Genomic DNA, 63,071 nt, shown 5'->3' on the forward strand with positions numbered 1-63,071 from the left:
TACCTCTCTCCTTTAACTCTTCTAGGAATTCTTGTTGGGCTTGGGTTCAATTGGCATTTTTCTTTGAGGCTTCTTTGGTAACTATTTTCACATTGTTGTCTTCTTTTGAGCTTATGTCTTGGTATTACCTGCCACAGTAGCAGATTTTTATGATCAAATTCTTTTTTTTGTGTAGCTCATTTTTTTAAGCTGGCTTTTTGACTTTGAACTTTATGTTAAAGTTGGGCTCTGCTCACCTGGGCATGGGGAAGAACCATTCCAAACTTCAGACTTTTTTGTGCTACTGTTTTCAAAGCTAGTTCTGGGGATCTGCAAGCTTTTGATGCTTCCAAGGTGGTATGATCCTGGGAGAAGTATGGTCACCGTGTTCCTGGTCTGCACTTCTGATCTTTACCAAGGAAAGGGCCCTGGTACCCTGTAGCTGCCCATGATAGCATTCCTCTTTACATTGGAACTGTAACCAGGGCCCCTGCTCCTTTATGACTGACCATCAGTTCTCCTCTCTGTCCTGGAACTATGACCCAGAACCATGTATTGGCAAAGAGTTGCCAATCAGCACCACCTGTATCCAGTGCCAGCAAAGGGTCCCTTATAATCTCTTTCTGACCAGTTATTTGGCCCTCTCACTGTCACCCCTGAAGCTGCTATGGCCACTGTTGCCCCTGCCATCTGTGTGGGCTTTGGATAGACCTCTACCCTGGTGTCATAGATTTCTACTAAACTCTAAAGTTTTCTTAGGCCAGAAAAATGTCTCACCCTGACTTTTTGTTGGCTCTGCCACTCCAAAATTCTATTTGAGTTATTTTAAAATTGTTTGGAGTTGTCAAAGTTGGGAGAATTCAGTTGGGTGGCTGTTCTTAATTTGCCATCTTGGCTCCACTCAGATTATTTTTGTTTACTCATTTTCCTAGCCATCTTTCCTAAACTTGGGACTTTGCATTAGGTCTAGGCTCTATGTGCTTCTGGAGGGAATGACAGGGCTGTGCTTGTTCCTGTTTTGTGTTTTCTTGGATCCTATTTCTGCTTTCTCAAGGTGCTGAGTGTTGTCTTATTCCAGGATCTCAACAAGAGTTAAAGTTGGGGACCTTCAAGCTTTCAGTGATCTGTTAGTGATCTGATGCAGGGCAAAGTCTGATGACCACCTTCCCGATCAAAGCTCTGCAAGCTCTTAACTTGAGTTTGACTGTGAGCAACACAACTGTGGGCTTACCTCTGGTTGAAGCTCCAGTAGACTGCTGTTAGATTCAGTTACTATCAACCAGTCTAGAAAGTTCTGCAGGTTCAGTGTGATAGAACTGTGGGCTTCCTTGTGGGCTTCTTGCCCTGCTTATTCTGCTGCAGGCTTCAGATTGGACTGGAGGCTGAATCTGAGATTCCATTGCACTTTTGGGGTCAGGGTGACAGAGCTGTTGCTTGTTTCTGTACTTGCTTCTTGATCAGTACAGTCAGTTAATATACATTTATTAAGCATCTACTATGTGCCCGGCACTGTGTTAAGCACTGGGGATACAAAGAAAGTTAAAAGACAGTCCGTGCTCTCAAGGAGCTCACACTCTAATGAAGGGAGACAATGCAAATAACTTTGTACACACAAGCTATATACAGGATAAACTGTAAATAATCAACAGAGGGAAGGCTCTAGAATTGAGAGGAATCAGGAAAGATTTCCTGTAGAAGGTAAGATTGTAGCTAGGACTTGAAGGAAGTCCGGGCAACCAAGAGGTGGAAATGGGGAAAGAAAACATTCCATGCATGGGGGACAGCCAGTGAAGATGTCTAGAGATCTCTTGATGCAGTGGCTTGTGTGAGAAATAATAAGGAAGCCAGTATCACTATATTGAAGGGAATGTGGTGCTGTGTTAAGATTTAAGAAAACTGGAAAGGTGGAGGAAAGGGCTTTGAACACAAAGGAAATAAGAGTCTCAGGGAGGTAAAATAATTTGCTTAAGGATAAGTGGGAGAGACAGGATTCAAGACCAGGGCTTGGGACTCTAGGGGAGAAGGGAAGAGAAAGGGCACAAGCATTTATTAAGTGCCTCCTGTTTGCCAGGCACTGTGCTATGCAAAGATTATCTCATTTGATACATAGTACACAGCCTAGGCCCTGGACTACCATTAGATTGTGAATTCCTTGAGGGCAAGGACTGCCTTTTGTGTCTTTTTATATCCCCAGTGCTTAGCAAGGTGCCTGGCACACGGTAAGTACTTAACAAATGCTTAACAGCTGACTACCACTCTCATGTGCAGGTCTTCTCTTTAGTCTACAATTAATCTGTGCAACACTAGGAAATAAAGGATGGAATTTCTAGCTGAACCCTATTACTGCTTCCTGCACAGCATCAGTCTTTTCTGTACCAAATATGGGACTTCTTGCCCTGGTACACATCTTTTCAATCCTTTCTGTTGCTAGACCCTGTCCCTAGCATCCACAGACCTGTCTCCCTATGCTAACCTAGACTGGAAAAGTAACTCATTGTGGCTTTTTTTTCCCTCAAATATCCTAATCCAAACTTGGGCTGGTACATTTTTCAGTTTCCATTTTTAATTACGATGTACCTCAATTACTTTCTTCAATTCAATTCATCATCTAGGACAAGCATGAAAGCTCTGCCTATGCCTCTAAGAACATTGGACCAGACTCAAGAAAGTTTTGCCACCTTCATCTTTAGCAATTTTAATCCAGAAGTCAACTGTCCCATTGCACGTGATATTAGCTCCTTTGCACCCAGACTACATCATCATTCACCATGTAAGAGAATAAGAAGACCTGGGTCACAACACTTCTACTTCCTGTGTGATATTGGACAAGTCTCTGGGCAACCTGTCACAGGGTCTCAGGTTCTTCATCTATAAAATAAGAGCACTGGAACATCCCCACAAAAGGGATAGGAGGAGTAGCTAGATGGTGCAGTGGATAAAGCTCCAGCTTTGGAGTCAGGAGGACCTGAGTTCAAATCTGGCCTCAGACACTTGATACTTACTAACTGTGTGACCTTGGGCAAGTCACTTAACCCTGATTGCCTCACAAAAGAAAAAAAAGGGATAGGAGACCACACCTACTATAGTAGTCACTGATAGTACAATCACCTTCTTAGGATCTGGGAGCATGCCTTTTGCTCTATCATAGATTCCAAAGTAGGTTGCTCTGTATATAATAGGCACTGAGACATTGAAACATTTGTACAAGTCCCAGTTTCCATCAGATCTGGTGATTTTTCAAAAGATGTGTACCAATATTTCTAGGCTTTGAATCCTCTCTTAGTACCAGCCTTCTCAACATTGGCTGCCAAGAAGGTTCTGGCAAAATCCAAGGCATAGACCAAGCAGAAACAAGTGACTCCAGCTGCACCAGCAGAGGCAAGATTACTAGCGAAATACCTCCCAAACTGTGTTTGCATGTCCACTCCTCCCACAAATGTCTGCTTGTATTTATTCTTCAAGGCAAAGTTAAGGGCCTGGGTAGGGAATGATTTGATGACATTCGAAAAGTTTACCCTACCAGAAGGAAAGCACCCCTTGTCCCTTTGGAATTCTGACTATACTCTGCCTTTGCACTACTAATTAGCAGCAATGTGTTTCCTCTCCTGATGGAGGCCACCACAGAGTTTGGGAGGCATCGGTGGCAATACCAGGTCAGGAAGTACTTGGTGAGGGAGATGACCTATTCTCTCACGGTTCTGGCATCAGAGAGTTGGCATAGGAACAAAAGTTATGGACTGGTTTGCTACCTACATAGCCCCTTGCTATAGCTTTGGACCAAAAAAGCCTCCCAATGTTCTTTCCACTGTGCTACAGGGTAGCAATACTTGTATCATCTATCTCGAAGGGTTCCTGTTAGGAAAAGTGCTTTATAAATCCTAGTGATCTCCTTTTAATTGCTGCTGGGGATACCTCAGAATGTAGGGGAGTGGGGAGGGATATATTTAGAAATGAAAGATATAAAAACAAAAGGTATCAATAGAAGTTAGGTGGCACAGTGAATAGAGTGCTGGGCTTGGTGTCAGGAAGACCCCAGTTCAAATCCAGTGGATTGCCTCAGATACTTCCTGTGTGACCCTGGGAGAATCACTTAACCTGTCTGCCTCAGTTTCCTCAGATTTAAAATAGGAATCATGATAGTACCAACCTCATAGAGTTGTTGCCAGGAACAAAAGACAATATCAAGTTTGGCACTTTAGTGCCTGGAACATAGTAAGCATTTAATAAATGCTTATTCTCTCTCTCCCTCCAATAAATTTAAAATTTAGAGGAAAAATGTTGAGTTACTTTGTAATAAGCAAAACACTATGCAAAAGTGAGGTCACTCTCATATGTACAAAAATATTTATAGCAACTCTTTTCTGGTGGCAAAGAATTAGAAATTAAGGGGATGCCCATCAATTGGGGAATGGCTGAACTAGTTGTAGTATAGGGACGTAATAGAATACTATTGTTCCATAAGAAATGATGAGCAGGCAGATTTCAGAAAAACCTGGAAAGACTTGTATGGACTGATGCAAAGTGAAATGTACTGGGTACAAAGTAACAGCAATATTGTAAGATGATCAGCTGTGAATGACTTAGCTATTCTCAGCAATACAACAATCCAAGACAACTCTGAAGGACTTATAACAAAAAATGCTATCCATCCTCAGAGAAAGAACTGATGATATCTGAATACAGATTTTTTACTTTAATTTTCTTGAGGTTTTTTTTGTCTCTGTTTTCTTTCACAACGTGACTATTATGGATATGTTTTACATGACCTATACATGTATAACTTATACCGAATTGCTTGCCTTCTCAGTGAGGGAGGGGTGTGGAGGGAGGAAGGGAGAGAATTTGGAACTCAAAGTTTTAAAAACAAATGATAAAAATTGTTTTTACATGTAACTGGGGAAAAATGAAATACTAAATAATTTTTTTTTTAAAAGTAAGGTCACTGTTGCCAGTTACACCAGTTTTCTCCCTTTATTCCATGAATGCTTATACTTTTTGAGAAAGGAAGCCACAATGAGATATTCTCTTTGTGGTTCATGAGATTATTAATATTATTCCTAATTCTTGGTAGAAAAGGGCCTAGAGCTGAAGAAGTAGCTCAGTGTTTCCTCTTCCCACAGATAGGAGAATGTAGTCCATTTTGAGGCCTTCAGGCATAGTCTAGAATTAGAGGGACCTGGGTCGAAAAGTGAGTGTATCTTATACTTTAGTGCAAGATAGCTCTTATTTTAGATAACTGAAGCTTTGTAAACCTCAGCAGAGAAAAAGAATCATAGATTTAGAGTCTGGAGGGAGCTTAGGGATCATCTGTTCCAATGCTTTCATTTTATAGATGAAGAAACTGAGGCCCAGAAAGTTTAAATTACTTGTCCAATGTCACATATAAAATAACAGAGTTAATATAGAAACCTAGGTCTTCTTGCTCCAAATCTAGTGTTTAATATCACTCCTATCAAAGGTAATTTCAAGGTTTCATGACTAAGGAACACGTTTGCAATTTTTATCACACTAGTAACACACCAAATATGTAACAAAGGATCTCATTCCCAATCATCCCAGCATACTCTTCCAAAGGGGCAAACCTACACTTTGGAGATTCACAGGACATCAAAGCTAGAAAGGATTGTAAAGACAATTTAAGTCCAATGCCCTCAACCTGCTCTCCCATAGCTTGTTTTGCTGATGTCAACACTATCCTCCCTGAAGCCTAAGCTAGAAAGTTTAATCATCTTTGATTCTGCCCTGTCCTCTTACACCCAAGCATCTGTTAGCTCTCCCCTAAGTACCTCTCCCCTTTGGCTCTCTATTCACTACCACCACTGTAATTCAGAGCCCCATCACTTCTCTCTTAGACTACTGCAATGGGCTCCCTAAGTGGTTTTCCTGCCTCATCTCTCCATTCTATGAATAAATGCCTGAATAAGCCTCCTAATAATGCACAGTTCTGAGCTTGCCATCATCTACTCAAAAACCTTCAGTAGTCCCCCACTGTACACTGTATAAACTCCCCGACTCCAGTATTCAAGATTGTCCATAATCTGGCTCTACTCACTTATTCAGTCTTACACCTTCCCCCTTCAAATACTGTGAATTCCAGCCAACTGAGCTACTCTTGAGATGCTTTGTCCCACTCTGTCCTGCTCTTTTCTCCGTGTCATTACTAACCATAGTTCATACTTAGATGGACCTGTTTTTACTTTTCCTTCTGCTCTTGTCCCTTCAAGGTATTATCTTGTCCCTGAATTCCTCTAGCCTTCTAGGGGAAGGCGGTCTCTCACCTCAAACTCCTCAATGCATCTAGACATCTCTGTACTTCTCCCTGCTATCATAGTTTCTGTACCATGTAATCTTTAAAGCCAGGCTTGTACAATATATTTGTATCATCAGTGCTCAGTACAGTACCTTGCACAAAGCTGGCATTTAATCAATGGTTGTTGAATTGAATTTGATAGAGGAAAGTGAGGCATAATAGTTAGTTGCTTGGCTCACTAGCAAAGAGGAGACTGCTTTCAAGGCTTTTTCCATAAAGTATTACCTGAATCCTTCTGATACACAATGATCTTCCCCAAGATGAGCTATGTAGCTCTTAATCATGTAATGTTATGTTTATGTATCAGTCACCTATATTTATGCCTCATTGTCTCACTACAATATAAGTTCCATGAGTACTTCGCTTAATAAATGCACGTTTTCAAATCTTTTTAATCCTTCTTGAAGGATTTTGACCAGGAAACAAATGAAGTGCCTGAATAGCAGTTCAGGGTTAGGATTAGGATACATCACTTTCCCTTTTGGGGCCTCAGTTTTCCTCAGCTGTAAAACTGGGGGGTAGATTCAATGATCTCTAAGGTCTCTTTTCAGTTCTAGCATTCTGTAATTGTCTCATTTTACAGGATAGGATTTAGACCCAAAGAACATATTACAGATCAAGTTCGCCCCTCCCCACCCACTCCCCATTTTACAGATGGAGAGCAGTAGTTACAGGGAGGCAGATTTAGGCTCAATATAATAAAACACATAACCACTTTGGCAGCCCTACCACTTTGGAACAGCTCTTGTTAGAGTGTGATCCCAATTGCTGGAGGTCTTCCAGCTGAGGCTAGATGTATGGGTATTCCTATTCAAGTATGGGTTGTACTCAATGGCCTCTGAAGTCTTTTCAACTTTGACATTGTGTCCTATGTCACATGAGAGATGCAATGGGGTACAGCAGAATGTTGAACGTGTAGTCAAGAATCCTGTTTGCAATCACAGCTCTTACTAGCTGTGTGAACAACGGTGAGTCACAACTTCAGTGCTTGTTTCATCATCTGTAAAATGGAGATAACCTTTGTACTAGAGTTATGTTCAGTAAAGAAGAGTGCTTAAAGTGCTGTATAAACATGAGGGAAGTATCATCTTAAGTCTTCAAGTTACAGCATATTGTCTTGGCAGTACACTATCCAGATATATACGGGCTTGTGTGTTTCAAAATCATGAAGTAATGACCTTGTGCTTATCGACCAAAACTACCTTACAAAGGTGTGGAAAATGCATCACTCCACAGCCATTATGTGTTGAGCCGCATCTTTCCATTTCATAATCAAGGCTAGCAGTCAAAGGCTAAGGCCAATCACTCTAAACAGGTGAGACATTGATGTCTTTAATGTATCAACATCATTAGAGCAACTTGGCCAGCCCCTCTAGAAGCCACATAAAACCTGAGGGAAGGAAAGGCTTTTGGAGGCCCCTAAAACGATGCAAGGAAAACTACATACTAATTCTCATGGGCAAAGGAATTGCAGGTGTGACAGTTGCGGTTTTTTGATTCAAATTTGGTATTCTAGATCTCAATACAGTGCAATTTAAAATTTTAATAAAGCAATCTATTTTTTTCTAGCATGCTTTAAGACTGCCAATTTCATCTGTCTGATTACTTGCAGTCTCTTCCATGCTTAAGTTTAATGATTTGTAGCCAAAAAAGACCCATACTCAGGGTTGAACCTCTTTGGAACAAGCTGGTCATTGCTTAGAGGCCAGATGTTGTCTGTCACTGCACTACTTTAAACCTCTTCAGTTTAGCAGGAGCTGATGGAGCTTGTGGACTGTAGGCATTTAAGGTTACTTCTACACCATGATAAAGCACTACAGGATTTTTAGTGGTCTTTTATTCCAAGACATTTTAAAATATGGCATAATGAATGCTTTTCAACCTAAGCAGTAGTATCTAGATATCATTGCTTTTGTTCTCCTATACCTGCCATCCAGCAACCAAATACATCACATAAGTATTCTGAGAGACTCTTATTAATATATTGTAATCCTAACTGGCTCTCTAACTTAAAAGGACAGATTATTTTAAGTGAGAGCTAAAAAGACAAAGGGCTAGAGCAGTGGTTATTAACCTAGGGCCTGCAAACTTAAAAAACAATTTTTTGTCAACTATTTCAATAGGATTTATTTTCTTGGTAATCCTGTATGTTTTATTTTTTGCATTTATAAACATTATTCTGAGAAAGGGTCCCACAGGCTACACTATACTGCCAAAAGGGTCCAAGCCACAAAAAAGCATAAAAAACCCTGGGCTAAAGAGTGGCACCCAGAATAAAGATTAAAAAACAATCTATAACTAATCCAAGGTACTCTCTTTCCTTGTATTATTTATTTGTTTGCATACATATGACTTTTCTATCTATATTCCTTGAGGTGTCATTCTTTGGACTCCCAAACTACGCATAAATTAGGCACTCAAATCTTTGCTGAATTGTCTAACATCACAGTGAGGGTTTGGAAAAGATTTCCAGGGTTCCTTCTAGCTCTACATACTTTGATCTAAATTTGGTCATAAGTCTGAATAGCTTCAAAGCAGCATAGGGGTTGGGGCAGTAAACTTTTCTATTTTTATTAATATTCTTAACTCTCCACAAAATATGATTTATTTTCCACCTGTACTAATTTCTTTTGGTTCCTGGGCCCATTCTAAATTTGCATGGCTGAACAAGCTGCCCTTGCTTTTCCTGGTCTGAGTCACTTGAAAAACAGAGAAGAGAGGAAAAAAAAAACCACCACCAGGAAATCACTTAAAGATAGCAATAAAAATGCTGTATAATAGATGCAGATATCTGCAAACATGCATAGAGTACTCCAATTTTATATACTTAGTATGCTAAGTACCACGCTTGGATAGTTCAAGAACCCTAAACACAAAGACTGTCAAATATACCCAAGGGAAAAATTACAGAGATAAAATAGTCATACCTCCATTTGTGAAGAGGATGTATTTCAATGGTACTTGATTAACAGTAGTAGAATCTAGGAATCCCCCTTTGCCAAAGTATATGCCTACTTTTCTCTTAGAATGACCTCTGCCTCCAACCCCAATCCAAGACAAAGAACATGATTTTGGCTGAGGAAAGATCTTCTCCAATTCTAGGGAATGAAGTTCGGACAACAGGCTTGCACCTGAGACATGGCACCATTACATCCTTTGTGGTCACTGATGCCATTGGGAACAGAAATTTCTTCCAACTCCTTCCCCACTTGAATCAACTTTACTAAAAACGATTTTTGTTTCCAAAACATTTGTTAACTGAGGAACCATTATTAATGAGGGTAATCATGTTTAACAAAAAATTTTAAACACAATTAGTTATCAAAACAAAAAACACACACCTTGGATTAGCTTATGCCCTTCCTCCATTCCAAAGGCTAAGAGATTTTATTTCATTAGCAATTAAGCAATATGAATATGTATAATTCAAAACAATTTTAAACTATCTTGACACACTATTGCATTTTTTATACAGTCAAGAAGGGGTAGGAAACAAATACTACAGAAATATTTAGGTGTAGTTATACATTTTAACAATCAATGGCAAGTATTTGCCAATGGGTTTCTTTTTTAAAGAGAAAAGAAAGATGTGGTCATTTGAATGCTTAAATGACTTCTAAGAAAATCCTGAACTTGCAGAATAAACTTAAGACAATCACAAAACTGCCCAAAAATGCAGAAAAGCAATATGACAAATGGAAACCACCCCCCCCACAAATTATTTCACGTTTTTCTCAAAACACACAAAACGTATGTTGTATTGCTACTACTTCAAATATATTGTACCACATCACTTTAAGAAAATTAAAGCATTTCATTTAAATTCTATTTGGTAGGTATATTTATTTCTAATAACTACTTCATTATGATCTGGTCTGTTTTAACTCAGTTGAATAAAAGATCTAAAAAAGCTAAGGAAAACACTCTCTGGCCATTCTAGTTATGAACAGAAATTACATATTACACATAAATGTTTTATGACTATTCAATAACACAAGAACAGGACATACTATTTTCTTGTATATTGTCCTCAGTTTACAGTATTTTTTTTGTATATTGTCCTTAGTTTGCAATATTTCTTCATGCAAAAATTATTAAAATACAGTATGATGAGCCAACCTGTAAATTCTATTCCAACCCAAACCAGTTCCCAGTAAGTAAAACAGAAAAACTAACCTGTGTGTTACTGGAGTTCATTACACCAGTAAGTATAACAGGAATGGGTCCTTGGCAATAAGGAATAGGTTAAAATAAAGAAACAAAAGGCATGCTTGAACATTTTGACTGAACAGATCATATTCAATTTTCCCCCAATCATCAAAATAGCCAAGCTAGTAGATCACTCAAGGTTGATCTGGCCGTTTTGAGGGACAAAATAACACTGTGATCAATTCAAATTAACAGGCAAATTTCGCATCATCTACGGACAGTGCCTAATACTAAGCAGTTTTAAACGAGCTGTTTCTTTAATAAGTCATGGGAAACAGTTTTGGAAAAAAAATTGCATGAAAAAATGTTATACTCTAAAGGTTAGTGGATATATTTTAATCTTGAATAATGCCTCCATTTTATTTTAAGACACAATGCAAAATAAAAAAAAATAAAACTGAGGTGATGTTAAACGCATCATTATGTCATCTTATTTCTCAGAGGTTGAAAATATCACATTCAATTCACAGGCAATATTATGGTTCAGAGACTATAGTCTCTTTAAAGTTTAAAGTGATCATTAAAAAAGTCAATGATGTAACAATATTCAAGCTTTTAGGAAAAAAGTAAAAATACAAACTAAATGTAATACTATGATGGGCTATGGAATGCTGGGCAAAGAAGTTATCATACATAGATTGCTTCTGCTGCTGGCTTCCAGGGTCCTGTTATATAATGTTGACAAAATGGAAAAAAATAAATGAAGCACGAAGACAGACAGGTATAACAACCCTTTCGCAATCACTAAAAACAAAAGCTAAAAAGCTAACCACTTGTTTAGAGTGGTACTTTATCTATTAAAATTTTTCCTTCGCCAACAGTTTTTTTCTAATTCAAATGACAAAAACATTTGAAAGTAAATATTAACATATGGTTCAATTTATACTGCTTAATAGGCTTTAATATTTAGTATGAGACAATGTTATATGGGTCTGGCTGTCCCATATAGAACATGGGAACCTATAAAGGTAAAACTACTTTTAAGATGCTAAAAAGGCACTTAAGAGCTTTTCAGAAATTCTTTTGTTTGGGCTAGCAGACAACAAAATCAAATTTAGAAAAATACTCAGGGAATTTTATGAAAACTTTCATTCATTGCAACTGTTTCAATGTCTCTTTCAGTGTAAAAAAAGCTTCCACATAGGAATAAAATTACCCCCAGCATCTAATGACTACCGAGCATCACTATTTCAGCATCTTTTTCCTTTTAGTTTGGTGCTTAAAATGCTGGCATTTCTCTCCCAGTGGCAATTAATTTCTTATAATGACAAGTCAAGGGAAATCTGCTTCAGTGGCTCTGTTTTGCAATTATCTGTTGTGAAATAACATTGGGTTTATTTACTAAGCTTGTCCATTACATAGCCTTGCCTGTCAGAAGAAAACCATTACACACTATATATATGTATATGTGTGTGTGTATATATACATGTATATATGTGCATATATATAATATATAAATGTTTTCTGACTCTTAGCATAACTTGCCATTGATAACAAGTTACTCATTCCCTATCCCCTCCAAAGATCAAAAACTTAACCAAAAAATGCCAATTCAAATCCATACAAATTATTAGAGTTCAACTCAGATTTAACACATAAACTTAAAAAAAGACAAAAACTTAAAAGTATGGAGTACTTTATCTCTTCAATACAATCTACAATTTCCCCCTTTTATGCTATTAGTCTTCATAATTTCATAACAAAAAAGGGAAATAATTTGTTGACCACCCTTGTTGTCCTCCATGCAGAACACAGGGAAAAGATCTTTTTCTAAACATAAAATTCTTACCAAAAGGGGAAAAAAAGTAGTTTAAACAATAACAACAACAAATAGTAAAATGGAAAAACAAATCAACATTTCTAAATTTTAAAAACTGGTTTTCCTTTTTGCTTTTATTTAGCATATTAAAAACTTTTTTTGTGCTGCTCTAGTGTTTGGATCTTAATCGTATCAGGCCAATAATTAATCTATTTCTCATTTTCATAATTATTTCCAGTAATGTGTAAGAAGTCTATCTAGATTTCAGAACATTTGCATTTTTTGCTTCTGCACTATCCATTTTAAAAATAGATCAATTACTGCAAATTCTGCATCTGACAGAACTCATTTTTTCCAGAATAAAAATACACATCATACAGAAAATACAACCCAAATGGAAATGCTAATGGGTTGTAAATACATCTGTTTTTGCACCATGAAAAATGGTAGAGATATAATCTGCTCAAGTCAGGGGTCATAAACAAATACTGGTGTTGAAATATGCATGTTTAAATCATATATGCCTCAGCAGACTGAAAGAGCTCTATATAAATATATAGGAATCTACATAAAGTGCAAAACAAGCAATATCAAATATGTGACCTCTGATATCTTAGTATTCCCATTCATCTGATTTCAAGTCGAGATAGCTGAGAATATTCTGCGCAAGCTTCACGGCTTGTTTCCTGGCAGTTTTGCACTTCTCCTCTCCTTGAGGATCCACAGCATCTAGGGCTAACAGCTGCTTGGTGAGGAGCTCCTCCAGCCGGATATAGTTCTTATCAGTTCTATTTCCGTCAAACGAAAGAACTTCTCGCTGGATCTCAGACAAACTTCCAAGAACACTCCAGATGGATTTGTGGGATGGGTGTTCCTCAGCAACTCCCGGCTTTCTTTTCTCAAGAGCTTCCTTTAAGTCAATAAAAGTGATAAGTGTTTGCACTTCTATTACAGCTCTTCTTCTTGCTTCTCGGATACATGGGTTCTTCCCAAGGTCCACTTCATCCAACTGTCCAATTAAACCTTGCAATTCTGTCTTTGATCCAAGGTATAAATCAGCAGGATTTTGTGCTTTAAGAAGTTCATTCTTCACTTCTCTCATTTTCTTGAGGATCCCTTCTATTTTTAAAATGGATTGATTCTGTCCCAGGTCAAATGCATAAGTAGAATCTGCTTCTTCTTCTAAATCCAAATATTTCAATAATTTGTTGATATCCTCCACTACTTCCTTCCTATAATTTCTTATTTCTGTACGTCCACAAACATCTAAAGCATCCAGATCAGCAATCAACCCTGACAGCACACAGGATAAGTGCTTGCAAGTCTCCCTGTTGTTTACTCCCATTAAAAGAGCAATAAGAGTCCCTCTGGCTTTGTTCACTTCACACATAACAGAGTTTATTTTGGAGACAGAAGGATGTGCATCTTCAGAAAGTGGCAAGGAAGGTTGCCTCTTCATGGAATCTTCAATAATCTCTTGAACTGCACATATTCTGGTCAAAGTGTGGTATCTTGCTTTCCGCAAAGAGATTTTCCCTCCAGTTTTTACATGTGTCAGTCTCAGTATGACATCCTGGATGGCTTCTTCAAATTCATCAGTTACTTGGTTATCTCCACTACAGAGTGGAGCAATTTCTTCCTTCACAAGTGACTGAGCTTCCTTAAAAATATTCTCTATCTCTATACGGTGCGGATGGTTTGCATTCTGTTCCAGCTCTTTGAGAAGGCGCTCTATGTCCTGAGCGGCCCTTTTTCTGGCTTGTTGAATATCCCCCTTTCCTTCAGTATCTACAGAGTCAATTTCAAAAAGTTGTTTAGTCAGAATCCTCTCCAGCTTCTTATAGTTCTTGTCACCTGAGAGACCACTGAAGCCAATCACTTGCTGTTCAATACTCTTGACTTCCTTTTGTATTTCCTGAAGCCTACTAATAGAAGGATGTTGATTTCCCATATCCATACTTTTATTTGGTTCAGTTCCACAAGAGCTAAAAAAAAAGAGAAGAGTGATAAGTTATTTTACCATAATGTCTTTACAGAACAGGAATAGTTGTCATGCATTAATTCAACTTAAAATAATTTCATTTCTTCTACATTATTCTTTACATTGTAGTATTATGTTAGCTTTCTATTTCAAAAGTTTCCTAAGTCTTTGGCTACATTTCACAACAGTACATTTCAAGGATCCATAACTTTGATGTGGCTACTCCATCATCAACACATAGCAATCCCTCAATGATTAAGTAGAAAGTTTTCAAGAGCAGCTGAAGACCCAAAATTCATCAACCTGAACTTAGCAAGGATGTTCCTCAGATAACAGGCAGAGTATTTGTCACCCGGCACATAATATGAATCTATTCCTGCTTGGCAGATCTTGCCAGTTTTGCCTTTGAAAATTTTCAAGCCATGAGGAGAACAGAGGAAGACCTATCAAACTACCTAAATAACTAAAATTAGAAAAATAATCATATACTACATTATATACCATGAGCCTAGGACTAGAAACCAAGAAGACCTGGATTCTACGTCACTTGTTTGCTCAGTGGTGCTGGGCTTAGGTATCTGAAATATCCTCAACTGTAATAAATAACCAAGACACAACCTATTAAAAAAAAGGTCACAAAAAGCTTGGAATTAACATCATTACTCTTTTTTTCCCCTACTCTTTAAAGTTTTTTTTTTTTAGGCAATTGGGGTTAAGTGACTTGCCCAGGGTCACACACCTAATAAATGTCAAGTATTTGGTCTGAGGCCGCATTTGAACTCAGGTCCTCCTGACTTCAGGGCTGCTGCTCTACCCACTGCGCCACCCAGCTGCCCTAAAGTGTTCTTTAAGCCATCAAATTGGTCTTTCCTTTTTTAAATGTAATACTATAAAGTTTAATGGTTAACACTAAAGAACAGACAAGTAAAACTCCTTTTCTCCTTCTCTGACCTAATCACCCTTGCCCTCCTTTTTCCAAGAAAGGAAATGTAACAATAAGAACTAGGCTATTTAAGCAAGAATACAGAGAAATTCTCACCCTTTCTCTACATCCCCCCAAACAAAAACCAAACATCTACAACAGATTTCTGTTAAGTTTTCATTCCCCAGGATCATTACCTGATCTACAGATTTTCTATATTTTTCCTGCCTTCTACTCCAATATCTCAAAAACCTCCCCTTTAAAGATCTGGCAAATATTCCACAAGTAGTGTTAACTGGGATACATGGGGGCTGAGACATTCAGCACTAGTGGAAAGGCAGGTGATATATGAAGTCAAAAGAAGTGGACCGGATCCTAGGTTCCAAATCAGGTCCACATGGAACAGAGTACTGCTACTTAATCTAACATAGTTTATCATCTCTCCATTACAAGAGTCCAGAATAGCTTAATGACAATTTGGTGGTATTCCTCTGTTCTGCCAACTGATAACAACCTTCACTCACAAATGCTAGTCTCAAAACTTCCTTTTGGCTTTACAGACTGCAGGGCCACAACACAACCAAAAAACTTTAGAGGCACAGAAGTGAATGAGAATCTGGACCAGGTGCCACCTCCCACCTTGAGTTCCACTGGTGTCACCACGTCAATGGTCTCTTCGAGTTACCCAGAAGGAAAGAAATGATGTTAAATTGCTGAGCAGTGTTGGAACTGGCCAAGCCCCTGTGTTTGCTTCCAGAAGTTGTTAAGATGGATGAGCCCCTTTATGGGTTAGGTGTCAAAGCCCAAAGCTGCATCCTGTGTCACCCTGCCCCAGCTAGTTCTGAAAGGAGCACAGGGCTCAGGAGACCGGCCACTACGGCCACCTTCTACGGCCTGGCCTCCTGGGCAGGGCTGCCTGGCTTCCAGGAAATCTCAGGCCTTGACTTGGCCCTGACCTCACAATGGGGTCAGCCATGGGGGAGGGGAGACCACGGACCTTCCTGAGGCTCTAGGCTGGGCTCCTAAAGGGTGAAGTAAAATATCGATGACCCCATTCCCTCCCACGGGAGGGGGGTTCCTATGGGGGAGGGGGCAACCTCGGGGAAAGAAATGGTTCTGTGTGGGGAAGGAGCTACTGAGAAGCAGCCCCGATAGTGAGGAGACACCCCAAAGCTAAAAGGCCCAAGAACTGGGGGGAAAGAGGAAAGAATCCCCGGTGAGATGAGGGGCTACCGGAAGAAGCGGGGAGCCAGGCCTGAGTAGAGGTGTAAAAATAGGGGGCTCGGAAAGAAAAGAGGGGCCAGATTCTGAAGGCATAGGAAGGGGGGCCCGGGCTGTGAGGGCACGAGAGTAAAGGGGGGCATCCTGGAATGAGGAAGTGAAAAAAATGGGGACTCGGCCTCTAGGAGTAAGGAGGAAGTGAAGAGGGGGACTGGCCTGCGGGGGTTTGGGGGGGATGAAAAGAGAGAATGGCCTGGCTGAGGATGGGGCCGGGGTGAAGAAAAGGGGGCCCGGCCTCGGGGGGATGCGGCGGAGGGAGTCCCGGTATGCGGGGGCGTCTAAGAGGATACGTACCCTCCGGCCCCGCTCCGGAGGGGCCTCACGGACTGGTCAGTCTCCACGGCCGAGTCCTTCACTCTCGCTCTCACCACCTCAAGCCCGGCACTGAAAAGAAAGCGCCCCGCGTCGCTCGTCCGCCCTCACCCGCCCGCCCGTCGCCATTCGCGCGGCCGCGGCCCCTGGCGCAGCTCTGCCCTGCCTAGTTCTCCTTCCCTTCCTCCTCCTCCTCCTCTCGCTCCTCCCCTTCGCCTCCGGCTCCTCCTCCCTCCGCCCCCAGCCTCCCCGCCCTGGGAAAGCCCTACACACCCTGGGAGGGGCGAGGAGTCGCTCCGCCCCGCGTCCCCGGGCGGGGGCGGCCCCGGCTGCCCTAGGGAGCCCTGCCGCGCCGCCGCCGCCGCCGCCGCCGCCGCCGGTCACTGGTCCTCCCTGGGCGAGTACACAGTCGGCTCCGGCTCCTTCTCCGGCTCCTCCTCCGCGGCCGCCATTTTACGAGCCTGCCGTAAAGCGGCGCGGTCGAGGCGGGCCTGAGAGGACGCCGATGGCGGCGGCCGCTCGGGTGGGCTGGAGGCGGGGGCTCGCCTGTGCGCCCCGCCGCGGCTTCGCCTTCCACGGCCGCCGGCCCGGCCCGGAAAGAGGGCTAGAGCCCGAGGACTCGACGCAGAGCCGGGTAACCAGGGCGTCAGCGGGGCGGGCCCGGGGCCCCCGCGGTGGGAAGAGGCCTGGCGAGTACGCCGCGACCGGCGGAATGGACGCCGGTGTCCCTGCGCCCGGGCCCGGCGGGAGGGTATCAACGAACCTCGACGTGTGTGTGCGTGCGTGTGCGTGTATGTGTGTGAGTGACTGACTGACTGAACCCCCACGGGTGTCTGTGTCACAGAGCTTCGGCCTGGTGGGAGTAACAGAGAGACACTGAGCCCCGACGCGTGTCTCCTCTGAGCCTCGGCCTGGTGGGGGGAGGGGTGGAGAGCATGTCACTGAACCCGGCCACGGGGAGGAGGGGCCGAGAGAGTCGCTGAGCCCCGACGTGAGTCTCTCACTGAACCCCTGCCGAGTGGGAGGAGGGACGCAGCCCCGTACACGAACCGATCAATCTGGCTGTGCTCCGCCCCCCCCCCATGGGAATTGGAGAGAGTGACATTGAACGCCGAAGTTTGTCTCTGTGCCCTGGCCCGGCCGGGAGAGGGGTGACACCGACCTTGACTTAAGGGTATGGAGGGGCAGGGGAAGTGTCACTCAACCGCTGTCTGTGTCACCGAACCTCGGGGGGTGTGTGTGTGTCTGTGTCCCTAAACCTCACGTTTATATGGCCCAAGCCCCAAAACCACTGCCTCTCTATTCCTGAATTGTGGCTGAGTCACTAAATCACAGCACATTGTCACTGATGCTTCGGGACCCAGAGAGGCCAGGTCCTCCTGCCGAGCCTCCCCTGTGTGGCTTAGGGTGGAGAACAAAGAATAAACGATCAGATTGTGACTGTGTTTGCTCTGTCTCTGCGGGGTGCTTCCACGTAGGCATTAGGGGTGTGTGTGTGACTTATGTTGGGTAGAGTGACCCTTGGCCAGGACCCCATCCTTTCTGTTCCCATCTTCCCTGATACAATTTATATGAGATGAAAAGTTAACACCTAAGAGCTCCTAGATAGGAAAATTCCTAACATTTAGGCAGAAGTTTGGATCTGTCCTAATTTATTGCTAGCTAACCCCAGGTCTCACTATGTTGGAGGGGAAAATCAGGATATAGGAAATGTTTCTGTAAAAGAATAGACCAGAGTATGTTACAGTGTCCACCATTGTATTCTGAGCCTTCTTCAGCCCTTGAAGAAATATGGCTGGTAGCTTCAGCCAGAGTCTTCTCTCTGAGATGCTTTTAGGGGCCCAATCTCCTCCCTCCCATCTTTCATTTCTCTGCCACTGCTCAGTATTAGCTTCGTGGTTTTGTGTGTGTGTGTGTGTGTGTGTGTGTGTGTGTGTGTGTTTGCTGCCATGTGAAAATATTAGCTCACTGACTGTCACTCTGCTGAGGATGTGATATTTAAAGTATAGAAATGCAGTATAGAGAAGCAGTGTGGCATCGTGGACAGAGAACTAGCCGTAAGGCCAAGAACGCTTGGTCAAGCCTGCTCTCTGACACATTGGCTGGTTGTGTCACTTAATCTTTTGGTATCTTAGTGCCCAGAGCAGCTAGGTGGCCCAGTGAATAGAGACAGCACCAGGCCTGGAGTCAGGAAGACTCATCTTCCTGTGTTCCAGTCCAGCCTCAGACACTTAATAACTGTGTGACTCTGGGCAAATAACTTAACCCTGTTTGCCTCATTTTCCTTATCTGTAAAAAGAGCTGGAGAAGGAAGTGTCAAACCACTCCAGTATCTTTGCCAAGGAAACCTCAGATGGGGTCACAAAGAGCCTGGTGAGACTGAAACTACTGAACAACCACAACAAGCTCCAGGCCGTAAGTTGGATGACAAGTTGCAGCATTTGTAGGGGGAGTTTCCTCACCTGTTGAGTTCTCCATACCAATGAAATCACAGTAATATTCTATTACATTCATATACCACAATTTGTCCAGTTATTCCCCAGGTGATAGACACATACTTTATTTCCCTTTTTTTACTACCACAGAAAGTGATATTCTAAATAGTTTGGTATGTATGGGGAGCTTGTCATTTATAATGAGATCTGAGTTGAAGAGTATTGATTAATATAGTAACTTTTACCAAATAATTTCAAATTGATTTCCAGAACGGTTACCAAGTATTTTAATTTGCTTAGCTTCCAGCAGCATCTCCAACACTGGCTATATCTTGAAGATAGGGACCTTTTTTTTCCGCTTTGAATCCCCAGTGTTTAGCACAATGGGTGACACATAATGGGTGTATAATAAATACTTGTTGATTTTATCATCTTTACGAATTTGATGGTTGTAAAGTGAAAGCTCAGAGTTGTGTTAATATGTTTTCTCTTAGTAATGATTTGGAACTCTTTTCTTACAGTTATTAGCAGTTGGCATTTCTTCTCTTCAGAATTGTTCATATCCTTTACCCAGTGATGCTTTTTTCCATTGCATTATGCTGCCTGAAAACTTGAGGACTAAATAGCTTCTAGAGCAGAGATAGAGGGGAGTAATAGCCGCTTCAGCCACCATCTCTTTTATTACATCAGGATGTTATAGTTGATTGATTTTCAAAAGACTGTTTACATTGCATTATAGTTCTAGTTAAGGTGATAGATCTCTACTGATTTCCCTAGAGTGCTCATTCAGACTTGGGCTAGCTTCAGAGCAAGAACTCGTATTTACAAGGTAACCAAATAGCCTTAGGGAGCATCAGTCTGTAAGAGCAAAACTCATACCAGTTTCTTGAGGGAGTCATACTTGCTACATGGGGGAAAAGTTTCATTATTGAAAATAGTTTCGCAAATTTACTGTCCCCTGCCCCCTCAACTACTGTTTTATTATCTTGGTACAGCGTAGATATTTTATGTAACTATACCATTACAATCTTCAGCATTGAAATGTTAACTAAAGGATGCTATTTATATTTCCTCCCAGCTGTGTAACTACATGTTAAAACTACATTATAACTAACTGTTCAATTGACATTAATGGAATTTCTGGGTCTGTGAATAATACAGGCTATGCAGTATTATTTTTATTTGAAAAAAATGTCAAGAATAATGTTACTTTGCAGAATTTGCAGTTGTGTAGTGAGGAGGAAGACAGATACAGTGGCATTTTTTTGTACTACAGATCTGAAGATCCATTTTTCTAATTTGCTTTCATGTTATAGCAGAAAAGCAAAAACTTCTATACTTAATGCCACTACTATCTCACCACCCACTCTTCAAAGCTTTACAATCTGGCTTCTAACCTCATCGTTCTGCTGAAACTGTTCTTTTAAAGGTTATCATTGATTTCTGAACTGCTAAATCTGATGGCAATTTCAAAGTCCTCATCCTCCTTGACCTCCCTGGAGATTTTGTTATTGTTATTCGCCACTGCCTCCTTGATATTCTCTTTTCCCTTGGCTTTCTTGACCTTATGCTCTCCTGGTCCTCTTCCTACCTCTTTGCTTCTCCTCCATTGTCCTTGCAGCTCCTTCATCCGTTTCCTGCCGGTCTGTAGCCTCCACTGTTATTGCCTCTGATTCTGCCCTTCGGGGCCAAGTAGAACAATTCTAATCCGTCTTTCGAAGGAGAAATAGCCCTTCAAATACTTGAAGACAGCCCTCCTTCCGACACCCCAACACTCCCACCCACTTCCAGGCTAACCACCACTGGTTCCTTTAACTTATTCTTTTATTTCATGGTCTTAATTGCCTCCTATTTAGAGTTGGAAAGAACCTTTGAAGTCATCTAACTTACTCTCATTTTACACATGATGAAACAGAAGCCTCGAGAGGTTATGTGCCCAAAGTCACATAGGTTTTAAGTGACTGACTTGATTGGCTTTTCTAAAATATAGCATCTAGAACATAATATTCTGGATGTGGTCTGACCAGTGCCAATGATCTCTTTCACTTTCTTGATACTACCTCTTTTTTTTTTTTTTTTTGGGTGGGGCAGTCAGGGTTAAGTGACTTGCCCAGGGTCACACAGCTAGTAAGTGTCAAGTGTCCGAGGCTAGATTTGAACTCGGGTCCTCCTGACTCTAAGGCCGGAGCTCTATCCACTTCGCCCCCTAGCTGCCCCGATACTGCCTTTTTTTAATGCAGCCAAAGGTCATATTAACTTTTTCAGCTGGCAGATTCAAAGATCTGTGGTCTCCTCCATTTGGAATCTTGTGATACAGATTGCAGTTTATCCTATGCTCTTCATCCTGTGTAACTCTTGTTTGTGTTCTCTCATAAATTTGCCAAAGTAGATCCACCCAGCAAGCTAGAGGCCTTCACTTTCTCTTGACATCATGGTGTTCCACCTATCATTTCTCCCCATGTCTCCAGCCTGTCTCTTCTTCTTTTCAAACATTTTCTTAGTGACATCTTTTACAATTGTCTTTCTGTATTCCTGCCCTTTCCACCATGCACCACTCCACGTCTCTGTGTTATACTCATTTTTAATTCTTTGGAGACTGTTGTATTCTATGTTCCGTTGACATGCAGCCACGCTGGCAGAATGTTTGCAGGATCATATCTATAGCTATCTATCTATCTATCTGTGTGCATACATAAATATATACGTATACACACATACACATACATATTATTTTATATATATGTTACATATATTTATTGAAATCCTCAGGTATGGTTGTAGTGAAGAAGAAAATTGATCCAAGAACTTTCTCCTTGAGAAAGCAAAACAAATGACCTGGAAACTGGTGGAATTTTTTTTGATGAGGAATTGGCCTGCGTAATAAAGGAAGCTTAAAGAGAGGTTGCTAAATGACGGTGGCAGATGGTCAATTTGAAAGTGGAAGGATAAAAGTATGCCAATTTTTCCATTCTCCTCATCCGCTTACATGTTTTATTAATTCACTTTTTTTATAATACTGTCACTTTCCAATGACTTCTCCCTCCCTATAGAATGCTTGCTTATAACAAAAAAGTAGTCTCCCAAAACAAATCAACACATTGGTCATGTCTATAAATGTATGTGTCATTCTGTACCTATAGTCTACCATTTCTCTGCCAAGAAGCAGGAGGCATATTTTGCCATCTGTCCTCTGAAATCAAGATTGGATACTGCATTGAACAAAGTTCTGAAGCCTTCAGTGCTGTTTCCTTTTCATTATTGTGTTTATCACATACCTTATCCTCCTGGTTCTGCTTATATAACTGTCTTAGTTCATACAAGTCTTGTGAAGTTTTTCTGATTTCTTCATAGTTGTCCTTTCTTACAGTAAAATAATATACCATTAGATTTGTATACCCACATTTATTTAGCAATTTCCCTGTTGGCAGGCACCTACTTTGCTTATAATCTTTGCTACTGTAAAAACTGATGCTGTAGATATTTTGCACATATGCAATCTTTCTATAACAGAATCACAGAATTTGAGAGTTGGAAGGGAGGCCATCTCCCATATACAAAACCCATATACAAAAGGAATCTGTACCATAACATACCCAACAAATTGTGGGGTGTGATTCTTTTAGCACCTTCTGCGCCCTTTCCTGATTGTCATTGTAGAAGCCATAGAGTACCATTTAAAATTTTTCTTTATTTCATAGGTTGCCATGGTAAAAAAAAAAAAAATTATCAGGTGGCCAGCCTCTAATTAGCTAGTTTGCTCCTCAAAAAACAAACTCACTTGGTTTGTGGGGTCATACACAAAGCCCTTCAGTGTATGCAGGAGTATACATTCTGTCCACACCACAATAAGGCATCAAAGTAGGGCTTTGTAACTGCCCTATCACACCATTAACTTATATTAAACTTGCAGTCCCCTAAAATCCCTCATTTTTTTTTACATCAGTGGGTGACTCATTTATCTCATATTTATAAATGTGATTAAAAAAGGGTAGGACTTTATTTTTCCTCTATTAAATTATATCTTTGGATCATAGATTTTAGAGCTGGAATGTCATCTAGTCCATAACCCTTGTTTTACAAACAAGAAATTTCAGGCCCAGAGGTGAAAGTGACCTTTCTAAGATCTCACATAGTGGCAGAAGCAAGGTTCAAACCCAGGTCTTGTGACTGCAAATCCAGCATTCTTTTAACTGCACCATGACGCTTCTTGACCTTATTTGATTTAGTCCATCATTCTAGCTAGTTGAGATGTTTTTTGGATCTTGACTCTGCCTTGCTATCTTAGCTATCTTCAGGTTTGGACCAAGCCTCCCATGCTGTCCTTGTGGACAAGATAAAAATCGTTACCTACAAATAGATGGATTCAGATTTTGTTGAATGACTAGACCTATAGAGTAGTTCTGAGGTCTATGCTAGTTAAGCTTTTTTTTTTTTCTGTAACTTGAAAAATGGCATAGAAAACATGCCTATCAAATTTTGTACCTAGCATAAATCTGGGAGGTGAATAACATATTGGATGACAGAGTCAGAGTCCAACAAGATCTCATGAACATGGGGAAAAATTAAGAAAGATAAAACATAATGAGGCTCAAAAAATTAGCTTTCCAAGTACTAGTTGTTGGGGGGGAGCACGATGAGAAGAAGAAGGAATCATGGCAAAAAGAGCTGTTCAACTTGAAAAAAACTTGATCTTTTCATAAACTGCAAGTTTAGTATGTGAATCAACACTCGAGTATGATAACCAAAAAAACTAATAGTATTTTGAGTCCAGAATTGTGTCCAGAGAGGCAAGAAATAGTCTATATTTTACTCTGATCAGACCATGTCTATAGTTTTGTGTTTAGTTCTGGGTGCCATGTTTTAGAAAGGATGTTGACTAGCTGGAGTGCATCCTGAAAAAGGTAAACAGAATAGTGCAGCACCTCAAAATCATGCCAGATGAGGGTCTGACATCATGGTGGCCATTAAGCATTTGAAGGATTATCATGAGGAAGTAAAATTAAATTTGTTCTTCCTATCCCCAAAGAACAGATCTAGGAACAATAGGTGAAGAGAGGCAACGCTGAAGAGTTGCAGAGAGTAAGGGAAGACTTTTTGACAATCAAAGGTTTGATGACCACCTGTCAAGGATGGTATTGAGAGGATTCTTATGCAGTTATAGGTTGAACTTGCTGCCTCCAAGTCGCAGCACTGGCTGCACGTTCACTTATTCCCTTAACTCACTGGTGGAGATGGGGGAGTTGGAATACTCCTTCCTCCTCATTGCTACTTATGAGTTCTCTACCTACCACTAGTACTCAGTAATCTTTCTTCCTTTGATGTTCAATCAGTCCATATATACCAATCACTCAAAATTCCAGTAACTCTTGTCTCCTGACATCAGACACTCCCCTTCTTTCCTTGGTGAGTCTGGTGCCTGGCTCACAGTCTTTCCTCCCTACTGCTTGCCCTCATACTACAGGACTTCAATATACATACTCCCTCAAACACCCTAACCTACTAGTTCCTTAATTTATTCATTTCCTACAGCCTACTCCTCCATTCCGCCTCAGCCATGCAGAAAGATAGTGATCCAATCTTAACTTGTGGTCCAAATACCCATAAAAGATTCATCAATAGATTTCAGGGAATCTTTGAACTTGGATGGGAAAAAATATATCTTTATTTTTATTTAATTTGTTTCCTTTATAATCTTCTATAGTTTAATATATTTAAAAACATTATTCTCAGGAGTCTAGAGGCCTTACAGTATTGCCAAGAGGGGTCCATAACCCCTGCCCTAGAGTAGCAGATTATGGTTAAGAACCCTTGCCCTGAGTCAAATTTATAAGAATACAAGTCATTCTCTAATTGCTAAATGGTCAAAGGATATCAATAGATAGTTTTCAGACAAAAATCAAAGCTATCTGTAATCATATTAAAAAATGCTCTAAACCACTATTGATTAGAGAAATGTAAACTAAAACAACTCTGAGGTACCACCATATACTTATCAGATTGGCTAATATGACAGAGAAGGAAAATGACAAACATTGGGAGGGATGTGGGAAAATTGGGACACTAGTGCACTGTTAGTGGAGTTGTGAATAGATCTAACCATTCTGGAGAGCAATTTGGAACTATACCCGAAGGGCTATAAAACTTTGCATACCTGTTGATCCAGCAATACTACTACTAGGTCTGTACCCAGAGAGATTTAAAAAAAAAAAAAAAGGAAAAGGACCTCTATATACAAAAATATTTATAGCTGCTCTTGTTGTGGTAGCAAAGAATTGGAAATTGAGGGGACGTCCATCAATTGGGGAATCGCTGAACAAACTGGTATATGATTGTGGTGGAATACTATTGTGCTATAAGAAATGATGAACAGTATGTTCTTAGAAAAACCTGGAAAGACTTAAATGAACTGATGCAAAATGAAATGACCAGAACCAGGAGAGCATTGTGCACAGTAACAACAACATTGTGTGATGATCAATTGTAAATACAAGGCTTAGCTATTCTCAGCAATACAGTGATCTAAGACAGTTCAAAAAGACTTTAGTAAGGTGAGCCTAGTGATCTAAGACAGTTCTAAAGGACTCATGATGAAAAATACTATCCACCTCCAAAGAAAGAATTGATGGGGTTTGAATGCAGATCAAAGCATACTTTTTTCACTTTCTTTATTTTTCTTGTTTTGTTTTGTTTATGGTCTGTGTTTTCTTTCACAACTTGACTAATATGAAAATATGTTTTGTATGACTGTGCACGTTTAACCTATAGCAAATTGCTTGCCTTCTCAGTGAGGGGAGAGGGGAGAGAGGGAAAAAATTTGGAACTCAAAATTTTAGAAAACAAATGTTAAAAATTTTTACATGTAATTGGAAAAAAAAATTTTTTTAAAAAGAACCTATGCCCTAGAATGTCCTTAGATCTTCAGTTCATAGTATCTTCAGTTCTAGAGTTTCTAGAAGAAAGAGCCAGGTAAGAGCTGGCAGCTTTTCACTCCCTTTACCTGTGCTTTTTCTGACCCACCTGGTGAGATCTCTCTGTGAATACCCACAGGTTTCTGGATATTCTTTTTTGTGCCATTCTAGGCTTGATGACCTACTTAATGTGGTTTTTCATAAGATTGCTTCATCGCTATTCATTTTGGTGCCCTTTTATATCTTTGTTGGAAAGAGCTGGGCATCTCTATGACTTTTTTTTTTTTATATCTGATTATAGAGCTTATAAGAGCCAATGGAATTTGTTGAAGGGTTGGCGGTGATGGTGACCAGGTTGCCTTTGTGGGGGATTAATGGGAATGGAGAAAAACTTGGGGCAGCAATTCAAGATGTCATAACCTGTCAGAGTAATAAGTGATAAGTGATGAACTCGGGTGGTGGTTGTGTGAATAAGGAGAATAGATCAGATGAGAGAGATATTGTTAGGAAAAAAGAAAAACAGGGGCAGCTAGGTGGCACAGTGGATAGAGCACTGGCCCTGGATTCAGGAGGACCTGAGTTCAAATCTGGCCTCAGACACATAACACTTACTAGCTGTGTGACCCTGGGCAAGTCACTTAACCCCATTGCCTAAACAAAAAGAAAAAAAGGAAAAAAAAAATGAAACAAGCAAGATTTGGAAATTGATTGAATATTTGGAGGAGAACCAAAAAGAGAACCAAGAGAGAGTCTCTTACATGCTTGCTTTTTCTCTATTGCTTCATTTTTTCATCTAATTGGTATTTTGATGAGTCAGTTATTTCAAGCAGGGTCACTCGGTGGCATAGTGAATAGAGTGCTGGGCATGGAGTCAGGAAGAATTGAGTTCCAATCCAGCCTTAGACACTTCCTACCTGTGTGACCCTGGGCAAGTCACCTATTGGCCTCAGTTTCCTCAACTCTAAAATGGGCATAATAATGGTACCTATCTCCCAGGGTTGTCATGAGGATCAAATGAGATAATAATTGTAAAGCGCTTAGCACAGTGTTCCCTATACCATGTCTTCTCTGTTTGTGCAATTCTTATCTGTGGTTTCATATAAATACTATGTGGAGGATTTACCTGGTGCTCTGATGACCTTCTTTTTGTTCTTTTAATATTTAGTGGTAGTGTAACATTTTGGCTCCTCATCTTATTATCTGATGCTTTTTATTCTTGACATATGACTGGATTGTTCCTTTTGTAGTCATATGTTCTCAATAATATCTTTTATGTCACTCTTTGCATGTAGATAATCATAGATAACATGCTGTGCCTTGCTTATGCCCACTAAAGCTTAAGAAGAAAATTAATGAGGGAGTTTGGTAAATCCAATTTGTTTATTAAATTTAAATTATTGTTGATGTACGTTAGTTATTATTCCTTTTAGTTAATATTCCTTTCCTTCTTCTTAAAGGTGCCAAGATTCTGCCCACCCAGAAAATCTTGCAGTGATTGGATTGGACCCCCGGATAGATATTCAAACCTTCGACCAATCAAATTTTACATCCCTGAAAATGAATCTCCATTGGAACAGCAGCTTAGGAAATTAAGACAAGAAACGCAAGAATGGAACCAACAATACTGGGCAAACCAGAATCAGACATTTAGTAAGGTGAGCCTAGGTTTTAACAAAATACAAGTTAGGTTTTTGACCACTTGGTGGTGCTAAATGTACCTTTGTTTCTTTGGTTACTTGGTAGATTACATTTTAAAAATCTCATTTCACTGTGTAAAAATAGTTTGAAAAGTGGCATTATTACTGTATTGTAGTTTTGAAATTGTATGCACACATTATACATAAGGAATCTGAATGTGTGTATAGAGTTGTTGTTTTTGTGTAAATTGGCCACATTCTAAGATTTCATACATAACTTTTTGTACACAATTGAAAAGAAATATAAATTTTCATATTTAAATTGGTGTGTTTGTGTGTGTGTGTGTAATATTTGTATCCATTCTGGTGAGCTATCAAAAATGTGTGTTTGTTATCCTATTCTGTGAGTTTATAAGCAAGCTCTGTACAACCCAAAGTTTATTTTAGAATTTCCTGTGCTCCTTGTCCCTATTAAATGCTTATGAAACTGAACTGAATTTTGGTAGCATAAAAATATGCAAGGGAATAGGCAGGAAATCTGGGTCTCAAACTTCTTAGATTTCTGTGTGTTATATTCTCTTTGGAGATGTGGAGAATGAAAAAGAGAAGGAAGCAATGGAGAATTGGGGAAGAAGAATTAGGATAAGATGGCATGAGTAATAACCAGTAATTAGCAACCCATTATGGTGATTATTAACATTTCTAATGATCTTCATTACGTTACCAAGTATAAATGATTATTTATGAAAGAAAAGCAGTTATAAAAACTGTTTAAATAAATAGAAAGCAGTGAATGAGACTGCCAGATATAGGCAGATTCAGTACAAGTCCTTTAGTGTGTTGACTTAGCTCTGAGTTGGTATCATGCAATTCATCACTTATTTATTAGACATTTACTCTGTGCAAGGCTCTATGCTAAACATTGTGAATACAAAAATGAAAACTCTATGATCCCTGATGTTAAAGATCTTAAAAATATAGTAAAGAGATAGGATACATCCACCAATAATTATACTATAAGTTAGAATGTGATAAATGCATAGGACAAACCAACCAGAGAGAGATTGGGGAGGAAGGGATCCCTTCTTTTGAGATGATGGCATGGCACCCAAGTAGCATCTTGAAGTAAAAGAGCAGGATTTCACCAGGTGGAGATGAGGAGAAAGGGCCTTCTAGTTGTGAGGGATGGTCTGCTTAATTGTGAGAGGTGGGAGAGACTAGGTAAAGAGAGGAAGAGGACTAGTCATCCATTCTGGGTATTAGCCTAGGCCCACCTGAAGTGTGACCCTGGGGTGCTGGCACACCTGGCCAGGCTGTGGGCACGTCTTTCAATATAACAATACGTGAAGGGAAATAGAGGAAAATTAAGTCTGGGAAGAAATATTGGAGCCAGTGATAAAATGATTGTCTTCCAGGACAAAGTCATACAATTCCAGAAAATGACAATAATCGTCTTTTAGGAAAAAGAAGAATTTATTCACTCAAGATTGAAAGCTCGAGGTCTGGGATTGAAAGATGAAACAGGTTAGTTCAATGGTCTTTTTTTCTGTTATAAGGATGCCGTTTTAATAATACTAATGTATAGTCTTTCAAAGTTTGCAAAGCCTTTTACAACATTTTGGGATCCTCACAACAGTCCCGTTAGGTAAGTGCTGTAGCTGTTATTCTGATTTTACTAAGGCCACAAGAAGTCAAGTGACTTGCCCAGGGTCCCCCAGCTAGTAAATGTCTGAGGTAGGATTTGAACCCAGGTCTTCCTGACTCTAAATTCAATGCTGTGTCCACTAGGGCAACTATTTGTGACTTGCATTTTTAGGAGGGCACTTTAGGATTATGCTCAGGGATACTTTGATGGCTTTCCCTCAAATGATTCAGAATGTAATCTATCCAAACTTTCTCAGCCTGTGCAACTTTGTTCATGTCTTCCTATAAACTCAATGTAGTAGAGGTCTTTCTTAAGGTCTTTTAACATTATGGAGATATCAGAATGACAGGCAGGCTATTCCCTTGCTCTCAATACATGACCTTTTCTGATCATATATTGCCCAGTTGATCTCTTTTAAAAAGGCCATTTCATGTACTCAAGTCGTCTTTGATTATACGCTATGGGCTATTTATTTACATATGCCCAAACTGTTAGATCCCCCACAGTATTGATACTTGAGAGACGACGGTGTTTCACAATTCATAGTCATGTTGGCATAACTGTCAGAGTAACGGTGTTTAAAAGAAATTTTTGATCAGAGGCTTATAGATAGAGAGCTGGAAGGGACTTCAAAGGCGAGCTAGTCCAGCACTCTCATTTTACAGGTGAAGAAGCTAAGGTCCATGGAAGTTAAGGTTCTTGTGTTGAGGAGAACCCTGGAATTGTTGGAAGTGCTCCTCCCTTTATTTTACTTTTATTTTTAATGTTTTTATTGATACCTTAATAGACATTAGTGTAAATTCTCATTGATTCTCCCTGTTCCTCATCCATGGCCAATGAAGTACAACTGAACAAAACAAGCCAACATATTGATCACATCTAATAACATATGTCTTATTCTGCACTGGAAGTCCACCACCTCTGTTGAGAGGAGAGAAGCACATTTGAGTCCTCTGAATTCAAGGGCACTACATTGACCAGAGTTCTGATGTTATTCTATTTATTTTTTTAAAAAATCTTTTGACTGAAGTCAGGAGGACCTGAGTTCAAATCCGGCCTCAGACCAAACACTTGACATTTACTAGCTGTGTGACCCTGGGCGAGTCACTTAACCCCATTGCCTAGCCAAAAAAAAAATCTTTTGTTGGTGTTTTTTTTTAAATATTACTGTCACTTCCTCCTGATCGTTCCCTCCAAATGCTCCCTTGTAACCAGTACAATCAAACATAATACATCATATCTAAAAATAAGTGCCTCATTCTGCATCTCTAGTCCAAAAGCTTCACTATCAGTCTTTTGAAGTCATGATTGGCAGCTACATTGATCAGAGTTGAAGTCTTTCAGTTCAGTATCATTTTCCTTTTCTTTATTATAGTAGTCATGTAAATTATTGGTTCTGCTTACTTCATTCTGCTTCAATCTTTACATCTTCCCAAATTTCTCTGAATTCTTTGTATATATATCATTTGTCACAACACAATGATGTACCACAATTTGATCAGCTGTTCTCCAGTTGGTAGAGACATCTATTGGGTTCTAGTTCTTTGCCACTATGAAAAGTACTGCTACAAATCTTTTTGTGTATGTGAATCTTTGCCTCTTAGGAGTGAGATTGCTGGGTCAAAGGGTTTATACAAAGGGCATAATTTCAAATTGTTTTTCAAAGCAGTTGAATTGATTCACAACTGTACCGACTGCATTACTGTTCCTGTCATCCCATAGCTCCTCTGGCATTTACCAGTTTGTCTTTTTATTTCTTTGCCACTCAGATATTCTATTTGCATCTTGTTTTTGGTGATTTCATACATTGTCATATGATTGTCAGTGGCAAAGAACTCACCACAACAACTTTTCTAAACCTTTTCACCCATCCTCAAGCTTCCTCTCCTTCCACCCTCTCAGCTGAGAACCCTATATCATATTTCACTGAAAAAAAATTGAGGCTATTCACTGTGAGCTCTCTCTTCTCCCCTCTTCCTCATCTCGTGTCACTAAGATGCCTTCTGCCACTATCTCCTCCTTAAGCCCTGTCTCCCATCTCTTTTCCACAGCTAACCCCTCTAGGTACACAAATGATTTCATTCCTCTTCATCTTTTCCAGCAGATTTACCTCCTCTATCACCCCCACTCTCTCACTCATCTTCAATCTCTCCTTGTCTATTGGCTTTTTCCCTAATGCCTACAAACATGCACATGTCTCCCCTTTCTTCAAAAAACCCTCACTTCATCTGTCCACCCCTGTTAACTATTGTGTTATATCTTTTGCTTTTTTGGTGAGGCAGTGAGGGTTAAGTGACTTTCCCAGAGTCACACAGCTAGTGTATGTTAATGTGTCTGAGGCTGGATTTGAACTCAGATCCTCCTGTCTCCAAGGCCAGAGCTCTATTCACTGTGCCACCTAGCTGCCCTTATTGTGTTATATCTTTCCTCACTTTTGTGGCTGAGTTTCTCGAGAAGATTATCTACGATTGATGCCTCTACTTCCTTCTTTATTCTCTGCAGTCTGGCTTCCAAGTTCATCTTTCAACTGAAACTGCTCTCTCCAAAGTTACTAGTAATCTCTTAATTGCCAAATCTATTGGCCTTTTCTCAGTCCCTTTTTTTTAAAAATTACTTATTTTTAGTTTTCAACATTCACTTTCATAAGATTTCAAGTTCCTTTTCCTCCTCCCTCCCCAAGATGGCAGTCTCCTTCTTTCTTGACCTCTTTGCAGCCTTTAACACTGTCAGTCATCCTTTTACCCTTAATACCCTCTTTTCTCTAGGTTTTTGTTGACATTGCTCTTTCCTGGTTCTCTTCCTACTTATCTCGCCACTCTTCAGTCTCCTTTGCTAGATTTTCATTCAGGTAGTGCCTGTATAGTGATCTTTATCTTCTTGAGGTTACTTATCTCTACAGCCTCAGTTCCTGAATTAAAGCTTCACGTAGTGTTTCCTGATTCAGATTTGTTGTTCAGAGCTCTGGATCTTTAGGGCCCTTTGATAGGACAGAATGCTAGAGACTTCTGATTACCTGCACCTGGGTTGGCCTGGTCTGAGTGCTGTCATGACTGCATTGGTCACTGACATTCCAGGCAGCCAGGGTCCACGATGTGGGTTTCCAGCCTCTCTTGGGCTTTCTCTGGAGAATCCTCTACTCTTGATATTTCAGGATACAGACCCTTGCATTCTATGGGTGTCTCTGGACAGTCTCTTATCTGACTGGGAAACTTCTGGCTTGTTTGCCTGTGTTGGAGCTGGTGTCAGCTTTACCACTGGCCTCCTTTCTGTTGCTCATGGGCTACTGGCTGACTTCTTGTGAAGTTCTAGAATAAAAAGCATTGTAATTTCTCATTGGATTTCTTGATCATTATTTCATCTGGTTCAATTTTTAGGTTTTATCCTGGTGTAGGTATGGCCATTCCAGCAGCCATCTTGGCTGGAAATCCTACCAAATTAAGCAGCCCACATCTTCAGTATCTCCCTATTTTCTCTAAGATAAAATACACATTGTCTGTTATATAGGACCTTCGAGGATGTGATTCCAACCTGCCTTTCTAATCTTATTTTTTTTTTAAGTTTTATTATGCTTACTGTTCCTACAGTACTGTCATTTCCCCATATACTACCCCCCCCCCAACAAACCAATACAGACCTTGTCCAACAACAGCACCTGGCCTTTGAAGAGCACTGAACTAGATGTAAATAGAAAGATATCAAAGATAGAAAAGTATATGTCCACTTTAATTATTATCTTTAGAACCCTTTGTGTGGCTCTTGACAGAGGTTGGGAAACTACAATCCATTATCTGCCTCTTGTGCGGCCCATGAACTAAGAATGGTTTTTGCATTTTTAAATACAATAAAACTTTATTTAAAAATGTAAAAACCATTTTAAACTCATCTGTTTTTGTAGGCCACAAGCTTTGGTTCAAGAGCCATGGTTTGCCAACTCCAGTTCTAGAGTTTTTTAAATATATGTAATAGTTTTAGGATATATATATATACACACACATACATACACATGCATATGTATGTATATATGTGTCATATATGTATACACACACACGTATACATATCCACACACACAGATATATAGCCTCAATATCCTAAAACAACTACTCTTCCTACTCAGTGTATCTTAATGCTATTCTAATGGAATTCTACTATGAATAAAAGATAAAAATATTTCCAGGTCCCTTCAGCTTTAGAGGTGTTTAATAAAGCTGCCAATAAGGATTGGCAACTAGGAAGTCATTTTGATGTAATATAATAACCTCTCCCCTGAGAAATAACCTGAGGGGCAGCTAGGTGGTGCAGTGGATAGAGCACCGGCCCTGAAGTCAGGAGGACCTGAGTTCAAATCCAGTCTCAGACCAGGCACTTGACACTTACTAAATGTGTGACCCAGGGCAAGTCATTTAACCCCAGCTGCCCTGCAAAAAGAAAAGAAATAGCCTGAAACCACAGTTATTTCTAGTAAGATAAAAAAGCTGTATGATATGTACACAATCTTGTGCGTACACGAGATTGAATTTTGGACTAGGATGCCTGAAAGGGAAGAGTCTCATCTAGTGACTGTACTTTCTCATAATGGTTTTGCATTTCTTATTTTATGTTGTTTAAAAAGTAAAAAAGTTTATGTGATAGAGATATAAATCTGAAGTTATATATTTTCCTTATAATTCTTTAAATGACTTGAAGCAAAACTGAACTCTGCACCCCAGTTACAGTAGCAAAATCTTTTTCTCCCTAAATCTGTACCATTGTTTTACGTCTAAATTAACTTTTAGGTAAAAAAATAACACTGAATGCAGAAGAAATGGCTGATTTTTACAAGGAATTCTTAAGTAAAAATTTTGAGAAGCATATGTACTATAACAGGTAGGTGTATCCTTTTTATTCTAACACAGCTGAGGAATACTAAATCCAAATGGTTTATGATTGAATATTAGTTCACATCAATAGTCTTTTTAATATTCTCATCTTTATGCAAGAGGCACACATTCCTACCACCAACCTACTTACCAGAATTTTTAAATGAAATGATTAGTTTAAATAGTCTTACTTTGACCTTCTTCATGGTCTAACAAAAAGATTAAAGGTCTGAAAAGTATCAGATAAGAAAGCATTTTAGGAATATTCCATCCCAATTCTTTAGTTTTATAGATAAGGAAACTGAGGCCTCTATAGGTGAAATGACTTGGCCAAAGTAGCAAAGCCAGGATTTGGCCTGGTGCTTCTGATTTCAGATGGAAATAAATTTTCTTTCTACCACACTAAATTCCTAAAATGTATTTCTAAATGCTGATTTAGTACTTTGAATTAGGTTTTTAGTCAAACAAATACCTGTTACACTTAATTTCTGTCCTCAGCTTCTGATTTGTGCACATAACAGTATTCTCTATAGGTCTCTAGCGTGACTGCCATCCTACATGACCTAAAATCTTTCTGGACAAAGCTTTTGTGGAAAGTAGAATTGGAAAAAAAAAAAAGAGAGAGAGAGAGAGAGAGTAGAGTTGAAAGTAAATACAGCCAACCTTAAGCAAAGTTGTGAAGTGGGTGAAGTCCACAGCCTTCTCTTCTTTGTCTTTTTACCCACTTGGTAACATTCTTTTTTAGAGGCCTAGTACTTTCCTACTCTCTCCTATTCTCTAGCAAAAGAAGGAAAATGTTCTTGTGTCTGCAGATGCTGAGGGATATGTCTATTGGTTCACATCGTACATAGGAGAGTGAAGCTTTGCTGTTAACCCTCACAACTCACTGTGAAGTTGGTGGAATTCTTTTTGTGAATTCAAGTCAGACTTCATTAATCATAGTCATTTATGTGAGCTACATGTAATTATGCCTAATGACCTTGCAATGCAACACAATAATGCTTATGAATTTTATTAAATAACTTGCCTTTTTTATTACCATATGAATCCTCATCCATGTGTGCTTAGTTTTTATAGTTTGTTAATAATGTAATACTGTTGTCTACTTATAACTTATGTACATGAAGTGAGAGGGAATATTGGCGATGGAGTCTTAGCCACAATTGCATAACTTCACATTTTACATTTTTAAGATCTTCTGATGAAGAGTGATGTAGAAGTTAGTATATGGTAGTCTCATGTGTCATAGACTTATTCTAAATAAAACCTAGACAAAATACTTAGTGTCTTCTCATACTGATTTTCATTAAGGCACTGCTTTCCCTTTGAATGGTCATCCATAAATAAATTCACAAATTTACAGAATTCTAGAATGTTAGAACTGGCAGGGACCTTAGGACATAAAATGTCCCAACAGGTAGAGCCTTAGAGCCCATGTTATCCAATCCTTTCCTGTTATAGAGGAAGAAATTGAATCTTAGAGAGAGGAAGCTACTTGCCGAGGGTCACATAGTGAGTGAATGACACAGCCCAGGTTTTCAATTTCTTAGCCCCATGTGCTTTTCACTACAACATGTTCCAGAAGTTTACACATCAGTTGTTTAGAATTCAGAGCACATTTTCTCATAGAAATGATGTTACAAGTTGTAGTTAGGTTCCCAGGCCCTCCCCTGAAGTAATAGAAATTTAAATATTGTTCTCATGTGCAGTGGGTGGTTGTGTAGTTTTCAGAGTAACTATGAGAGGCTTTATGTAATGTGTTGTTTCACATCATCTGCTTGCCGTCTCTTTGCTTTGTGTTTGAGCCCTTGTTTGTTATTTCCTCCTCCTGTCCCAAGTGCTGATAAAGTACTCTGAGCCTGTTCCAGAACAGAAGTCCTGTGTTCACTCATCAGCTCATTTGGCTGAAAGTAATGGCATGACCTACATACTTATTAGCATTCTGGCTCTGAGAGGCTTAGCTTTCAGAATATGGGACCCTTGCCTTGAACTATGGATTCTATATGAGCATTACCAGTTGAATTGGGAACTAACTATAGTAATGATAAATGCAAGTTTCAGCATATTCTTGAGGGTTATTTTAAGTCAAGTAAGACTATGATTATGCACGAACTGCAGCAGTATTTGTATTTAGGCAATTTGAAGATTGTCTTTTGGGGAATGAAAATAAAATGGAAGAAAAACTCATAAAATTGAGGACCAGTAAATGAGAACAGAGGACCTCTATAATCTTTCTCAGGTCAGCATTAGTGATAAATGGATCTAACCACTTTTCTGGCCATTATTGGTGAGGAGGTGGAGCCTGTCTTTTTCTCCTTTGAGTATGAAATGTGCTGCTTCTGTAAATAGGGTGCCAGAATCAGGCATTGTGGATGCATACAGTGCAGGCCCCCATCAGCTCCCACAGAGCTTGTCCTGGCACTTCATTGCCTATTCAACATACCCCTTGTCATTCATCTCCAGAGTCTTTTTCCCCAGACAAAGCTTTCTAAAGTGTATAGAAAATCCATCTAATTTCTGCATTTCCTCCAGAGGCCACAAATGTTCCTTTTTTCCTGGAAACCCAAGTCAGGAATGGAGCTTACATCACCAGAATAAGCAAAAATAGTTGGACAAGTGGCTTAATCCTGCTTCATTTTGAAAGCTAACAAAGTTCTCAGGAGAATGATGGACCAAGTCTAATAAAATGAAATTTAATAAAGGTAAATGTAAAATCCTGCATTTAGAGTTTAAAAACTCAACAGCATAAATGCAGGATGGAGAATACAGGGCTAAACAGACAATAGTTCATTGGACAAAGGCCTGGAGGTTTAGTGCACTGCAAACTCCATATGAGTCAAGAAAGGCTAAAAGGCGGATCTCTGCTTCAGAGTAAGAAATGCTGCCCCTGCAGGTAGTCGGTTCCCATTACTGGAGGTGTTCAGGTGGAAGCTGGATATTCTATTAAGGATTCTAGTACAGCTACTTCTAGCTGTGAAATTCTGTGATTCCCTGTAATTATGTACATGATTTTTGGATATTAGATAATTTAAAAAAAGGTCTCTTTAATGATAAATACCTTCATTTCCTTCCTACTGTTTAGTTGTAATAAATATTTAATGTTTTGGGCAGTTTAGGGAAAGGGGAAAATTATTAACAAAGGAGGATAGTAAGCTGAACTCTTTTGAGTTTTGGTGCTGTGTTTTCTCTGATGCTTAGAATATTAATCATAAGCTACTATTATATGTATATATATAATGTTCCTTGTTCTTTTTCTTGTGGTGAAATATAGAGACTGGTACAGACGTAATTTTACTATCACCTTGTTCATGGGAAGAGTGGCCTTAGAGAGGATTTGGAGGAGGCTTGGATTCAAACAGGTGAAGAACAATTAGAAGCACACCTGTGTCTGCCTTCATCAGGTCCCAGGCTGGTCATCAGGTTCAGACTCTGGTGTGACTGTGACATCCTGTTTACCTCGAACATCATTATATCATATGGAAGTGACTGACAAACTCAACTTATGTGGATGATTAAAAAAAATTTTTGAAATGTAACAAAAAGGCCTTCAGAAGTTTTTCCATTGAGAGTCGTTTTTGTATTCTCTCCCACAACAATCTGAGCAATTAATGTAATTTACCTGAACTGGGACAGATTGCGGAAGAATTACTTTAAGGCAGAGGTGTGGCCCACGGAACTCACAGGTCTCAGCTTGCTTTTGCTCCACATGACTTTTTTCCTGATAGAGATAAGGATTATGGTTACTTTAATTCCTGAGTTCACAGTTTGGGGGTCAGCATGTTTTGAGCTGATACTCAGGCTCTATAATTCATTGCACCATATTTGCCCAATACATTCTTTTAAAGTAATTGGCATTCTCAGGTAATTCTGAGGTAATTAAGCCATCATAACATTAACTATCCCCAGTGTATATATCCACATGCTGATCAGACATTGTGTTGGTTGGCAAGGTTTTAAAGAAATACTTAGTACTTATTTTGAAATTCATATCCTTTGAAACAAAGGTTTGAAGTGTGACTATACTGTAATTAAAAAGTTGTGAGGTTCTTTTTTTTAATAAATGTAAAAGAATGTATACTTCCAAATGAAACTATTACTGTTCAAAGTATTTCTGGAACTCCTCTCTAGAGGTTACCTCCTAGTCTTTTGAACATTTTCATTTGTTAGCACATCTTTACCCTTGAAATTCCAAAAATTGGAATTTTTGAAACATTGAGAGCCATGTCTAGCAAATGAAGTGGGTGATACTGCTGGTTGGTTCAGTTTTAGGTTCCAAACAAGCTGTGATTCTAAAATAATGAGTGGTTTTCTTCTGTGGCTGGTTAAACTAGCCCTAAATGTCCTAAAAGAGGTTTCTAGAATTGCCTTTAAGGTGCCTTTCAACTCTGAGCCTCCTGTGTTTTAAACAAGGGCAAAATGGTAGCCATGAGTGTACCTCTGTCGGAGGATGACTACTTTGAAAAGGGGAAACACATTTGTATAAATTCTGGTCTGTTAGTTAAACTAATCACATTGCTTTAAAATTACACTTTGGGCTCAACCGTGTAGTGAAGACTACAGTAATCAGCAGTCTCATCCTGTAAAACCACTCAAGATTGTAAGCACATTGCAGAAGATATTAACTGTTTTCTGACTACACTAATTTCTGTCACCATCCCATTGCACTTGCCACCTGTCTGCAGGGCTTTTTAAGACCCTCCCATACCCCAGCCAATATGCAGATAGCAGAGGAATTGAGCTTCCCAGCTCTTTCAGTGACTGACATCTCAGCATGAGCATATTCCTCTGGCCTCTTTTCCTCTGTGGCCCGGAAAAGGGCAAGTAGATTTTAAGGAAGGAAAGATTTTTTTGAGGTAAATGTTAAATGTGGGAGGTAAACATATAGCCCTTGCTTTAAATTTACACAGATTTGTTCTCAGTGTAGAATTAGTAGTTGTTAAATTCCACTTTAAGGTGGGGAGCAAATGGTTGGCAGGTGTGAAGGAATAGGATGTATATGAAGGGCAGTGGAAAAGGAGTGTTTTTAGCTGTGAAAGTATGAAAAGACATGATCACATGATTCAAATCTTGAGAGGTTTGAGGACTTTGCATTTTTATTCTCTGCTAAGGTTTGCATCTTAAGACCAAGAAATGGTTTTGGGGGAGGGACTTTTTTGTTTGTTTTACTTGTTTTTTCTTTTTTTTTAATTAAAAGAAGTAGTTAAATATTTATCTTTAGGCAGAAAAAATAAAAATGGTTATTTTATTTTTAAAATGTAACTGAGAAATCACATTTTTCTTCAAAATATTCAGGTCAATCGATATTCATTAGAGTGTCAGAGCTGGAAAGGACCTTAGAGATCTAGTCCAGTCTCCTCTTTCATAAATGAGGAAACTGAGGTCCAAAGAAGACTTGCTCAAGGTCAAGCAATATGTTGGTGGCAGAGCCAGGAGAAGACACAAGTATCCAGATTTACAAATCAGCATTTTTCTATTTTCTATCACATCTTGCTGCTTCCCATCATGTGTTTTATGTTATCTTAATCTACTCTATATTAAATATTTTAAGGACATGTGATTTTCTCAAGTGGGTCCTCCTCTGAGTAATGGAAATCACAGTCCTTTTACCCCTTAGTTTGGTATTGGAGAATTGGTGTAGCTGAAAAATTCATTACCCAATAGCCATTTAATCCAGCTGCTGCTTGATGAGCCTTTCTGAACTAAACAGCAGACAAACAGATCTGTTACCTGCAGTTGAAACCATTCCAGCCTATTAACAGCTGCCAGGGCTTCCATTAGCATAGTATTTGAAAAGCCTGGGTCACCTGCATGCCTCTACACAGCTCTTTAATCCATTAAGTTTGCTTAATAGCCTGTGATCTCCATGCTGCTGTGACAGCAACATGCATGTTGACCTAGTAAAAGAAGCTATTTTATCCTATTGACTTAAATCATCCCTGCGGTGAGCCCAGTGCTGATTAATACTTGACAAGCAGTTCTGCCGAATAAGGCATCATTGGGCTTTCAGTACGAACCCCTGGAAAGTAAGAATGAAGAGTTCCAGTACTCTGGAACTGGCCCATTGAAAGTTTTCATATAAATATTGTGTTCCTCTCAAGAAGAAGATTACAGAACATATGTTGAAAAATTCAAGACATCTGACTTGAATTCACAAAAGAAAGAAAATGTCTCCAGTTTCACAACAGGTTGAAGCTTATTGTCAGGGCCCTTTGAAGTTTGGAGTTAAAGGTATCTGGTTTAGAAAATGTCATACTCCTTGACTGTCCTGGCCAGGGGTTCTGGAGCTTTATTGAGCAGAGAGCTCCTTGCAGATATGTTCCATCACCTTTAAAATTTGGCCCAACCTCTGCTGAATTTGTATGCCCTTGTCATCTGTGTTGAGGTCATCTGGTGTTGAGAAAAGGCCATACGGTATAATAAGGAAAGCACTAAGCTGAGAGTTAGGGAAATTCTAATTTTGGCTCTGACCCTTCATCCTTGTGTGACCTTGGGAGAATCGCTTTTTTCTACATCTCAGATTTCTCTTCTGTAAAGGATCTATATTCCAGCATACTTCTCCCAATATCTTTTTCATCTTACAGAGTTTTTGTTGGTAGGATGTTTTTAGCAACTGAATACATAAATCTGATTACTGAAATCAAAATCGATCAGATCATCTTTTAAAAAATAATGGTCATGTCTTAATGCCAAACGTTAACTTGATTCTTTAGTGTCAATTCTGTTTATTACTAGAGGTATAAATGTGCTGATGGAATTGGTAGGAAATGAGGAGGTACTCTGGCTTTGATCTTTTCCTGAATTATAAATATTTGAGCTAAGCACACATTTTAATGTTACCTGATGCCACAGATAAGCAGAGGCAAATAATTTCAAGGTCATTTTGAATTGACCCTGATGTCTATATGTCACAAAAAATTTTTTTAATATCATTTCTTTTTAAAAGAAAATCTTCCTCTCAATTTTCTGTAGCATCATAAATAACCATATTCAGCTTTTAGGACTTAATTTTGGTTTTATCAGTACTTGAATTTTTAAATATTTGTTAGTGGTTACAAATGTTATATTTTTCATTTTGGCTTTACCCACATGTTTCCATTTGGTGGAAATTATTCTGTGATCTAGGCTTTAAAAAAATAAATTAATAATTCTGTGTTTTCCGTTTCTTATTTTTGGTTGTTTTTATAGATATTAACTTCACTTTCACTTTTGTAACAACAAAGAAATGCAGGTATCTAGCTACAGTGAAGATGACAGTCTTCCCTGGCTGCCTTAGAGTGAGAATCCAGAGTGAAAGAGTTGGGGAGGACCAGCATGTCCAAGCTAGAAGGGACCTTAGAGTCCTAGGGCCTGAGCTGAGAATCAGAGCTGGAAAGGACCGTGGACCCCCTAGAGCCATAGAATGTCCACCAAAAGAACCTGCCAACCATACACCAGACCCCTTATGTCACGTGTCCTTGTGACATAATCTAATAGTCTGTCTTCAACCACCACATTTGACAGGTATGGGAAGCAAGCCCAGAGAGAGGAAAAGGCACTTGGTCAAGGCAACCTAGTGTGTTAGTGGCAGAACCAGGGCTAGAATACACGTCTCCTGTGTTCCAGGCCGGTGTTTCTCCAGGTGTACTTCTCTTATTCAAAGTGTTCTGTAAACCGTGAAGGGCCTTGTTAATTATAAAGCTCTGTGTTCTCAGAAGTTATTAGTACAGTGCCTGTTATTACAGGAGCAAAAACTAAAGTGTGACTCGCTACTTTTGGACAATCCATGCCATCGCCAAAAGCAAAAATCTAATACGTGCATAATTTAAGTTCTTTTTCATCTAAACAAGCACTGTGTTGGAAAAATCCACCTATAGAAGATAAGGCAGTGGCATGTTATGACTATTCCCTGCAAAGTTCTGTAGAAAGCTAGTTTCCCAGGCCCCAGCAAAAGGCAGTGACTTAAGTACTGTGGTGTTCTGGCAAATACTGAGATAATAATAGAAGCTCATTTAAAGATAGCTTCACTTGTGCCTTTTCTTAGGATCACAGGATTAAGAACTGGAAAGAACTTTGAGATGAATGTTCTCCCCACCTCTCCCCTCTGCCACCATTATACTGATGATGCCCAAAGAGGTGAAGAAATTTGCCTAAGGTCACACAGGTAATAAAGCAGTCAGGATTCAAACCCAAGTCTTCTGTTCGCAAATCCAGTACTTTTCCCACTGTATCTCACTGTCCCACCAGTGCTGTTTTTGCTGCACTTGACTCTGTACTCCCAAGAACTACAGGTTTCCACATGAGGTATTTTAGAAGTTGTATCCTTCAGTTGACTTGAATTCCTATCTCGGTATCAGGCAAAGAATATGCATTTTAAAAGCAAAACATTTCATGAGGACTGAAATGCAAAGAAAAAGGTGAAATTACACCTTAACACATATTCCCAGTGAGTACAAATTCACCCCCAATTTCCCCCAGAATGGGAATCAGTATTCCCATCAGTATTCATGCTTGCCAAATGGGAAGAGAGATTTCTCCCTCTCTCTTTCTGGAATCACAGTGGAAGAAGTGCCTTCAATGAAGGCATCCTTGCTTGAAGACTGTGCCTCCTGACGTCAGGTACCTCTGACTCAACTCTCCTCTCTTGGTAGCTATTTCTTCTTACTTCATGGGGCTCAGAAACATGCCAGGATATTGCCATTACAGTCTCCTCCGTGTGGTTTCCCTTTCCCAAAAATCTCTTCATACCAATAATGGCCTTTTCCTTATGATGCAATTGTCCTGCTCCTCAGGCATATGGTCATATTTGTAATGGAGTCTTGGGGACTTCTCCCAGTGAAAAATCTTTCTCTGGGTCCACATATCATGAGAGCTATGGTCAGATATACAACTGATAACCTTTTCATTCGTTCAACAGATTTTTAAGTGCCTACTATGTGAAGAGCATGGTGCCAAATGCTGGAGGATTTATATATGTCACCACCCTTTGTAGCTGGGGGATTACCTTCTAGAAGAATATATTCCATCTCTTGACAACAGTCAACTAGTTAGTATTTCACAAATATGCTACTCTAATGTTGTGACAGGCTTTAGCAACTTTACCTCTATGGGTTTGGACCTTCATAACATCCTGTTTCCTTTATATATTTCCAAAAGATTCAGAATTTGACTAAAAATTTCTGGACCCTAAGCTTTCATTACATCACCACCTCAATTTATAAGCTGATCAAGGATCATGGGATTTTAGAAATAGAGCAAAGGGGCCTCAGGGATGACCTTATCCAAACCTCTCATTTTAATGATGATGAAAAGAATTCCTAATGATTGTCAGTGTGCTCCTGGGTCCTTCCTTAGCCTGGGTGCACCCTCATACAATGTGTCATTTCACCAACTTCCTGTAGTATGTTTCTTGGATCTCTATAGGCCTTGGTTTGGATTCCTCACTTAAGCTTCTGGTTTCCAGCTTCTTTTCTGCCCTTTCCATTCATGGGAAACTTTGATTCCTTATCAGGCTTGTCTCTCAACCCCAGGTGATTTCCCTGAAGGCTCAGGCCCTACTCCTAGGAACCCAAGATTTAGAGCTGGAAAGAAGGAGAAGGGAATAAGCATTTATATGTGCCACGCACTTTACATATATTATCTCATTTGATCCTCACAACAACCCTGCAAGGTAGGTGTTGTTACAATCCCCATTTTACCGTTGAAGAAACTGAGGCAAACAGGTTTTTAATTACATGCCCAGGGTCATACAGCTAGGAAGTATGTGAGGCTGGATTTTAATTCTGGCTTCCTGACTCCAGGCCAAGCACTCTGCCCATTGCACCACCAGCAGCCTTAGAGATCATCTATTCAATCTCACTCATTTTACAGACCTAGAGGGGTTGAGGGAAGTGCCTACCCTCATATAGGTAAGTAGCAGAATTGTACATCGTACAGAACAGTTATCTTATTTCAGTCTCTTTGCAGGGTTAGATTTTTATTATTTTGTGTAGTGTTTTGTGTGTGTGTGTGCATAGAGTATATATAGACCCCTTGCCCCAAAAGGAGTGTCGCAAACTGGCATTCACTTTGAGATTTTTTTTTAATTTAGAATTTGATCAAAAAATTCCAAAGGTACAAAATAGTCTGATACACTCATATTGAGATATAAATACAGCTTCATTAGCCCCCTATACTCAATATTTCCAACTCTTAAAAAGCTCTTTGATCCCACCATTGCAAATGTCAGCTATTCCAAATGTTAGTTTTGATATGACCTTGTCAAATCGCTCCCTGCTGACTATTCCTCTGGTGACAAGCGTATCCCCATTTAGCCAGGATACTCCTCAATGTTAGCAGACATACAGGGTGTGGCTGGACCCACACTCAAAACCTTTGTAGCTTGGCTTTATGAGCATAGCTTTTGAAGCTCTAAGGTTGCTTCCATGCCTCATGGACGCCAACACCCAAAGAGGACATCAGCAGAGATTACATTAACAACTTTGCTTTAAGTTTACTATTTAGGGTTCTACCATTATGTTGTCATTAATGTTTTTCATGCTACATTTACAGGAAACATTTCGACAACAGCTGTTTTTTGGTATTCGTTAATTCTTCAGATGCCAGGAAGTACCCAGGCTGTCAGTCTCCAATACACTCATGCAAAAAGTCTGTGGTTTAAAAGAAACCTTGATCACAGGCCATTATGTGTTTATACTTTAGCCTTGGTTGTTGTGATCTATATAATTGGAGAGCACTGACAGTGATGAAATTATGAATCCTTTGAAATATTTAGGTCTATTTTAGTCTTGTGTCCCCTCTAGAGAATATTTGAATGAATCTTTTTCTCAATTATGTCATTCTGAAATGGCTAATTTAGGTTATTTGTACTATGATGGGAAGGGCTTGTGTTTGAAGAATTCTTTATTTCCTGCTGGCACTGGACCTCACCCTTCAGCCTTTGAGATGTTTAATTCAGTTCAAAGGGCTTAGAAAAGAACTATCAGCTGCCTTGTACCTCTCAAAACATTAATAAATGAAGTCAAAGAACAGCCACCAAAAAGGGGGAAAAGGAAAGAAAACCTCACCCAGGTAAAAAAGAGGAAAATTTGAAGAAATGAGTAAGAAAAAAAGGCCCAATATAATGAATACTAAAAAAAAACATGAAGCAAAATCTCCATAAGGAAAGAACAAGACAGAAATAGTAACCTCTAGAAGAGAATGGACATATTGTATTGCAAGAACCTCCCAAGTGTGTTTTAATAGTTTTAAGGTTTGCAAAGCTCTTTATATTTATTATATAATTTGGTTCTCTAAAATAGGTCTTATTATTCCCAATTTACAGATGGGTAAACTGATACTCAGGTTAAGGTAGTGCAGTGGATAGAATGCCAGAGCCTAGAGTCAGGAAGACCTGAGTTCAAATGTGATCTCAGACACTTACTAGTTGTGTGACCCTGGGCAAGAGATTTATCCCTGTGTGCCTCAGTTTCTGCACCTATAAAATGAGCTGGAGAAGGAAATGGCAAACCACTCCAGTATCATTCCCAAGAAAACCCTAAATAGGGTCATAAAGAGTCAAACATGACTGAAATGACTCAACAACAACAACCTAGAAACCTAAGTTAAAAATACTTATATGATGACTTTGTAACCAATACTCCTAGACAGCTCCAATTCATATTGGATTGATACAAATAGCTAGAATACTAGAGGCATAGCTTGAAACCCAATATTATTTTTCAGAAGCTAGAAATCTAACTTGGAATCAGTGTTATAACTACATTGTCAAAAATACAATTGGAACACTAATTTTGGAAGTATTATTCTAAATAGGGAGAATCAAACTGGGGGAATCAATCTAATATTATCACTATGAAAGTAGAAATCAGGTATCTAACTACATAATATAAATCTACAATAAATCTACCTGGTAAGCTCTAAACCATGTTGCATTGTTCTAAATAGCTAAAATTTTCTATATCTAACTGAAGGAATCAAATATTTCCCCTAGAACTCTAGAAATCTAGGTAGAAGCCTGAATCAGATTAAAATGTCATTGGGAAATATGTAACAAAGTAAATAAAAATACAATAAAACATAGGTAACATTAAATGCATGTGCATGTACACATGTAATATACACATATAATGCAGATACATGTATATATGAACATATACATATATACACATGTATATATCAATAAGTCTGTCTTGAAAGTCTAATGTTTGTTGGCTTGTGACAAAGTTGTGAAGAAATAAAGAATTGACTCAGGAAACAAGGAAATCCATATCCATAACAAATAGGATCATAGAAACATAGATATACTAATAAGACTGCCTAGAAGACTCCAAATAGCCTGAATGTTGTAAATACAGCCGAAGGTTTCAAATATTTCCATGGCTCTGTGGCCATGAGGGCTTTGGTTGGAATTTCTGGGGAATGAGCCACCCCTTCTCCAGTTGTGACTGCACTTGACCTGAGCGGACTGTCCTCTGCACCCTACCTTCTCCCTGCTCAACTGAATTTTCCATGGGCATGAGAACTTCTATTTGCAGATGTTCAATTGCTATAACTAATTAATGAAGACAACTTTAAAATGGTAGTAAAACTCAGATTAAAACATTGGACTATATTGATACTAAGTAATAAAACATACATCTGTCCTTTAACAAATAGAAAGCTAAGGCCTAAGGGGCTAAAGATTTAAGAACATAATCAGGAGAAGGGATTGAGGAAGAGAAGGATTAATAACCCCTTGAACTAAGTCCCGTGATCCTTTGTAAGTGAATCCCTCTTTTGTGGGAGATAGCACAATAGGAAGTTATGTAAAGAGATAAGAGTCAGAGGGAATTGCAGCTATACTTTCACTCATTCCATAGGTAAACAGAGAAGGGATGGTAATTTCTTTAGTCTCTAGAACAAGTGTGGGGCTGTAGCAGGATAGGATGAAAGCAACAGTGGGAGAAGACTGAAATATGGGGAATAGGGGGCAGTTTTGCCCCTGAAAGGAAAACAAAAGGGTTCAACCTAAAAAATATTCACATAGGGTGAATGTGGTAAAAGGCACGAGTCTCTTTGTTTCTTATTATGTTCACAAGAAAAATGAACAATTTTTCAAAGGGAGAAACAGAAGTCTTATTATGAACTGGGCCTTAGGAATAGAGGGTAATCCTGTTAAAGACTGCAGTTAGGACTCAGGGTTACACCCATCCCAGGATGCTTTTTTTCAGCATCGCTTCCTTCATGAATTAATGTTACTAAGAATGAGTCACATCTGTAAAAGAGATGACGGGGGTAAAGCACAGTCATTGGTGTGCTAGAGCCAGGCTAATACTGACTGTAGAGAGCTTGATTGTTAAATTTTCAGTATGAGCATTCATACCCCCCAAATCAGCAAATACTATAAATTTGAACTTGATTTACTGTTTTATAGGTTGTCTGGGTATAAGAAAGTGATGGAGAAAATGTGAATAATGCAGATTAAACTTAAAGTATGTCAAGGGTACATTTCCCCCACCTTCTACCCCTGCCCCAGAGAGCTGATTGTTAAACATTCATCAGTATATCCCTACATGCAGTATGCAGCGATATAGAAATAGAATAGAGGGGCAGCTAGATGGCGCAGTGGATAGAGCACTGGCCCTGAAGTCAGGAGGACCTGAGTTCAAATGTGGCCTCACACACCTAACACTTACTAGCTGTGTGACCCTGGGCAAGTCACTTGACCCCAATTGCCTCACAAAAAAAAAAGAAAGAAAGAAAGAAATAGAATAGAAAAGGGAGTTCAAAATTGGTACTCCAGAAGCTCTACCATCCTGAGAAGAACAGAATAAAGAAAGAACATAGCGCATGAATTAGCAAAGTACAACACTAATTTATAATTAAAATCCATAAAAAGTATAGTCATAGGAAGACCATTTTTACTATTATAAAAATGCATATCTAAAATTAAAAGTTAATATTATTTGCAATGGGGAAATATGAGAAACATGCCTAATAAATATAGGCGTAGAAAACAAAGATGTCTCTTTTCCCCACTATTACCCAATTTTATAAATGCTCACCATGGCAGTAAGATGAGAAATAAAGTCACAAAAACTGACAAAGAAAGATGAAATTATTAATGTTTGCAGGTGACAGAACAGTCTACTTAGAAAACCACAAAGAATCAGAAAAGAAACCAATTGAGACCCTTAATGGTTTCAGTAAAGTAGCAGAATACAAAATTAACCCACAAAGGTCATCAGCATTCCTATGTAATGAAAGCAAAATCTAGGAGAAAAAAATAGAAAAAAGGGAAGGAAGAGAATAAGCATTTATTAAGCACACTATGTGCCTGTATTGTGCTAAATGTTTTACAAATATCTCATTTGATCCTCACAATAACCTTGTGAAGTAGGTATTGTTTTTATCCCCATTTTACAGATGAGAAAACTGAGACATCAGTTAAGTAACTTGCCCAGGATCACACAACTAGGAAGTGTCTGAGGCTTGAATTCAGGTCTTCCTGACTCCAGGCCTGGCACTGTATCCAAACTAGTTGCCACCTAGTTGCAACCCACCCCCCACCCCCCATACTGGAGTATTTTGCCATTTCCTTCTCCAGTAGCTTAAAACAAATAGAGGTTAAGTGACTTGCCCAGGTTCACACAGCGAGATTCTGAAGCCATATTTCAGTTCAGTTCCTCCTGTGCTCATCCACTGAGCCACCTAGCTGCCTCAAAACCATTTAGTGGTGGTTTAAAATAGAAGAGTATGTTAGTGGAAGAGACCTGGATAAGCAAAAATCAGAAACAAGCAAACTTAATAATGCAGTGTTCGGTAAACCCAAGAATATAAAGAACTGCCGAGGAAAAAGCTAGAAATCAGTTTAGTGACAGATTGCCTTAGACCAGCAGCTCATACTGTGTACCAGGGTAAGTTCCAAATGGACACTTGACAAATATAAAAAGTTACATCATCATCATCAAAAAAAAAAAAAAAACAGGAGGAAAATGGAATGGAGGCATCTTTCACAACTATGGCTAATGGGAGACTTTTTAGCCAAATGAAGGATAGAGATCACAAAAGATAAAATAAATAATTTCAGTTGCATGAAGCCTTTGGGAACTTTTTCATAAAGTCAACAACAGAGCTAGGACAAATAGGGAAACTTAGATTGTGAAAACGTCTTTGTATAAAACATCTCAATAAGTTGGCAAAGAAGACAAAAGATGGCAATTGCTTCACATCCCATCTAGCCATTCAGCTGGCCCATCTTGCCATATGCCCTACCATCCTGATTCACACTTCCCTCATAACCTTTCCACCTCTTGCTTGCTCTGGACACATTAATCAAATCAGTACCACTGCTTCCGGAGAGGGAATGCCATTTGACTGCCCTACAGAAAATTCCAAATGGGGTCATGAAGAGTCAGATATAGCTGAAAATATGTGTACATACTGTCTCCCTTGATAGAATGCTCTCTTTGAGAGCAGGGACCATTTGTTTTTGTATCCCTAGCAGCTAGCACAGTACCTGGCAGATAGGTGCTTAATAAATGCTTATTGATGTCTTGGTTGAATGCTTGAATGGATAAATGCTCAAAGGATATAAACAAGTAGCTATTTAAAAAAGAAATTACAAACTATTAACAGGACAGCTAAGTGGTGTAGTAGATAGAGTGCCAGGCCTGGAGTCAGGAAGACTCATCTTCCTGAGTTCAAATCTGAGCACAGACACCAACTGTGTGATCATGCACAAGTCATTTAACTCTGTTTGCCTCAGTTTGCTTGTCTGTAAAATCAGCTGGAGAAAGAAATGGCAAACCACTCCAGTAACTTTGCCAAGAAAATCCCAAATAGGGTTGTGAAGAGTCAGACATGATTGAAAATGATTGAACAACAACAAAACTGTTATTAACTCTATGAAACATTTCTTCAGATAGCTAATGATAAATGAATATCAAAACATTTCAATTGATGAACTGAAAGTTGAGAAGCTGGTTATTTTTTGTTGTTTTTTTTTAATTGGGAGAGAGCGTGAAAACTCATGTGAAGAATGTTTGCTATTGTCATAATTTTCTTGTTTTCTTGCATTTCCATCATAGGGGGAGTTATCAAGGCCCCTGCCTGATCTGCTCTGGCTAGAGCATACCCACCCCCCAAGCCCCTGGAGCATACATGGAGCTGAATTGAACTCTTCTGTCCATTTCCAAGGATCCATCTGCTCAACATCGAAGGATTTGGGGAAGATGTGATACCACCAGGGGGGAGAGAGGATGCATCAAAGAGTATTGACCACAGACTCAGTACAAAGAGCTACGAAGAGTACCTGCTCAGAAGACCTTGAAAGAAGTGATTCACATCCACCCTCTGGCGTTCTCCTTGTCTGGACTGTGGGGGCTTCGCAGGGCCTCTGTCTTGGACTTCCTTCCAATGGATAGGCAGTGGAATAAGGTCTCTCTCCCTCCCAAAAGCTTTAGTGGCAGCGGGCATATGTGCTGATCCTGAGGTTTGGCTGCCTCTTCTGTTTTGTGTTTCTTTCTCTGAACGTACGGGATCAAACAGTAAACCATGGTAATAGATGGATAAGATGGCTGTTTCTAGCTTTGAAGGGGATCTTGGTGAGTTAGAGAGTTTGGGAATTCCTGGGTTCCTCAGCCAGAACTGACTGTCATCAGGAGGAATTTTCTGTAACTACATATACCCTTCTCAAAAAAACAAAACAAAACACTACCCTAAGGAGGATACCTGGCTGGCCAGAAGACATGGACTGTGAGTGAGGTGTTCAGAAAGTACCGAATCAAGGTAAAGGTGAGATGCCTATCCAACAGTCTCACTAAGTGGTTCATATTGCAATGATTTAAATATCGTTCTCCTAGAAGAATACAGAAGGAGTTATAGGTGATTGTCCAGTCATTTTTCAGTTGTGTCTGACTCTTCTTGACCCCATTGGGGTTTTCTTGGCAGAGATACTGGAGTGGTTTACCATTTCCTTTTGCAGCTCATTTTATAGATGAGGGAACTGAGGCAAACAGGGCTAAGCAACTTGCCCAGGGTCACACAGCTAGTAAGTGTTTGGGGCCAGTGTTGAACTCAAGAAGATGAATCTTCCTGACTCCAGGTCCAGCACTCTATCCACTGTTCCATGTAGCTTTTCCTATATGGGGTTGTACCATGTTCTAAGTTTTTGTCAATGTGCACTTAGCAATTTTTTGTGTTTTAAGTCTTTCTTTTGTAGAGAAGGAAAGAAATAGTCTCTGATACCTGACCTACCTTGTACATTGAGTACCTCTCTGATGCGTTTTGGAAAGATCTTAGACATGAGCCAAACCTAAGTTTTTAAATGATTTTACCCAGAGCTCCTAGATTGGGGCAAGGGGTAGGGTGAAGAACCAGAGACAACAAGAAATAACCTCACTTCAATCTTTAGAGCCCTGGCTCCCTGCAGGACTGAACCTCATCTACGCCTGAGCCCAGAGCTATGACCGCTTTGTGGGAGAGGGGTCACAGCTTTTGCCAGCCTTTTGGCCAGTCTTTCTGGACCAGCCCCTGACTACATTAAATAACATTTTTCTGATAGTTGAAAAAAAAAAAAAGAAACATTGTTAAAGAGAGAGAGCTATGGAGAAGTGGATAAATAGCTAGCCTCAGAGTCAGGAAGACATAGTCCCAGTCCCCTTTCTGACACATAGTACTTGTATGACCTGGACAAGTCATTAATTTCTCAGTGCTCCAGGCAACCAAGACATAAATTTCAAAAAAGGTGCCAGTCTTCATTAGTAGATGGCATTTGGTTACTGGGAATTCTCTATCCCAGTAAAATCATATGTCTACTCACCCCAGACTAGCACTGCTCCACCCCCTCCCCCCCAAAAAATAAGAAAACTAGTGTTATTAAAGAATTGGAAACAAAACAGATGCCCATCAGTTGGGGAAAGACTAAATGACATTTATGGTGCAATAAATAAACATAATATAATATTACTGTGCCCTAAGTAGCAATAACTATGGAGAATTCAGAGACAGGTTTATGTGAACAGAGTAAAGTAAGCAGAACCAGGAAAACATATACACAATAAACAAATGCAACCCATAAAGGAAAAGAACATATAAACTGAAACTAATTGCTATGTAATTGTAATGACCAAACTTGGCACAGGAGAAGAGATTAAGAAAATGTCTCTTCTTCATGCCCTTCTTTGCAGAAGTGGGTGGCTGACATATAAGAGTGTGGAACATTACATATACTGTTGCAACTGGTTAGTATTTTGGTTAACCTTGCTGAATTTCCTCTCTCTCTCTCTCTCTTAAAATCTTTGTTACAAGGGATGTCTCACTGAGGAGGGGAGAGAGGAGGAATATATTTGGGAAAACAAAAAATAGAAATTTTAAAATAGTGTTGTCTCTTGAAAATACTCTGCCCCTCCATTGAACTGTCTTATATCAAAGTGCAGATAAATAATAATAATCATTATTGTTACTTACTAATATCAGGTAACCTGACTGGTAACTCTTTTATTATTAAACTATTAAAAACTTGGTAGTGAACATCAGTACAATGAATTAAACTTGCTCAGTAACTTTTTACATTTAATTTAGTTAATTTCAGCATATAAGAACTCTCCAGTCACTCCAAGTCTCTATTGAGATTCTTTTCATCCATTCATTCTCACTTTCTTATGGAATTGCATAGTTTCACGATTAGAATTTAGTTAGGTGGGAAATTGAGATTTGAAGAAAAAGAAGGGAAGTTTTAAAAATTTTTAACCAGAGCTGTAACACTGATCTTTGGGAAAAGTTTTGAAAGCCAATATTTTGACCTCTCTGGAATTCCAGTATACATTGATGTAAACAAAATACTTCAATAGCACTTTAAGGTTTAAGATGTGCTTTTGCCACAACTCTACAATAACAATCTAAGTTTTATTATCCAAGTAATTCAATAATCTAAGTATATAATCCAACTATTATCATCACTCGTTTGCAGATGAGGACATCAAAACAAGGTGAAGTGACTTATTTGACCAGGATAACAGAGCTGAAAATACAAGAGCCAGGATGTGAGCCTGAGTTTTCTGTTTTTCCAATTTTCTCTTTCTATAACGTTACAGTGCCTCCTAGTCAGACAGAGGCACAACAGTTCATCTTTCAAAGCTCTATTATAGATTTTAGGAGAAATGAACATGACTCTTTACAGATTGGAAATTTCTAGGTGAAAAGAGATTTGATCTGTGGCAGTAAATAGCTGAAACCAAAGCCAGCAATGACATTGAAAGGTGTTTTTGGATGGACATTTCTGCTGCAAAGGACAGGCTCCAAGAAGACAGGAAATAGTCATTCAGTTAATGACATTTATGGTACTTTCCCTGTGGGTGCATCACTATTCCACTGTTTTCTGTTTGGGAATTACAGAAGAATGTTTTGCATGACTTCACATGTATAATGGGTATCATAATGGGTATCACTGCCTTCTCAGTGGATAAGGGGAGAGACTGGAGAGAGAGAATTTGCAACCCAAAATTTAAAAAACAAATGTTAAAAAAATTAAATAAAATAATTTTTAAAAAGGAAATTAAAGACGAGACAGAAGCTTCAGCACCTGCCCTGAAACAGCTTATGGACACTATCTACTGCTGCTTAGAAACAGTAGTCATGGAGAGGAACCTGCTAGAGACAAGAATTCCCCAGCGGAGGAAAATTCAGAGGAAGCTGAAGGGTGAGGTTGGCGAGTTCTAAAAACATGCGTGTGCCCACGGAATGTTGAATGCAGCCACATGAGAGAATTCTGCCAACTTTAACCCCTGTTTGTCCACCTCCGTATCATTGCTTGCATCCTGTCTCATTTAAGTATTGCGGAAAGAGTGAGGCCTGGATCCAGCACTTATTAGCTATGTGATCATAGGCCAGACACTTCAGCCTCTCATTCTCAGTTTCCTCCTCCTCTATAAAATGGAAATAATAGTAATTCTCCTCTTCCAACTATGGCATAATGGGAAAAGCCCTCTATTTAGACCAAAAAACATGAGCTAGAATTGCAGATGTGGTCTTTAATACCTGTGTGACCTTGGGTTTTAATCACTTAACATCTTAGTTTCCTTATTCTGTTAAAAAAAAAAAAAGGCTTAAGAACCAGGAGAATGTTGTACACAGTAACAGCCACGTTGTGTGATGACTAATATTGATAGACTTAACCCTTCTCAGCAATACAAGGATCTAAGATACCTCCAAAGGCCTCATGATGGAAAGTGCTATCCACAGCCAAAGAAAGAGCTATGGAGTTTGAATGCAGATCGAAGCATACTATTTGCTATTCTTTTTCTTCTGTTGTGTTTTGTTTCCTCTTTCTGGTGGTTCCTCCTATTGGTTCTAATTCTTCCTTACAACATGACTAAAGTGAAAATATGTTTAATAGGAATGTATATGTATAGCCTATATCAGATTGTGTGCCATCTTGGGGAGGGAGGTAGGGAGGAAGGGGGAGAAAAATTTAAAACTCAAAAGCTTATGGAAGTGATTGTTGATAAATCAAAATAAATTAATTTTTTTAAAAAAAGGCTTAGCTGGCCTCAAAGATCTCTTTCAGCTCTAAATCTCTGATTCAATGTTCTCTAAGGTTCCTTCCAATTCTTTTTTTTTTGTTTGTTTGTCTTTTTTTCCTGTTAGGCAATCAGGGTTAAGTGACTTAGTGCCTGGGGTTACACAGCCAGTAAGTGTCAAGTGTCTGAGGCTGGATTTGAACTCAGGTCCTCCTGACTCCAGGACCAGTTTTCTATCCACTGCGCCACCTAGATGCCCCTCCCATTCTTGGTTCTAGGATCTGATCTATGACCTCTTGCTGGCACTTCCCTCCCTGCACAGGAACTTCCTGGCCCTGGCCTTCCTTGACTGTCTTCTCACCAGGGAGGCTTAAATTAGTACCACAGAACTCACTTGATTGCAGCCCTTCGCAGGTCCTGACCTTGACTCGGGCACACAGTACAGGTTTCAGGATATAAGCACATGAAAGACCCATGTATGATATCTGTGTATCTAAAAATCTGTTGGAGTGCACATTCTACTAACCACGAACTCCCATTTCCCCTTGGATCTCAGCCAGCCAGAATTATACACATGAGATCATACTGAGGCAAAAGGACATTTCCTAAAAATAGTCTATAGAGAAGGGTCAGGTTCTTTCTTCTTGTCTCTGGCTCTATACCTCCATCTCAGAACCCCAATGGAAATCACTTAAAACTCAGGCTTTACGCATGTCTAGCGTCTCCCCAGAAGGAATCAGCAAGGTTCTCAGTGTACAAGGTAGATAAGGTAAAGGACAACCATTTCTTTCCTCCACTACAGAGGGAGGGCTTAAAACATAGAAGATTCTTAAATACACATTGACAAAGAATCATAACATGATATAGTAACCCATAACTCACAATCTACAAAGAGGTTACTTAAAACATTAAAACGTGGAGCACTTAGTGGGACAGTTGAATAGGCATGTTACTTTGACCTTGGTTCAGTATTTTCTGAGCACTTCTCTCAAGGTCCATGTCTTCTGGCCATCCAGCTCAGGGCTTGGGTTCATCCTCCAAACAATGGTCATTTTCTCCAAGCAGGGTATACAGTTTCAGCCGACTCCTCCAGCTGCTCTCAAACTCTGAAACTCATGAGCTCGGCCTCAAATCTGGAATGTCCATCTCAGGACTGCTATTTGGTCACATATGTTCAGAGTAAGAAATACAAAACAGAAGAGGCCACCAGGGGCCCAAAATAGCATATAGCATATGTGCAAGAGAGCCTAGCCCTGAGCTCCCACATGTTCATCAGGCAGGAATAGAGACAATGAGTATATAAAAACATACAAGGTTCAAAGTAGATACAAGATAACCTTAAAAGGGAAGGCACCATGGGAAACCAAGCAAAACCTCAATGAATCAATCAATGAGAATATACTGTCGGGTATTGTAATAAACAATGGAGATATGATAACAAAAGAGATAGTCCCGGAGGCGGAGCCAAGATGGTGGAGTAAAGCTTGAGCTCTCTCCCAAACTCCTCCAAATACCTATAAAAAAAGGCTCTAAACAAATTCTAAAGCAGCAGAACCCACAAAAAGATGGAGCAAAAAAGTTTCCAGCCCAAGACAGCCTGGAAGGTTGATCGGAAAGGTATATCATGCTGGGCTGGAAAGGAGCGCAGTTCGGCGTGGACGCGCAGGCTGCAGCGACTCTGGAGCAGGCCTCAGAGGACTGAATCACAGGCAGCTATGGTGATTTACACACTTCTCAACCCAGGAATGCCAAAGACAACTTGGAAGGTAAGTGGGAAAAGTCTGTGTCAGCGGGGAGAGAGAGAAGCCGGTGGTCTCAGCTCAGCGGCGGCAGCGGCTGACTCCTGAGCTTCCGGCCCACAGACTGAAGGGGAATCGAGTGGTTGATCAGAGGGGGATTGCAGGGATCTCTCTGCTGGTGCAGGATTCTCTTGCTTTGCCTGTGCTTGGATCTGGGTCACAGTTCAGGGTGGCAGTCCTGGGGCAAGAAGGAGTGCTGGAGTGGTGGAGCTTGTAGTGGCTGTGGAGACGAAATCTCCTCATGGTTCCCAGACAGAAAAGAGTGCTCATAGACCAGAGCACAGGCCAGGAAAGGAGTAAATACCTCACCCTTGATCATACCACCTTGGAAGAATTGAAAATTTACAGGTCCCTAGAAGTATCTCTGAACACAGCTGCACAAAACCCCTGAAGCTTGGGACAGTACATTCTCCACACTGGAAACAGACTCCTACCTTAACAAAGAGTTTATAACTCAAGTAATTGGCTGGGATCATGAGCAAGCAGCGCAAAAAAGAGTCAGACTATATTATCTTACTTTGATGACAAAGAAGATCAAAACATACAACTAGAAGAAGACAACGAAGCCAAAGCTTCTACATCCAAAGCCTCCAAGAAAAATATGAATTGGTCCCAGGCCATGGAAGAGCTCAAAAAGGATTTTGAGAAGCAAGTAAGAGAAGTAGAGGAAAAACTGAGAGTGATGCTAAAGGAGACCCAAAAAAATACTGAAGAAAATAACACCTTAAAAAATAGCCTAACCCAAATGGCAAAAGAGGTCCAAAAAGCCAATGAGGAGAAGAATACCCTTAAAACCAAAATTAGCCAAATGGAAAAGAAAGTCCAAAAACTTACTGAAGAAAATACTTCCTTAAAAATTAGAATGGAGAAATTGGAAGATAGGGACAATTTGAGAAATCAGGGCACTGTAACACTAATCAAAAGGAATGAAAAAATAGAAGAGAATGTAAAATATCTCACTGGAAAAACAACTGACCCGGAAAATAGATCCAGGAGAGAGAACTTAAAAATTTTTGGACTATCTGAAAGCCACGATCAAAAAAAGAGCCTAGACATCATCTTTCAAGAAATTATCAAGGAAAACTGCCCTGGTATTTTAGAACCAGAGGGCAAAATAGAAATTGAAAGAATCCACCAATCACCTCCTGAAAGAGATCCCCAAAGGAAAACTCCTAGGAATGTTGTAGTCAAATTCCAGAATTCCCAGGTCAAGGAGAAGATATTACTAGCAGCCAGAAGGAAACAATTCAAGTATTGTGGAAACACAATCAGGATAACACAAAATTTAGCAGCTTCTACATTAAGGATCCGGAGGGCATGGAGTATGATATTCTGGAGTGCAAAGGAATTAGGACTACGACCTAGAATCACCTACCCAGCAAAACTGAGTATAATCCTTCAGGGTAAAAAATGGTCATTCAATGAAATAGAGGACTTTCAAGCATTCCTGTGGAGAAGACCAGAGCTGAATAGAAAATTTGACCTTCTAATACAAGACTCAAGTGAAACATGGAAGAGGTAAACAGGAAAGAGAAGTCATAAGAGACTTATTAAGGTTGAACTGTTTATATTCCTGCAGGGAAAGATGATATTTGTAACTCATGAGTCCTTTGTCAGTATTAGGGTAGTGGGAGGGAAAAAATTATATGTTTGTATAGATAGATAGAGGACACAGGGTGAGTTGAAGATGAAGGGGTGATATCTGGAAAATAAAATTAAGGGGCGGGAGAAGATTATACTGGAAGAAGGAGAAAGGGAGAAGTAGATTGAGGTAAAATATCTCACATGAAACAGACAGGAAAAGACTCACAGTGGAGGGGAAAGGTGAGAGGGAATGAGTGAATCTTATTCTCATAGGATTTGGCTTAAGGAGGGAATAACATACACAATGGGGTATGGAAATCTATCTTACTCTACAGGAAAATAAGGGGGGGAGGGGATAAGAGAGCATGGGGTTGATAGAGGGGAGGGCAGATTGAGGGAGGGGGTAAGCAAAAGCAAACACTTCTGAGGAGGGACAGGGTTAAAAGAGAGAATAGAATAAATGGGGGGTAGGATAGGTTGAAGGGAAATATACTTAGTTTTTCACAACAGGACTACTATAGAAGTGTTTTGCAAGACTACACATCTTTTTCCTGTATCGAGATGCTTGTCTTTTCAATGAGGGTGGGTGGGGAGAGAGGAAGGGAGAAAATTTGTAACCCAAAGTTTTAAAAACACATGTTAAAAATTTTTTTAAATGGAAAAAAAATGAAAAAAAAAGAGAGAGATTCCCTTAAAGACCTTGCATTCTAACAGAGTAGAAAATCTATATGTTGGGGCAGCTAGGTGGCAAAGTGGATAGAGCACCGGCCTTGAGTTCAAATGTGGCCTCAGACACATAACACTTTCTAGCTGTGCGACCCTGGGCAAGTCACTTAACCCCATTGCCTAGCCCCCTCCCGAAAAAAAATATATATATGTAATATAGAGGCATACATACAATGTAGATAAAATGAATTCAAGGTAGTTTTGAGAGGGAGTGAATAACCCATGAGTTCAGAAATGAATTAAAACAATTCTGAGGTACCACATCACCCCATCAGATTGACTAATATGACAGGAAAGGAAAATGACAAATGTTGGAGGGAATGTGGAAAAATTGGGATGTTAATGTACTCTTGAGTCATGAACTGATCCAACCATTTTGGAGAGCAATTTGGAACTATGCCCAAAAGGCTAAAAAACTATGCCTACCCAGCAATACTGCTACCAGGTCTATATCCCAAAAAGATCAAATAAAAAAGAAAAAGACCTATATGTACAAAGATATATAGCAGTTCTTTTCAAGGTAATAAAGAACTGGAAATTGAAGGGATGTCTATCAATTGGGGAATGACTGAACAAGTTGTAGTATATGATTATAATGAAATACTATTGTGCTATAAGAAATGACAAGCAGGGTGCTTTCAGAAAAATGTGGGTAAACTTATATGTATTGATGTAAAGTGAAGTGAGCAGAACCAGGAGAACATTGTACACAGTAACAGCAATATTGTATGATGATCAACTGTGAATGACTTAGGTATTCTCAGCAATACAATGATCCAAAACAATTCCAAAGGACTTATGATGAAAAATGCTCTCCCCCTCCAGAGAAAGAACTGATGGAACCACATTGTGCTATGACTAACTTTCATAGACTTGGTTCTTCTCAGAAATGCAGGGATCTAAGACAACTCCAAAAGACTCACGATGGAAAATGCCATCCACCTCCAGAGAAAGAACTATGGAGTCTGAATGCAGATTTTTTTTTTTTTTTTGCTTTTTGATGAGGCAATTGGGGGTAAGTGACTTGCCCAGGGTCACATAGCTAGTAAGTGTCAAGTGTCTGAGGCTGGATTTGAACTCAGGTCCTCCTGACTCCAAGGCCAGAGCTCTATCCACTACACCACCTAGCTGCCTCTGAATACAGATTGCAGTATACTATTTGCTCTCTTTTTGTTGTTGTTGTTTTGTTTTGTTTCTTCTTTCTCATGGTTGCTCCCATTGGTTCTAATACTTCTTTACAACATGATTAATGTGAAAACATGTTTAATATGAATGTATATGTAGAGCTGATATCAAATTGCATGCCATCTTGGGGAGGGGAGAAAGGAGGGAGAGGGAGAAAATTGAAAACTCAAAAGCTTACTGAAGTGAATGTTGAAAACTAAAACTAAATTAATTAATTAAAAAAAACCTGATGGATTCTGAACACAAATCAAAGCATACTTTCAAAACTTTATTTTTGGTTTGTTTTTTTTTTTTGGAGGGGAGGGGGTTAGGTATGTGTTTTCTTTTGCAACATGGCTAATATGGAAATATGTTTTGTACAACTACTTATGTATAATTGATATCAAATTGTTTGCCTTCTTAGGGAGGGAAAGAGAAGGGACAGGGGGAGGGAATTTGGATCTCAAAAATTACAAAAAATGAATGTTAGAAAAATAAATGAATGAATGAATGAATTTTAGAAATTATTTTACATGTAATTGAGAAAAAAACATCCTTTTTAAAAAAGCTTTGCAACAAGGGCAGTATATATGTGGTGTTGCTTTTGGGTAACTTGTTTAGTAATTAACTGAATTCACAATTAATTGTTCTTTGTATCCCTGGTACTTTTTAGCCTACTCTTTTTGCTTCTCAGTCAATGTATTATTTTCTTGTCAGTGTTTATAGATTTTTAAAATTAACATGGGCTCTGAACACTTTGTATAAGGCACATAAACAATAAGAGGCCTATATTTGGAGTGATCACTGGTGTTCTCATCCTTTGGTAATAGAAACATGACACCTTCTATTAAGAAAGATGGGATCAGGCCAGCATCTGAGAGGAAGCCAGCAAAGTGTCTTGCTAATAATATGTATGCAACTGTGAAGTGTTTGGGCCAATAATTATAGATCTTATCTGGTCCTACTGCTTCCCAGTTTTGGAGAGAGGCTAGAGTTTCAATTATCTCCCTTTATGTAACCTGTTTTGTCATTCATTATATTAATGATATGCAAGCTTTCTGCTTCTCATTTGACTCAACTTACATTTTCACAATTATTATTCTTACGGAAAATCATTCTCATCTTATCTGATGGAGTTCAGATAGATTTATATGGTCCTGGGGCAAGTTACTGTTCTTTTATATTTGATTTTATATTTATATTTATATAAATTTTATATTTAATGTTCTAAATTATCATTCTTGCTTAGTAGAGTTTCAGATAGAATGATCCTGAGACAAGTCACTATCCTGACATTATTTTTTATATTTAATGTTCTATAGAGTATTACATAGGTAGCTTAAATAACTTCTTTTTGTAATTGAGTATTATTATTGTGGCATTTTAATATGATTAATTATGTTAGTTGCTTTTCTAATGCTGCACAATCCTTATATCCTTGGTATAAGTCTACTTTGCTCACAGGGAGTCATTTTTGGATATATTACTTTTTTTTGCCAGGATTTTGCTTAACATTTTTGCATTAATATTCATTAGCAACGTTGGCTTACAGTTCTCTTTCTTTGCTTTAGCTTTGCGTGGTTTATTAAGTATTAGGACTATTTTTGACTCATAAAAGTTTTATGTCTCAATTTTGAGAATAATTTGTGTAGCAATGGTATTAATTGCTGTTCAGTGTTTGATAAAATTTCTTTATAAATCCATCTGTATCCTAATTTCACCCCCTGAAATTGGTAGTTCCTTGTGGTTGGAAGGTGTTATCATTAATACTAGCTGTTACAATCTACCACCCTGAGAATTGGCCGAGGGGCCTCACTATCTTTGTTTTCTTATCCTTGGAACCTCTAGACAAAGGGATTTTGCCAGACGGTCCCAAGGGGAATGACCTGTGCCTGCTGTCTCCTGGAGGCTCTTCTCCTGAGGCCAGCATTGTATCCTTCCTTCCTGCTTACCAAGACCCGAGTGAGAAAGAGGGGATAGAGCAAGCCCAGCCATCAGAGGAAAGGAAACATGACCAGTGTTTAATCTTGCTGATGTAAGGAAATGTAGGCTTGGTAATAACACCATTTGTAGCAGTATCTCAGAGTCCAAAGGACAGCAAAAGCAAAAAGAATTCCCCAGAAAGCTTCAGGAGTTCCTAGATCCTGTTTGGTTCAGTCATTCAACAAATATTTCCTGAGTATCTATTATTCATAAGGTCTTTTGTCAGTGCTGAAGGGGGAACAAGGATGAACAAGAACTGGCTACTTCCCTCCCAGTCCTAACAAGTCTAGTTAGAATCCTAGACCAGAGTTGGAAGATGCTTCTAGAGATCACCTTGTCTAGTCTCAGATATGCCACTGACTTGCTGTGTGACCTTGGGTACTCACTTTTCCTTCATAGACGTTACTTTCCTCATTTGTAAAATGAGATGACTCCTAGTGATCACAGGATTTAGAGCTACAGAGCTCATTTAGTACAATCCTATTTACTTTACAGAAGAGAAAAGTAGGTGATCTGGTGCCCTTCAGCTCAAAAAATCTAGGATTCTTTGAAGAGGCACACCTGTGTCATCATGGGAATGGTATTTGTTTTGAGGTCAGATGACTCGGCTTTCAGTTCTCCTTTTGCTACTTACTACCTCATGGCCTCAGGGAAATCACTCCCTTCTGGACCCTCATCCCTAAAATGGGAAAGTTGTAATAAGGGATCTCTAAGGTCTCTTTTAGCTTTAAATCCTTTGGTCTCTGAATCCTCTCACTTTTCACTTGGGGAGCCTGGAGGAATTAGAGAACAAAGTGATTCCCCCAACACTAGGACAAATCAGTGTCAGAGCCCAGCTAGCATCCAAGACTCCTGAGCCCCAGGCCCAGGGCTCTTTTCTTTTACTCCATACTGCCCAGTTGAGAGATCAGGCTTACCCATAAATAGTTAGGTGAGGACAATGCAAATAATGGCACAAGGTGGGGGTCAGTGCCCAGTGAGTGTCTCTAGCAATGGGGGTTGTAGGAAGGAATTAGAATACTGCGAACTGGAAGGAGCAGGGTTGGAGGCATCTTCATCCAAGTAGAGAGAGAGAGAGAGAGAGAGAGAGAGAGAGAGAGAGAG

At 39.4% G+C, this 63,071-nt stretch overlaps 2 protein-coding genes and 1 pseudogene across 2 annotated transcripts; 1 reads left to right on the forward strand and 2 right to left on the reverse strand.

Moving 5' to 3' along the window:
• Positions 1-2,570: 2,570 nt before the first annotated feature.
• Positions 2,571-3,617, reverse strand: LOC114033515 (annotated as a pseudogene).
• Positions 3,618-12,348: 8,731 nt separating this feature from the next.
• BAG5 (BCL2 associated athanogene 5) lies at positions 12,349-16,854 on the reverse strand. Its single transcript, XM_027849275.1, has 2 exons — positions 16,736-16,854; positions 12,349-14,242 (listed from the first exon to the last, which is right to left on the reverse strand). Exon 2 carries the CDS (start codon positions 14,212-14,214, stop codon positions 12,871-12,873), a length of 1,344 nt encoding a protein of 447 aa, XP_027705076.1. The 5' UTR covers positions 14,215-14,242; positions 16,736-16,854; the 3' UTR covers positions 12,349-12,870.
• Positions 16,855-17,258: 404 nt separating this feature from the next.
• On the forward strand, positions 17,259-37,697 carry APOPT1 (apoptogenic 1, mitochondrial). Its single transcript, XM_027849034.1, has 5 exons — positions 17,259-17,387; positions 27,554-27,751; positions 29,194-29,257; positions 34,151-34,241; positions 37,506-37,697. The coding sequence occupies exons 1-5, from the start codon at positions 17,259-17,261 to the stop codon at positions 37,606-37,608; spliced, it is 585 nt and encodes a 194-aa protein (XP_027704835.1). The 3' UTR covers positions 37,609-37,697.
• The last annotated feature ends 25,374 nt before the right edge of the window (positions 37,698-63,071 follow it).

Source organism: Vombatus ursinus, unplaced genomic scaffold, assembly GCF_900497805.2.
Source record: "Vombatus ursinus unplaced genomic scaffold, bare-nosed wombat genome assembly UNPS02007284.1, whole genome shotgun sequence".
In the NCBI taxonomy this organism is placed as follows: Eukaryota; Metazoa; Chordata; class Mammalia; order Diprotodontia; family Vombatidae; genus Vombatus; species Vombatus ursinus.

Bases quoted from the DNA above. Each gene is read 5' to 3' on its own strand.
- BAG5 (XM_027849275.1), bottom strand. From the start codon at position 14,214: ATGGATATGGGAAATCAACATCCTTCTATTAGTAGGCTTCAGGAAATA.
- APOPT1 (XM_027849034.1), top strand. From the start codon at position 17,259: ATGGCGGCGGCCGCTCGGGTGGGCTGGAGGCGGGGGCTCGCCTGTGCG. The intron at 17,388-27,553 runs GTAACCAGGGCG...TTCTTCTTAAAG, and splicing joins AGGACTCGACGCAGAGCCGG to GTGCCAAGATTCTGCCCACC. The intron at 34,242-37,505 runs GTAGGTGTATCC...GGTGAAATATAG, and splicing joins AAGCATATGTACTATAACAG to AGACTGGTACAGACGTAATT.